Raw genomic sequence first — 54901 nt, 5'->3', positions numbered from 1 at the left:
CAGTTTCTTGAATTCTGTGTGGAATTGTACATAGAACTGATTCTTGCAGGGTTTTTATGAAAATAAGAGTTTGAAAAAGAGCAAAATTAGGAGAGAAAAATCAGTTAACCTGAATGGTGGTGGCAAATACGAAGAGTATAAACAATTAGACCATATGGAGCAATTGCAATTATTTTGTTCAAAATGCTGTATTTAATTTTTGTTGATAATAACAGTGTTGATGCAACCTTTAAGTATTTCCCTGGGACTTATTACCTGACAGAGAAAACAGTCCTTTGCTGAGCACTGAGTCAATGGAGCTTTCTAGCCAATCATTAATTCCCAAGAAATGCCCTATAGCTCAATCATTATATTATTAACAGACATTCCTGAGCTGTGAATATCTGTCAGAAAAAGCAGCTAGACAGGCCCGATCTCAGGCAGTATTGATGTGAAAGGTATTTTGTGATAAGAAATGTCATGTGGAAACCGGAATGAAGCAGTCAATGTCTGTTTCCTTGTTTCATTTCATGCTGTAGTGGGTTGTCTGCATGTAGATACAAAATGTTTTGTGGTTGGAGAACAGAAGAGGTGATGATTCTTCTGTGCCACGCCAAGTGGCAGCAGGTTTGCAATCACTGTCTTTAGAAGAAAAGTTCAGTGGTGGAAGATGTCTGCTGGGCAGCAGAAGGGAAGCTTGAGACCTGGAAGAAGTTTTTTAGCAGACATGACTTAAAGAACTCTTCCAAGAAAGGTTTCAAGAAGTGTTTTACCAAGGAGGCTACAAGTGACATAATGTTTATAGATACTTAAAAAAGTCCTATGATTCACAAATACTGTAAACACCCTGAATCACACAACACAGAAGTTTGTTTTCAACAGCTCTACATTCTTGAATTCCTGTAGATCAGACAGCCCCATTTGCTTCTACCTAGTTCTGTCACTCTTCTATGACCAGTGTCCTTCCCAGTGATAGTAGTCTTGCTGGGTGGTTAAAATGCATTTGGTTTTAGTTACATAGGAAGCACTTCATAAACCTTTGCTCTTTTAACCAGTAACTGCAATCATTAGTGTATCAGTACAGAAATGTGTGAAATCCCAACCTGCATTGTGTTGACACTAAATAAACTTCTGCTTTTATATATAGTGAGCACACATCTTCTAACCTTCTAACTAACCTTTCCCTTTTCGTTAAAAAAGATGCACATACAGACTAGGACAGAAGCAATTTGGTCTTACAATTTCATGGATTCATAGCAATTTTAACAGGAACATCTCAAAAACATTAAGCACCTCTTTGTTATTGTCATCAGATCTCAAAAAATACACTTTGCACTTAGCAAAGAGATCACCATCAAGCAATTTTAATGAGCTGAGGCACTGCATGAATGAGAAACTGTGAGAGACTTGGCTTTATGGCTTACTGAAGAGAAATATATAATTTATTGCAATTATATAATGTAGAAATTACCTTTATAACCTATAATATTTTTCTGTTCAATCTTCTTGTAAAAGCTAAACTGTAGTAATTTCATGGGTTGGGTTTTGAGGCAGGCAGTAACAGCAACCATATTTGGAGTGGACTTCATGAATTCCCAAGAGTTCTTGTAGCTTCAGCTTAATTCAAAGGAAATTCAGAAAAAAACAGATAAACGTAGAAGGGAAATAGAGTACTTGCAAATAAATATACAAGAGGAAATACATGTATAGTGCAAATGTCTTCAGTATACAGCAGTGGGGAAAAAGTGCCAACACGTCTAAAGCAGCTTCCAGCAGTGTAGCTGAAAAATGAGCTGTGCCCTCGGGTTTGCCTGTTACACAGCTACTGCTCTGATCCTGAACAAGAGAAGTTGACAGCCAGTTTCTCTCTTTGGCAAAACTGATGTTACTTTTGAATTGTAGCAGTATTACAAGTACCTGTGAAAAAGGTATGATTCTGCTTGTTATAAATTATACTGACATGGAATTTAGATCTGGAATGATTGGGGATTACTGCAGCTGACAAAGGCTCTGCAGATCATTGCAAACTTGTGCCAACAAAATCTTTATCTTGTTAACAAAAAAAAAAGAAAAAAAGGTTAAAAAATGGCTACACAGGATCAAAAAATTTAGAACTGCTTTTGTATCTTTCCAAGTGAAAAGAAAACTGCCTTTGTTCCCATGAGTTCAAATTTTCAAGGCAGAAAGGAAGCCCTTCTAAACAAGCCTAAAATAGCATTAAAAATTGTGAAGGTTAAAGTGAGTATCATAGGCTGTATACTGTGCCTGAGCATAGAGAAGCTGTTCTTAGATATAGAACAGGACATACAGGAGCGAAAAATTTCTGATCCTCTGCTGTTTGACCCTGGCATATGTTAGACCAGCTGAGGAGCAGATCTAACCAATACCTCTTCTAAAACTCCTCAGCAACTGAGATGAAGAGGTAGACAAGTTTAGTCTACAATGTGCATTCTTCAGGCCTGAAACATCCATGGATGGTGGGTAGAACAAGAAGTCAAATCAATGAGTCAGTTAAAGTCTGCCAGTTTCAGCACTAATAACCCTCAAGAGCTACAGAGATGAGCTGTAAACCTCAGAAGTGAACAACTTGCTCTTCCGAGAAATGTGAAGTTGCTGTATTACTTAACCAATAAATATTTTAGCCACCATATACTTTGCATGTCTTCCAAAATGTTCTGTCAAGCAACCAAAATCAAAAATTCTTAGTGAAAATTAGACCTTTCTAGTGTGCTTCCCTGATAATAAGCTTTAATGATGTCTCCCTGTATCCCTGTCACAACATGCCCATCAGGAGCTTGATGTATTTTGAGTCTTACATATAGTACTAATATATAGATGCAGGAATGTTCAGATTTATGAATAAGAAAATTTCTCTTGACAGTTCCATTTTTAAAGGATGCTAACTGTTAAAAAGATGCTCAGGATTTTAAAATGCTAAGTCACGAGACAGATTAAATAAGTGGTAGAATGTAATAATGATCAGAAGAGGTCTGTGATATCTTTTTAATATCTCTGACACAGTTATCAGTGTCAGGTGATGCTGTCACCAGTTTTCAGGTGGCTGTCACAGTCACTTATGTGACTTTGGGTCTGGCCAAGAGTGTCAGATGTGGTTGCCAAATGTTAAACATCCACGGACCAACTCAGTATCTACTAAATTCAACAACTGTCTTCTCACTGATTTAAAATGGAAACTGCACTGCCCTGAGTGATTTTGCTCAAGAGATGCTGAATAATCACAGCTTACATGAAACCACCAGATGTCTGAGTGGTCAGTACATCTGAAAACCGGGTCACATATTTGAAAGCCCAATAATGAATTCAGAAACTAAATTTAGGCCCATATGTTGGAAAGCTGTTGACGTGCACAAATACACACACAGGTTCCAGACCACGCTTTTAGGCAGATGGTAGCAACTGTCCCTTCTTGACTCCACTTGACAGCCAACTGTAAAGAGCAGTGCTAAAACTGGCTCCAAAGGGATTTGCTTCTCTGCCCTTTAGCATGATAGCCAGTGAGAAGAAATAACCTATCAGCCAGGTATACTGACAGATGGGTCAAAAACCCAGGAAGATTTCAAGGTGGAAGAGTAAACGCCGTTCCTTATGTTTTCTTTCTAGACAGCATCCTGATAATGCTAACAGCATTCATCACTGATATTTCTGAACACAGTGCAATTCTGTTACACCTACATAAATGCAATATCTATCTAGAACATCTGTCTACGTACTCTGTTATACTATCTTGAATGAAAAGGCATCAATCTAATTTCCTTTCTCTTTGCATAAAGCCAATATGAAATGAAAATTTAATGTTTAGAGTAAATAATGTGCAGCAGAAATTTTTTAATATTTTTTTTGTTTTATAGGATATATTTGCCTCCAGGTTTTTTTTATTCTTGTGAAAGTGCAGTGATCCCACAGCTGGATAAATAATACAACAAATAAAAGGATTTAAACTGCATTGTGAAATGCACATCAGGGAGTCTTAAGAAGTTCTGCAAAAAGGTGCTGACAGCAGATTCTTGTGGTATCTTTTTGTTGTAGTGTTTACTTAAATCAGCAGATTATCTCTAACCTGCTAAATATAATCTAATGTTAATAACATATTTAGGATATCTGTTCCCTAATACATATATTTTGGAGATTATTGCAGAGTACAATAAGGTTAAACACAGTTTTGTCACAAAACACTGGTATCTGAGAGTACACTTTCAGAATGGGTTGTTTAATCTATAATCAAGATAGGCAAGTAACTCAGGAGTAAAATGTAAAGAAGATGTAAAAGGAATATTTCAGTGAATTATGGAAATAATATATATATATAATTACATATATATACACACACAGAGACACATCTACAGGGCCAGTTGTAACAGAATACTTGGTAAGAGGGCAACTCACAATTTTCTTGGGTGTTTGTTCCCACACATCTGACAGAAATCTGGCCTTTTGAAAGGCAATTTTGTAATTTCTATGCACCTTGAACCTTTAAATAGGATTCTCCAGTTTAATAAATTCTCCCTGTGAATTCAGGATTGATCTTTATAAAAAAGAAAAAATTACAAAAATTAAAAGGAAATTGCTCATAATTTCCATGCAAACTAGAACAGTTGACATGAGCCTTTATAATATGATTAACAAGGATATAATTTAGATGGCTGAACAATAGGATCACTTCCCTACATAAACAATGCAAATATTTCAACACATAAAATGACCATAAGTGAAAAAGAGCAGGTATCTCATAGTACCCAATTATCTCATTTGTTTCTGTCATAATGTTTAGCTCAGGTTAACAAAAAGAAAAGAGAAAACACTGAAAGACATGCACAGCAAGATCAGAAATAGATCCTCCATGTAAAGGATGGAGGATCAAGCCTGGGTCCAGTTTTCAATTTTTTTGTCTCATTGCACAGGAGGTTTTAATATCTTTTAGTATTTAGTTTGGTTTTTAGGTCTGTTGAGATCAATAGTTAATTATTGATAGCTGTATGCAAAGTCTTGACTCATTATTATTAACAAGAATATTACCATTAAATTCAATTGAGTGAGGATTTCGCTCTAAGGACCAAGATTTTATACATTTATTCTCATTGAGATGTTCTTGATAGGACATAATATTCTATTTGTTTCAATGGGGTAATTTTATAATGCTAGTGTTCTTCATAATGAAAGCAAACCCAAAATCTAACATTAAAGGCTGCAGAAAAAAAAGATACAGGAAAAGTTAAAGACAAAAATACCAAGGCCACAGTCTGATGCTCATTATGTGAGAAAACGTAGAAATATAAGGAAATACTATTTCTACGTACAATACAGCTTTAAGCTCCAGTGCATCTGCATGTTCCTGCAAATGTATTCAGCCAGCTCTCAGGTGTCTCTGTGCATCAATCCATGGAAGCCCAAGGGAGGCACGTTCTGCTGGCACAGGGATAAGGAGAGCTCTCTGGCACATACGTTCAGGGGAAGCTGCCTGCACTGCTGGGGAAACCAAGAAAAATCAGCAGTGTATTCATCAACTCTTGTTTCCACCTCCCTGCCTCCATCCATCCTAAGCATCTTCTCTGTGCCCTGTGTAAGAGGATGAGGGCTCCTCAGCCCCTTCATGACCTTTCACTAACTCCAGCTGGAATGTTCAGGGACAAGAGAAGGCTCATCTCTATACCATGCGCTGATGCAATTTTCTTGGCAACTGACATACAGCTGTGGAGTTGATTCCCTGAGGAATCTCAGCTCCTTAAGAATAAAATGTAAAATCCCTTATTTTCACTTGCTTGCTCAATAATAATAACAATAGCAACAACAACAACAAAGCTATCCCTCCTAGGAATCAAGGAGAAACTACAGCTCCTTTGCTGTGGTTACACTTAGAACTTGTAAAGGTGTTTTGATACCATGGTGATGAACACAGCATAAATGCCAAGATAGACGATGGATCCAGCTGGCACCTCTCCCTCCTCCCCCACACATCATGGTGTTCACCACAACAAGTTTATGATTTTGTCCTAAAAATCTGTTGAGTCCTGTTGGTCTTTACGAATTTACTTGCAGAAATCACAAAATGCTCTCTTCACTTTGATTTAGTCTAGACTGTACGAGAGGTGCATGATTTTCTTCTGAAATGACACCCATATGATATATTCTCTTGGGGAAAAAAAAACAACAAACCCTCCTCTAAAACCCTAGCTGATAAATAAACGTGAATTCTCCTTCTTGGAAAAAAAAATATATATATATGCCTGTCTGCTCAATCAGTTTAGGAAACTTTTCCCCAGGATGGTATTATTGTGTTTGTTCTGGTGAGATTTATTGTTCAGAGGCTCAAACAGAAAGTCCTCTAAGTTAACTTCTACCTTGTGCTTTTTCTGTTTACATCGGATTTACTTAAGGATGAGGAGGCTTGATTTTTTTTATCTAGAAGATGAAATAAATACTTGCTAGACTAGGTTATGTAAGAACCCAGAAATATTACAATTCTCTTTCTTACAGGAAAGGTGTGAAAAATAATAGCAGTCTCATTGATTCACTAAATCTTTCTCAAGATATTTACTAACTCTAAGTTTTAAATAGTAAACACTGCTATTTTTAATTTATGAGGAGGTAAGAGAAAAGACTGGAAATTCTAGTACCAGCCTGCTTATAATATAATTATTTCTGGCTGACAGCAAGATAACAGATGCTTCTGCAGGTCAGGGCTTCCCAACCTGTTCCTAGGCAAGCTTTCCATCCTTTTTCTCACTAGCTGGACTTCAATTACTGTGGCACATCAAGGGCATGAACAGCCCACGTGCAGATCTCTCAATCCTTTAAAATGCACAGTGGAAGGGTCCCTACTACAGTTTAACAATACTGGCTTACAAAATTGCACCTGCACAGGAATGAAATTTAGCCTTAAACAAATAGTTTTTTCAGCCCCCAAAAATTTGTTGGAGAAAACTTAAGGCAAACAGAAGTTACAGTTACCGTTTGCCTGAAAATAAATATGTAAATCAACCTGGTTTTCAGTTAAGTTTGACCTTCTCTGGGGACAAATCACTCCTGAAGGTTTTTAGAGAAGCAAATGAAATATTTGCTTCCCACCTGCCTGTTCCAGCAAGGAATGCAATGATCTCCATCTAGGTAAGCTTGGAAGTATAATAATGAATGCTCTTTTGCTAGAAGTTCAGCAGTGGCAAATTCTCTCCAGTTCACAATTCTTTAACACTTTTTTGCAGAAATTATCATAGATAAGACTAGATTAGGTTAGAGTTGCTTGAGAACTGATGAGTTTAAAAGGAACTGTCATTAATGTTGTAGTGAAGTGCAGCTTGTTGATACAGTATTACATCACATTTTGTACATCAAATAGGCATACTAAGATCTTCACCCATTGAATCCAATTAATCAATCACATTTATTATATATTATATACATATTTTGTGTGTATATATATTATACATGCATAGATACACTATTTCCCCAAAGTTAGTCGCTCTGTTCCAAGTGTCTGACTTTAAAATGTTTTTCCATAGTGCTTGTCTTGGAGTGCAGATTCAGATGGATTATTATATTCTTTTTAGCATGCTGAGTTCTTATGATGTTTAGAAATATTGTGGAACTGCAAAAAAGGCACAGTCAATTAATTCCTTCATTTGAATAATTAAACATTTTAAATACTCCCTCCATACCTTATGTTCAGCTCTAGATATATTATTAATAGTAGCTTGTACTGTGTGCTGCAGGAGACTGTCAGGCACATGATTCTTAGAACCTGGGGAGGAGAACAGTTCCTGGCATTATGAATTTACCTACCCAATAACAAAGTTGTCTTGTTCTAATTCAAACGTGTTTCACACCGCAGTAATTACTCCATATGAATGTTGTGCTTTTATTTTAATGAAAAATACAGCACAGTTAGTTATTCCAAAAAAGTTGTTACGGTTGATAAATCCATCCAATTGCATTCAACAAAAATGCTAATCACACTTCACTATTTTTGAGCTGTTTCTGGTTCACCACTCACTCCAGTACCATGGTCTATAAAGTAAGTGCACAGGATAAATTAATGACTGTGGCTTTGTGGCCAGACTATGTGTTGTCAAGGAGTGTTGTCAGGATGGGTAGGGAGGGTTTGTTCCATCTCTGTGGTGAGGACATCCCTACAGGCAAACAGCCTCCAGTGTCCCTACCCAGTGGACTGGCACTGAGCCATTTGCTCATCCTCAGGCCCACTCTGGGACACTGCAATGTCCACCATACTTTTTGAATGAGCCTGACTATGCCTCATAGCAGGAAGGTCTTAATTCTATCTGATTTTAAACCTAGAGTGTCTGAAGCAGAAATGGGTGGCACAGTTCATTTTGCAAGAAAACTGGGTTTACCAGCCAGAGTACATTTGGAAGGGTTGGAAGTAGCATCTTCTCATTCATAGCCTAGTGTTGTACTCAGCCTTCTGCAATTCCTTACTGTGTATTCCTGCAACCAACTGGCAAACATCAAAATGGTCTTTAAGGGTTCCAAGTCATCTGCAGAAGAGGCACCTGAGTTAATTTCTATCTTTTGCCTTATGTACAGGGGACATATCTTTATTGTGATCATCCTTCAGCAAATGTAGGAATGGATCAATGAGAACAAACAATATTTCCATGAATAAGTTTTTACTTCTCCCTTGTTTCGAAACCAGAAGAAATTCAAAGAGTGGGAAAGCCAGTTTTCTAGTGTCAATTAGTCCGGATTTTTATGCTTGGACATTGGACTCTGTTATGTTTGTAACAGAGATTTGAAAAATACTGGAGTGTTAAAAATTTGAAAGAACACTCTGGGAATACAAACAATGTTTGCTGTCATTGACTTTGTTGTTATGAATACGTACAACTGGAAGGAATCTGAAAAAAATCATTGCAAACACGGGGAAGGAGGCTGGTAGTTGAAGTGAAGGATAGTACAAAACAGGTGGATTACATTTGCCTTGTGGGGCATGCAGTCTTTTTCTCATTTATTATTAATTTTAGAAGTAGAAGCTTTGTGGTGCATGTTATGTCTTCACTCATAAATCAGCCTCTGTGTGCCTCTACCTGTGTCCAAATTTTTTGTTATCTCTTTTTACCCAAGACCTGCAAAACACCTACATATCTTTAGTCCAGAAATCTGAGGGAAGTGGAAAATGTAATTTATTGCTGAGATAATACTGTTGAAAAATGGATCCTTCTGGGTATCTAATACAATCACTAATGGGAAAAGAAAGGTCCTTGAAATTCTGAGAAACAAAAGTGCTAGAAACAGCTAAAAGAGAGTCCACACTGAAACCTAAAAAAAAAAAAAAAAAAAAAAAAAAAATCAAGTACTATTTAATTTTCAAATCACATTTCCTACAAATTAAAATAAGAGGTTTGTAATAGCGATAATTACCTATTCAGCATCCTTCATCAGTCCCTGAACTAATTTTCTTCAGTCATTACTTGAGTGAAAAAAAAAACTTAAATGGGTCATTTATGGTTAAATTAATCTGTGTTTTTCCCGGAGTACCTCCTTTGTTCACCTCCAGCTTTAATTACTGAAAAACATTTTGTTTTATAGAAATCTGTGGCAAAATAGATGCATCCTTCATAGTCATCCTATTTCAGGAAGTTCAGTGACTGCTATATTAGTGACATCACAGATGGTAAAGCCAATTTTAAGATCTACTTCACATGCAAAACCTGGCACATAATATGAGTGAATACTAATGTGTAGAAGAGTTCTATGAAGTTCAGAGAACATAAATCATTCTCCAAAGCAGCAAAGATTCTCTGAACCACTGATGCAATTTATTAGGCTGTATTTTGAGGGGAGAGGAGCAGTAGAATGGGACTCAGGAAGGCAAATCAACAAGAGGATTTATTTGCCTGACTGATCTACCTTTTCCACTTCAGAAAAACTAAGTGGAACCTTGTCCTCTTAGAGGACATTTCTGTGGTGTCAGAGTTCACTCTGTAGGAGAAGCTGCATCTTTGCAAAGTGGTATGACAATGGGTTCTGTTTCACAGTTTTTTTATAGTCTTTTTTCTTCTCAGAGTCATCTGATGTCACTATTTCTTTATATCCAGTTTGTTATATCCTCTCAGATGGTGATGTACATGTGCTTCTGAGAAATATATTTGGTTAAAATTTAGGTGAACAAAGAAAATTCCCCTTTTCTGAAAGAGGATGTCACCTGTAATGCAAAAATTAGTTTTTCCAGTCTGAAAAAAAAAATTATTTGAGCGAGGAAACAAAGAGATTCATCCAGTACATATGCAACACATTTTGGATTAACCAGTGTAAACAGGAAAAGACCAATGCACTTTTTGTATGCCTAGCTGAAAAGTATGAAAGTGCTGTGATTGTTTATTGAATTTTAATACTTGAAAGATTGGGGTTTTTTCTTTCTTTTTTTTTTTTTTTCTTTTTTTTTTTTTTTTTTTTTTTTTCTTTTTTTTTTTTTTTTTTTTTTCTTTTTTTTTTTTCTCTTTTTTTGGGGAGAGGGCAGAAATTGTAACTGTGGTCGATCATCAGGGCTTTTATTTTTTTCTTAAAAAATTTCACTGATCAGCAAAGGAGAAAGGAATCTCAAGAGTCATCCATACAGATCTATTAACTAAATACTAATTTTTCTTCTAGTTTTCTGGTTTTGGTTGTACATTAAATGTACATAATTAAATGTACATAAAAATTATTTGTTTAAAATAAGAAAAGTCCCAACAAGTCCAAATGTGAGACCAAGTTGTGAAATAAAAGGTTTAAAACCTAGATTTTCTTCTTAGACCAAGTCAAACAGTACATACCTGAAACCTGTAGTACTATTAAAATACACAGATGTATGTGTGGATATATATAATAAATAGTTTATTCAAATTCATTTATATTCCTAATTTCCTTCCATTTGTGACTGGAGAGGTTTTGATGAGCAGCAGGAATCATAAACCTTAGGTAGTGGGCAACTGCTGCCCAATTCTGATGGGAAAAATTCTGGAGAAAAGTTAAGTCAGAGAGTTCTTGGATAATTCAGGATAAAGTGGCAATCAATCACAAATATTCTGCATAATTTGGAAATGGATACTTCAATTAAAACGCCTTTTTTTTTTTTTTTTAACTTGCTCTAGCCCTGCTGGAATCCTGTGCAATTTTTCTCTGTCTAGCAGTCCCAATACAAACTCATGATCCAAATATCCATGACTTTTCAGGAGTAGACATTGAATGTGTCAAAGATATGCACCAGATCAAATAATTCCTCCTAGTCTCACTCTCATTCACTGAAGTCTTCACTAGTCACGACTTTCAAATTTGCTGGAAGTCCAGGTCTTAACCACTCCATGAAAGCTGCAACTTCTCAGTGTACCTGAAAATGAAATCTCAGGACAGGGAATTCTAAAATCAGAGGCACCCTGAATAAAGTAGAACTTTTGAATATTTGGGAGCACATAAAATTAACAAGACATCTTAAAAAATGAACAGTAGCTCTAGATAGAACCGTATTTGTGTCAGAAATTGGAACTCAGTGTGCAAAACAAATTGAGTTAAATAGTGTGTTTAACTCATTACATCAACTTTTATATCTCTCATAGTTACAGTGATTCAAGGAATATATTACAGGTTTCTTGAACAAATGGAGCCTGCCCACACTAAATGAGTCAGATAAAAATCAATTACATTGTAGATTTTTAGCTGTGGAAATAATCAATGTCATCATTGTTCCCTTCCTAGCAACAAAATATTGGTCCTGGTCAACCAATCCTTTTAAGCTGGTATGTGCAAAATATTTTTAATATTTTTTATATTATTCTGTGGGCCCTTTGAAAATGGAAGGCCATTTGGTATCAAGGCCAAATATTAACAGAGCCCTTTTTTTAACATTGCTAGCACTCATTGCTAGCAGTAACCCATTTTTAGTGTAGTAATTCATTTTTGTTTGTATTGAACATCAGATCTTAGGTATTACCATATTCTGTAATGTTTTAGGCTCAGATTGCTAAATTTACTTCTAATGGCACAGCCATCCTAGAGTCTCACTCTCAGCAATGCAGCAGGACACAGGAGTGTACTTGTAAACTACTGTAGATTTTCAGAACTTACTGATTTTTATCCATTAGTTGTTCTTGGGGAAGGAGAGGAACTGCATCCTATGCCAAACCTTCCAAAATGTTGCATCTGCTATGAATGCTATCCTGTTCAAGGACTTACAGGGAGAAGAGATTCTTTAAAAACAGTAAGATGATACATTCTATGCACTATTTATTTTTAGTGTGAATAAATCCATATACTTTCTAAACAATTACAATTATACGTGATCCTTTTTCTATCACCGGGTTTTATCAATTTCCATTATTTTCTCCAACTTATACCTCAAGGACTCATATATATCAGCAGGCACTGAAAACAGATGTTGATACTGCTGTATGTGTTGTTTACACCTCCAACTTTCATTGGATTCCCTGAATTCCAGATGGCACATAGTCATTCTACTCTATATATAAGATTAAAATTGTTTAGTTTCAAATCTGCATATCTGTCTGTGCTTTGTAATTTTAATTCCAATGTCTAGACCAACCTTGTTATGTCCTTTTCACCTTTTGTACTCTTCCAGTACATTTTATTTTTTGTCATCTTGTCATTTGCTGAGATTAGAAAAAAGATTCCTCTTCTTCAACCACTGCCTCGACTATTTTTCTCTTTATTTTAATTTCTCAATAGAGATAGTAAAATTTAGAATAATTTACTCGTTTTATTAATACTTTATCTAGGTCTCTCAAGGTGCATACAGTCTTACTTTAAACTGCAGTAAAAAATAAGGTAGCATGCCTGTTACTGGATTTTTCAGAACTTCCATGAACTGTAAGTGTTGGCAGCACACTTGAGTAAGTCTTACAAAATCTGGACTCCACAGATCTGCACTATTCTATTCACAGTCCTTACTAAGCTAAACCTTATATAAGAATTTTATTTTCAATGCCTATATTTCCCACTTTCAATCTCTTATTTTCAATATACTGCATGCCCTCCCAGAATGCTACATTTCCCTCTCTATGTTCACACTAACTTTATAAAATTAGTAAAACTCTCAATTTATATTCTATAAATAAGAGGAGACACGTGCTACTGTAAATTATTTATTCAGTGCCATCATATTCATGACACTTTGTATAACAAATCAAGTCCTATGACAAAATTCTGATGCTTTATCTAGGCCCAATCTGGAATGAGTCCATGAAAATCTATAATTAAACCAACATAGATCAGTAGTAACTTTAAACGACTTAGTCATAGTAAAATGAGTTTAGCTGTATAGCATTTGGTCCATGAGCTTGGCTTCAAAAATGCATACTTCAAATTTGGCAGAGTAAAGGAAGCAGGAGAGAGCTGAAATCCCCCTCCTGCACTCACAGTCCTGATTCTCAGTTGTCACGTTTATAAGCAAATGTTCCTTTATTTCTGCAGATGAAAAAACTTCTGCACTCAGGCTGTAAAATCACAAGAAAATGTGTTTAAACTACAAAATCAAAATTTCTCGTGGCCTCCTCATTACCGTAAGTAATGCTCAAGGTGATCTAAGATCAGAGGATTCCATTTGAAGAGGAGGTAACACAGGCAGGCTGCACACTCACCATCATCCTCACCTAGAAAGAGTTGAGCATCCTGAGGCTCATCCATGACCCATCCTGCAAAGACATCAAATGCAGTAGTGACAGCAGAATTTTGTAGAGGAGAGCATCCTATACATGTCTAGAAAAAAAAAAAAAGAGCTGTGAAATTACAGACATAGATAAATCTAGAAGATTTTACAATCCCCGTCTCTGCCAGGTCTGATTCAATCTTTCAGGCATGCATAACTTGACAAGAAACATGGTTGCCTTTAGCAACACACCCAGGTTAAAACAAAGGTAATTCAGGTGCTGATCACAATCTCATGTCCTTGTGCTCCAGAACCACACTATACTGCCTTGCCAAAATAACCTACATTTTTTGGCCTGATCTTGATGTTGTTTCACTTGCAGAATTAATCCTGAGTTTAGCTGAAGTCATGCAGCAGTCATATATTCTGGTTTATAGCTGCTCAGCCCTATTAAGCAGATGAGAAGAAAATGGAAAAGAAACAGAAAAGGTAAAAAATTTCTTTGCATGACTGAGCCAACTGCTCTTATATTATCATGAGCAGTTCCACCATGAGACTGTGATCACCTCTTCCTTATGATGGTGTCGGGATATTTAGATAGACTGCAACTGAGACTTAAAAATGCACTTTAGTTTTTATTTGCTTAATATACCACATGCTGCCTCATAAAGAGGGGAATTGACAAAAACTACTTAATAAAAAAGACTTCCCCTAGCAGTTTCCATGTAATGATCACCAAGCAGTTTACAACTGAAGAAGCTGTTTTTACTTGTGGGTAATGCCCACATTTTACAGATGGAAAAGCCATCTAGCCATAGGGAATGCCTTTTAGCTGACAACATTTACCTTACCTGGCACGTCGCTGCAGATTTCACAGGATGAATTTCACACTCAGAACTCTGCATGTTGCACCACGCAGAATAATGGGGTCCCGGCTGCTCAGCTGGGAAACTGCAACCGTATTGTTCCCGCATGGCTGGGTCAAAAATGGATTCTCGGTGAGAAGAGATGAAGAAAACATTGCCCTGTAAGGGTCACCCATCTATTTCAGCCATCACTTCCCTGTGTAGGCTGGTTGTGACAGGAACAGGGATGGCTGGGCCCCACTCCGTGCCCGGGCAGGGCAGGCCGAGCTGGGCACTGACAGCAGGAACACACCGGGCCTTTGCTTTCTCTGCCTTTTCTGCATGACTTTTGTTTTTCAGACAGTAGTTGCTGGTGATACCGAACTTCAGGAGCACGTTTAGACACTGAGGAAACCTGACGAGAAGAACAACCCATGAAGGAACAAAATGAAGCCTGCCAATGCCTCTTTAGACACGGGGTTACTTCAGTTCGCAGGTTAGGAACAAGCTGAAAATGATATAATCTATGACTTTATTATAATTCATTTCAAAGCCGGCGCATCTCCGGGGCAGGTTCCGCTCGAAGCCGCCCCCCGCACATGGCCAGGAGCCGCCCCACAGCACCGCCCGCTCCGGGGGCTATCCCGGGGCCATCCCGGGGCTCATCCCAGGGCTCGCCCCGGAGCCGCCCGGCCCTCTCCCCGCCGCCCCCTCACTCCAGCCCCCGGCGCCTCCAGCGGGGCCGCCGCTCCCGGGCCCGCGGGGCCTCCCCGGCCTCCCGCCCGCGCCAGGCGCCGCCCCCGGCGTTGGCGGTGCCGCCCCCTCGGCGGCCGGGCCCGGCGGTGGCAGCGGCCGCGCGGGCCGGGGCGATGGCGGCGGCGGCGGCGGGGGACATGTTCCTGAGGGCCCGCGGCAGGACTCTGACCGCCTTCCGCCCAGGTACGGGGAGCGCCGGCCGAGCCGCGACATCGCCTGCGGGCTGTTCCCCGCCGCGCTGAGAGCGGGAGGGGCGTGTGAGGGAGGCCCCGGGCTTCCCTGGCGGCGGCGGCGGCGGCGGGAGGAGCCGCCAGCGGGGACGGGGAGGCGGGGAGCGGCGGGCCTGGGCCGTGTGCCGGCGAGCCCGTGGCGGGGATGCGGGGGGCAAAGGGCGGACGGACGCGGGGCTGCGGCCGCCCCTCTGTCCCCTCGGTGCCCAGATTTGTCCCCACGGTCCGGGTCCCGTGAAGATGCCAGCAGTGTCCAGCACCGGATTCGTTTTAAAATGCTTGACGTGTCCGTGCTACTTAACATGCCTCAGCAGTGTCATAGCCTATATGAGTGTGCTGCCCTGTTTCTGTACCTGTAGGGGTGACCTAGCAGGTACCGCTGGGTCACTGGGGATGGTGCTCAGAGGAGAAGCAGCCCTAGGGTGGTTCACAGCTTGGTACGATGCTGCTTTCCCCGGGGTGCGGGTCAGTACCGCAGGTGCTGCCCTGGCCCTTCCCCAGGTCAGGGGCAGCACTGCGGGCCCCCCTGGCCCTTCCCCAGGTCAGGGGCAGCACTGCGGGCCCCCCTGGCCCTTCCCCAGGTCAGGGGCAGCACTGCGGGCCCCCCTGGCCCTTCCCCAGGTCAGGGGCAGCACTGCGGGCCCCGGGCTCAGCAGCCGGGACAGAGGGCTCCCCACACCTGCCTGGTGGGCCGGGGGACGAGGCCGAGCCAGAGGTGGAGCCGCCTGTTCTGCTGGTTCTCGCTTGTGCTGGACACAGAAGAGCACATTGAACACGTTACTTGGCTGTAAAATTCTCCCAAGGATGGAGGTTCTACGGTGTGCCTGGGTTTTTCAGGGACACAGCTGTGTTTAAGACATCATTTCCTATGGCCACGCATAGAAGGTCTTTTATTTCTCTGTATTTATGAATTTCAAGTTGTATTGGTTTGGTGGGATCAGCAAGGCTGTTCCATCCCAACAATTTTTGTGGTCTTTTCTTGGGTTGCACTGGAAATATTTGGCTTTGCTTGTTGCCAAATAAAGAAAAATCACCAACTCAGAGCATGTGAAGTATATGTATACAGCCGTTCTGGCAACCTATTAATTGCAGATGGTCTGGGTGGTTTGGAACAGAATGCCTAGCATTTGCTGAGGGGACAGATGGCAGACAAGCCATCTAGTTAAATCAACTGTATAGTGAAATTTTGACAAAAGGAGTGTTCAACAGCAGTGTAAAAACTTCTGAATAAAAGCTGTATCTAACTCCTTGAAAAATTCCTTAAACATGGAAGAAAACATCGTTTGGGAATCTCTTTTTCAGGTGTGCTTCTTTCTCCTGAAGTGTCCTTGTTTGGAATTCTTTAAATATTACTTAAGATTTTTCTTAGCAGTTGGTTGTTTTTAATCTTGTTCAGATTCATTTGGCTGTCATAGTCCAGCCACCATCCTCAGATGCAATATTTTTTGTAAATAATTTACTTGGGTCTTTCTTAAGAGGCTAAAGTTCAACACAACATTTTAATAACCAAATGATAGGGGGAAAAAAAAGAGAACCAAGGAGTGTTTAAACTGAGGCAAGTTTTCATGCGGTCTAAGAGGAAAATCAGTTATCTCTGTTTTGTTGCTTTTCTCAGTCTTAAGGTTTCACTTCTGTTAAACATTTATCCACATAAAGCATGTACTGCCACTGCTATGGCTTGGCACAGTTTCCTTTTAAAATTTGAAAGCCACTATTGAGAGCTAAATTTCCTTTTTTTCTTACTACCCTTTCTGTAAAGTCCCTCTTCCACACCCTCTTCCTTGCTGGTAATTTGTTCAGTCTGCTTTTACATAACTTGGAGGTTATACCTGTAACCTGCTCTCATCTGCCCTTGATGTGGGACATGTGAATGAAGAGCTTGAGGTGAGAGATTAAAATTATCCATTATGATTGAAATTATCCATATAATCAATGAGGCACAGTAGTAAACAGTGTATAAATAAAAACATTATTGGCAGGAGACCTTTGTATGGTTTGGCTTTACTTTCTAAAATAAACTATCTCTTTTCTACCCATGTGAAATTTTGCTTCAGCTGTCTACTCCTTCTATTAGTATTTGAGTGAAGAAACAGGACCATATATTTGGGTAAGTGCTGTCTTCACCACTTCTCTCCAGAAGTCAGGGGGTTATTTTGCTTTAGGTTTTGTTTGTTTGTTTGTGTTTTGGTTTGGTTTTTTTTTGTCCCGAGTATGTCAGTAGCATGCTGTACAAAGAATTTCTGTGAAAAGTGGTAGAAAACTTTTTTCAAGTAACTAAACAAGTGATGGTTCTGCCATTTTAACTGGTTGAGAAGTGTCTATTTGAGCCTGTCTTTTGCTAGTTTTAGTTGATGGTTCCAAAGCCAGTATTGCATCCTCACAGTCTCAGTTCCACGTGTGATTTTGTGTTCCTCTGTCATGCCTCCCTTACCAATCTTTTACATACTGTCAAAGTTTATTCAGTTACTTCTCATATTTTCATTTTGCTTTGTTCTCTGTTCCTTTCCAATCTCTGGTTTTTTGCCATTTTTGAATATTGAGGTAACTTCTTGGTAGCACTTGGTAAAACTCCTATGAAGTTGGTGGTGTTTTTCCCATGTGGACTATGCTGCACTGTTTTTGCACAAAGTTCATCCTATTTTGAAGTCACTGCATGGGAAGTCTGTCCTCAGCTCTTCACAACCAGGCCTGATTCTCATGCTGCCAAATGGCTTAATTTTAGCAAATTCCACTTCCTCACTGTTCAGTTGCTGTGACAGATTGTTTTGAGTTTTTTGAGCAGTATATAGGTCCCAGAACAGATCCAGGTGGAATCTAGGTGTCTTGTCCATTTATATCTTTCTTACCAGTTTTCTATTCATGCAAGGACTTAATTTCATATTTGCAGGCAGCTTGGCTTGGTGAGTAACTGTTAGAAGCCTCTTGGAGATGGGATCAAGTGGATCTCCCATGTCCCTGTAAAAGCTGTTGATTACTCTTTCTGAAGAATCAGTAAACACAGGAGCTGCTGTCTTGGTTAGCATTTCTATCACTTGTCTGTAGAGATGCCACTTTTGCAGTCAGTTGTTACCAGACTGTTCAGGAAACCCCTTTAGATGTAGATGTAATAGTGGCTGCCTCTCTGTTCCTTTGGTGTAAGGGCAGTTTTAAGGATAACTCCCCAGAAGTTGACTGGTTTTCACTTCTGGAAAGGCCTATGGATGCCACCTAATCTGAGTGGTTTGTTAGTGCTTATGTCTATTTGTTGAATTATCTACTGGTATTTTGATTTGAGGCAGATGTGATGTGCTGTCAGGAGGAATTATCACCTTAGATCTTCACAAGTTCCCTCACAATACAAGTGGGTACAAACATGTACCTTCTTTTTAGCCTTTATTTTTGAGTGCATCTTGCATGTCTGGAACATCTGTTAACCTTAGTGAGTGTCTGGCAGGGTACCTGCTCCTGATTCCCCTACAAAGTGCTTTATTAGTTCTCAGATTTATGCTGTTTCCAGTTCTTCACTTTTTTTTAGCTTGACTTGGACTTTAGTATCTAACCTTCCCAGTGTATAAAATCTTTCCTGTTTGTTTGTTTTTTGGGTTTTTTTGAATGCTTTATCTTTTTAAAGGCTGCTGTCCTGCTTTTGCTAGCCTCCTTATGGCTGTTACTTAAGTAGTTTTGACAGTCTGGATTCTTTTTGGTCTTTCTGAAGTCCTTAGTAAATGCTGTGCATATGGTCTGAGCCTCTGGGATAGTGTCTTTGAATAGTTTCCATGCTGCCTTCAAGGATTTTTGCACTTTTTAAAAGCATCATAATTATATATAATTCGCCTTCCTTTGAAATTAAATACAACCGCAGTTGATTTCTTACTTTCAGAAGAGTGTTGGATCTTGGCACATTATGATTACTGTTCTAGAGCTCTTCAGTAATATTTTTGAGCACTGATCAGAACTGCTTCCCAGCTTGCATATTCCATTCCCAGTACTGTCTCCAACTCTCATATGAATTAGGGAAATTTTTATGTGGGTTTTGAGAAACTTTCTGTGACTTCACCTTGTCATTATGCAAGCCACCCCCCTTCACACCTACAGTTCTGGGCTGTAAAGTTTTTGTAATGAGTTTACATGTTAAATTTGGGAGTGGGCATAAGGCATGACTAGAATTTTAGCTTCTTTAGCCCTCAGTACAAATAAACTGTATCTGAGGGGGCATTTCTTACCTTGATGGTTATCTAAGAAGTTTAAAAAGTATGTCTTTTGATAACAGTAGCACTGTCTCATTTATTTGAGAAACCATATTCTGTCATTTAGTGTTTCTACTGACAGTATTTTTGTAGTCTATAATTTCTAGAATAATTACTCTTTAAAAGGTTTTATTTTCTCTCTGAAAATGTATTTTAATACCTGTTTTGAAGTTGGTTTTTTTTTTCCTGGTACTTAAAATTGTATAATTCATGGTAGGTTGCCTTGGTCATTTCAGCAGAACTTTTAGTAGTCGTATCTTTGGTAAACTCCTGGGTACACATGGATAAAAACAGCTGAATAACGTGCACATTTCTTTAGACTGAAATCTTTTGTATTTGGACATACAAAAATGATCAGTTTTCTAAGCCATATCTATTGATAATATTTTAATACATAACAAGGAATTATTAAGAATGTAGTGCAAATCCTTTATTAGTTTTCAGGCTATTTCAGGACTGAGAGTAATGGGAACAAATTGTTGCTGTTTGTGTTGTCTATGATGTATACACACTGACTTCTCATAAGAGACTCCATTTCTCTTCCTGTATAGAGCTGCTTTGGAAAACCAAGGTTGTGCTTCCTTTTCAATTTTACCCAGAAAAAGTCACTGGTACACTTTGTAGGCAGAGACAACTCAGGGCAGGGAACCATGTTCGTATTTCTGCTGTGCTCTGCTTTTCAGAGAAGTGGTATTGATTTCTGTGTCAAACCCAACGTAGCAATGAGGCCATTTGTGTATTTGTTACTATCCATGATGGACTGAGCAGGCACTGGAGATGTGTCCGTGTCCAGACTGCTCTGACACCATAGTGTCTAAAGAGAGATTATGGATAGGAGTAACTTTCCATGGCAAATCTGTTTCCATTAAATTCTGCAGAGTGTAGAGGAAGAACACCAATATATTGTTGAACCCAACCAATGTACTTATAAAAAATCCCACCAGGGAACTACTGGAAATCCCTGGTACTACATGCCTGTCAGAGGCCAGTGGTTTCTGTGAGCATTCTCAATAGTTGTGGTTGTGATCCTTGGAGATAGGGAAAGAAAAGAAAGATGAAACTAGGAAAAGCAAAAGGGGAAGAGATGAAGGCACAGCAAGAGATTAGCTATTGTCCTTTAGAAGTTGGGAGATTCGGCTGAAATCCCACCTAAGTCCTTGAAGTGTCATTTTGCCTGTGATCACAATACATGGCTGAGGTTTTGCCTGGTGAGTTGCTGCTGACTTCCTTGGTCCTTCACAGAATTAATCCTTGGATAAAATTAGAAGCTGGCACTGTTTTTCAGCCAATGCTACTAAAAATACATTGCATTGATCCTCTATCTGTACTTTGGCATGCACGGGAGCAGAAAAAGAGTAGGAAGCTATTGAAACTGAGGCATAACAACATGTTCGGAAGTTGGACTTCTTCTGTGGCGATCAGCTGTGCTTTTAAGGAGGTCTGGAACCAAAACTGATTTGAAATAGGAGTTTTCTGTTGCTTGGTTTGTAAGAGCAGCTCCACAGGCATAGTTTGTCCTTCAAAAATGGAAACCATATATAGATCGGTTATTGGAGAAGTCTGTCAACCTTTCTCTGCATTTGTGTTTTCTTACTGTTATGGCAAATTCTGAAAATTGCAAACAGCTCCAATGTCTATAGGGATGAAGAGCCAGTTTTCAGGCATTCTCAGCTTCATTCAATTTTGCGATGGAAGGGAGAAGACAGAAAAAATTATTAGTTGAATCCTAATCCTAAAAATCTGCTGCTTTACCTAGCATGCACTTCATCTAATACAGCTACATTGCTCATCTAAAGGCTTGAAAATTCATACTCCTAGTGAGAAGGATGCCTTTACTGTTATTCCCACAGAAGTCATTTGCTGCGTTTGAAGGGATGATATGTGTTGTACATGTTATTTAACTGAAACCTTCAGGAGTAGCAGCTGGGAACTGGATCATGACTAAAGGATTGCTGCAAAAGCAGCTGTTGGCCCTCCCACCACTTGTGGCCAGTGGTGTTTGTTAGTTCCCCTCTGCCAGACTTGGGCAGGCCCCCAGCATGGGAGCGAAATGATCTCCTTGAGCATCGTTCTTGAGATGCAGTGCAAAGACCAGAGGAAGGGGCTTGTGGGGCCTGACTTACAGGGCAGACAAGGTTCATTTGCTTGCCCACAGTGTCTGTTCTGTGGGTGCCAACAAGCAGCAGGTGAAAGAGAAAAGAAGGGTACAGAATAATGATCTGAACAGGGTCATTGATAAACCATTTCACTGTAAGGCAGAAGACTTCTGGATCCATCTGTGGTAGTGGAAGATGCTTTTCCCAGCTGTTTCTTGTTGCCACCCTCTTATCATATTGGTTTGTTGGAAGGGCAGTCCTGCAGACCTGGTCCTGAGGTCTTCAGCAGAATTAGTGAAATTGCACTAGTAGCAACGCTTGAAACTTTAGCTGGACTGGTGTCATGGCTTGCATAGATGAGGAGAAACTTGCAAAAGCAACTCTGAAGACAGACCAGTGAGGGCACTTCAAGAATTACCTCCTGGATGAGCTGCATTCAGAAGAGGCTTCAGATTGGTGCCAGGTGCAAGTTCGCACCAGTGTTGTACTTATACAACTCCCCTCATGATATTCTGTTCTTATATTTACATCACTTTGCAGTAATTAAAACACATTCCTGATTTTAAGTAAAAAGTTACATTGTAAGTTTAAACTATGTCCTTATATTATTTTGTTCCCATGTATTTTTGTTTGATGGGAAACAAAATCAGTGAGTACCAACTGATAAGTAATAAGCTGATGGAATTTGGTTTAAGTACTAGTAAGTACTAGGGTTATTTGTTTTATGTGTTTCTGGTTGAAGTGATCAAATAACAAGACAAAGGTGGAAAATATTTATTCAACCTTGCTGTTATTTTTGTAACTATTTGATGAGTTATTGAAAACCACAGATATTGACTGAATTATTTGACTAAGACCAGTTAATTAAACTAACATTTTAAGCAAATGTTATTTATGCAGTCCTGATTCCTGGCTCTCTTCTGATATCCCTGCTTCACTTTCTTCATTTTATCTTTTTCTTTCCTACAGGAGAATATAGCATATACCTTTGCATCATTTTCAGTTGCTTTCTTTTTTCACCTCCTATCTCCTTCCTTTTCTCCCCACTCTTCACCACCTCCACCCCTGCATCTTCTGTTTCTCCTTTCTTCTGCCATTTCTTGATTCTGTCTGTGTACTGAACTTCTCTTTTGAAATTCATCTTATCAGTCTCTCTCTTTGCCTCACATGACCATCACTCACCCACTCAAACCAAAGCATCTGTGCACAGTCTTAGAAACGCTCAGGTGCTTGAAACCTAGAGAGTTACTGCATTGGCATGAATATGAGTCAGGAAAATAAAATATCCCTGAAACATTTATTAGAATAACCCCTAGTTATTCTAATAAGTGGCTTTCCCACCTGCTCCCTGACTGTACATTGTCTGTTTGCCAGACCTGTCTATGTTGGGAGGTTCTGTCTGAAGGTCCTTGGGACCTGGGCCAGCCCTGTTGCCTGTGCCACCCAGCCAGGACTGCTCCAAGTGCTCCAGCTGCCTGTGGCCACCACCCACCATTGCTGGGGCTCTGAAAGGATAACACAGTCTGTTCATACTTGAAACACAGTCTTCAAAAACAAATGGTAGCTCTTTTTTCTAAGTAGTCTCTGTAAAAATAAACAAATGTAACTATATTTTACTTAGGCTACTATGGTAAAAATACTGGCTTCAGATTAAACAACACAAAAGAAGTAGATTTTGCTCAGCATTGATTTATCAGTACTGTCTATCAAGTTGCTGGAAGAGGGACAGGTATTAGTAGTCCTGTCATATTGTTCAAAGGTTTGATCTTTTTTCCCCATTTAATGATTAAATTGTGCCACTCCTTCAAACCAAGTTCCTGTTTCAGACATTCCCATTTTTCATTTTCATTTTGTAGGGGTCATAAAAGGTTTCTGATGCAGGCTTCCTTAGCTGATTTTTTTCCTATAGCTTTCCACCTGTAAAAACTGTAAGTTGATTTCTCTTCACAAACGGTGCCTTTACTGCATCATGTTAGCTGCTTTTATGACAATTGTATTTTTTCATGTAAGTCATAAAATAAAAACCTAAATTACTTTGTGGCATTCAGCTGGTTCCATAAGGCTTCTACTGCAAACTCATGGATAGATGGATCATTTCACTTCTCTGAACAGTTGTGTAACTTGAAAAGTAAATTTTATTTCAGAATTAAAAGTCAATGAGTGGCTAGAAGTTTCTGTCTATAAAAGATGCGATTATTATTTAGAGTAAGTCAGTGCTGGTATATAAATAATTTTGTTTAGAAATGAAATGTTAGTTTAACTAAAGTGCAGAAGCTTTCATTTGGCAAAAAGATCTGATGCCATAGCAACAGATGACAATTACAAGCAGCTTCCGGGAGTTGCCTACATTCCTCATCCCTCACTCCAGCCTATCCATATCCATGGTGCAAGAGATGAATTCTGGCCTCTGTTTTCTAACCTTCCTTGAAAGAAACACAGTCTCCTTCTTGAAAGGTGTGAAGCGTCAGTTCTAGAGCTTGTGGATGGAAATTGAAAGTACATCCATGTGTTGGACATGCTACTTCTTTACTGTTACTAGAAAACCAGTTTTGCCTCAAAATGAATTTCAGATCAGACTGACATCATATGAGAATATATTTATGGATTATATTTTAATTTTAGATAATTTGTGTCTTTTCTTTTTAGATTCAAAAGATGAATGGCTATAGGTGGATGTAGTCAGTGAGTTTTTAACAGTTTAAATGCTGTTTGAAAACCTCCAATAACAGTAAATGTATTAAGCCAAATAGAGCTGTCAAAACTAAAATATTCAGGTTGCAAATGAATGCATATAGACAGCTGGAGAAACCACAGTGTACTTGGGTTTGTACGTCAGTTCCAGCTTGAGACATAAGTGTAGGAAACCCATTTTTGTTTTAAATTTGTAGCCAACTGTTGTTTTATTTGCCCAGTGTTGAGATTTTTTTTTTCCCAATAGGGCTTGTAGTCATATATATCACTCTTTATTTGTTGTACTTGGTATTACAATACTGGAGAAAAAGATATACAAAAAATGGTACCAGTACAGATTCGGTCTTACTCTCTGCCTACGCTGACTCAATCAATGGAAATTTGTTTCTGAGTTCTCACCTTTGTGTCATAGTTCTTGCATAGCTCTAGCAATTGTGGCAACAGTAAATTTGTATTTTCAATGTTGCTGATGGTTCTGATGATGTTGGGTTTAGTGTTTGCTGACCTTGGTCTTGTGGAGCGGTTTCAGTTCTGACTCCAAACAATGTGCTACATCCAAGTTTTCTTTGAAACTATGAGAACAGAAACCATCTAAGTCCTTAATAATTTAAGAAAAGGTCTACTGGAACCATAAAATGTGAAACTTGTGTATGTTTTAACTTGTTAATTAAAGAAGCAATAATTGGAATCTTAAAAGAGTCAACTGAAATCTAATGTTATACACTTGTGCTGTGTTGTAGTCTTGTAATTTCCAGCACTATTTGCTGAATTCTTCACATACTTCTCCTCTAATCAGTCTGTAATTACTATGTGGTATAATTAGATTAATATACTTTCATTTATTACAACTACACAGTAGAGAAAAATTTTGTATTTCTGCCTTTATATTTGCCCTGTATGAATGAGTACAGAATTCTGTACTTGTGTTAGAGTGGTGTCAACCTACTGAGGTGAAGAACAATCCATTTAATGATGCATGGAAGCTTTCATTCTCCTTTAAGTGTCTCTACTGGGGTTTTTTTCCTCTTTTTTCTTCTTAGATGCTGAGTACCAATGGAAGGGGCCCTTCTACTTCATCCAAGGAGCAGATCCTCAGTTTGGACTGACGAAAGCTTGGACACATGGAGACACTGAGAATGGAGATGATGAATGGGCAGTAGAAATTAAATTAGCAGAGCAAGCAGTGCAGGCTGTTAATAAACTAAGCCCTAAACCCAAGTTCTTTGTGCTGTGTGGAGACCTTGTCCATGGAATGCCAGGTAAGGCAATTAAAAGTGCAGAATGGAGGTAGTAACTCCATTTTAAAAATATATTTCAGATTGGTAATAAGGCTAATTTACTTGACTTCAGAATAGTCTTTCATAAGTATCATTAGTATCAGTTCCTGTTCTGGTGTTTTTGGGGAAAAAATCTGTGATCTGTAGATGATTCTTGAGATATTATTCTGACTTCTTTGTCTGGATTTCCATAGCATTCATGTTTAGGCTGTACTTTCATTAATTAATTGCTTTCTTTTCAGTAAAAGAAATTTTTTTAAAAATAAAAGTCTTTTGCCTAAACAAATTGCTTTGAGATTACAAAGGGGGGGGGTCTAGCCACTGGGGAAAAGTAATGCCAAGAAAATAGCAAAAACTAGATATGGTTATTTGAGTACCTAAAGTGAGTAAGGCTTAGAGAATTCTCTAGATTTCTAGTACTTAATAAATTCAAATATTTAAGTTTATTAGAGTGCTGAAGGTCAGTGAGGTCAAGCTCTAGCAACTCTGTCCTGTGGCTGTGGGACTCTGAGCTCAGTGTGTTTCTTTTTACACTGAGGGGAAGAACAGCAAACCACCCAGAAAGGTGAGTTACAAAAAAGAGAAGTACTATTCTTGGAAGTGAAATTAAGAAGTGGTGTTACCTGCTGAGAAGTGGTCTGGAAAGCAGATCTAAGCACAGTGTCTCACATTTGTTAGCCCTGATAAGCAGCAGAGCTGCAGACAGCCCTGGCTCTGTCACTGCCAGCACCACAGTCCACCCAAGGAGCCTGCAGACATTTTGTGCTTGTGTGCTCCACTCTGCTTCACACTCCACCTGCACCTGAGGAGCTGCTTCCCAGCCCCTGCTCACACAGCAGGGCTTCAAGCACATTGGGGACCTTTCACTAATTCCTTCAGTGTCCCACAGTGTTAAAATTAAGACTTCAGCTGTCAAATTGATTGACAGTATTTATAGGCTTTCTTTTGATCAGAGCACAGTTTTGCTGAAAGAGTGGGGAAGTGTAAAAACCAACAGATTTGAGCTTGATTGAATCTACTGTGTAACACTTCAGTAGCATGATCATAAAGTATGCTATGATGCAGTTTTATTGGCTTATGTGCTTCCATTAATTTTGGAATCATCTTCCTATATATATTCCTTAATAAATGTTTTGATTGGAGTTCTAATTTGTGTAGGTGTTCCAAATATTTTGGTTTCAGTATCCCTTGTAAGAGGAATAAAAGTCAGGACAAATAATGAGTGTTACACATCCTGTTGAAAAGGATTTTTCTCTCAAAAAACTTAAATAATCCAGGAGGGTAAGTTGGTTTCTTTATACCTGGATATTTCTTAAATACTCATAAAACAGTGCAAAATTGTGAGTACTTTTGTCTCTTGTGACTTGAAACAACATTATTCTAAGGCTTCTCTGTTGGTAGAGTTTGTGTGAACTAGAGAGCCAGCAATCTTCTGACTTCCACTGGGCACTGAGTGGCTGGTTACAGCAAGTCTTGTGTGTGGTACTTCTTGTATTTGATTGTTTTGGGTTTTTTTCCAGCAGTGGTTCTCTGTAGTCATTATTGTCCTCTTGCTAGTGTATGTCTCAGTGATGTTTTAAGTACAAACCTGTTAGGGCTTTGCAAAACATTAGTATTATTCATTTTGCTGACATGTGAAAGAAACTGAGTGGATTGTACTGGTGAGATCACCTACATTATGTGACGGGTGTGCTGTGCCTTGTATAAATATTTGAAGCTGCCTTGTGCAATTTCCAAGAAATTGCAAGAAGGAGCAGTTCATTACTAAGTAAACTTAAGGGTCTTTTCCAGGCTAAATGATTCTATGACTACCTCACTTGAGCCACCATATTTTAAGTTCTCTAATAATTTCTTAGTGATTGAAATTATGTTAATAGTTTTCAAGCCTGTGTTATCATGTAGTTATATAAAGTGGTTAAGGAAATGCACTATTAAAAGGAACTGTAGAATATTCAGCTGGAACAATTACTTACTTCATAAATTGCCTTTGTGTTTATACAAATGGCTTGCTCTGCCATGCATTGATAAACATACAAGTACAATTTAACCATTAAGTTTCATAAAAGTACCGTTTTACAGCCCTTTGTCTTTCTGTCTAAACTGATGACAGAGGTAACAGTGACTTGCTGTATGGTGCAGATGCCTGTGGATTAGCAGTGTTGGACTAGTTGCCTAAGAGGACAGGGAGATTATACAGCTTTTTAATCAATGCCTGTCTGTAAAAAGCAAGCGGGCAACACAGATCTTCCTCTCTTCTCTGAAAGCATTTTATCATGCAGTACTAAGGGTAAAGTTTTTGATGGACTGTTTTAAAGCATGCACTGTGGCCATTTAGGTGAACCAGTGTTCAAGCCTTTTGCAGCGGAACTCCAAGAAATCTCAGAATTCCAGCAGCTAGAAGTGATGAACAGAATCCTGATCAGCTGGGAAGCAATCAGGCACAGCACTTGGAATCCATTACAGATGTCATTAGAGCAACGAAGTAATCATATCTTGGTATTTAGCTGCTGATTAAAAGTAGTTTGTACTCTGAATATTATTTCCAGAAGTTTTTCTTGATTACATAATCAAGAATAGGATATCTATTCTTGGTAACACTAATATTGTGGTACAATCACATCAAGAATTTTAAGCGATACCTTTTAGTGCAACTATGTCACTGAATATAATTTCTGTGAACTCGGTGCTTACACTTGGATACACCATGACAATGAAGGACTTCCTTCTGAAGGCATTTATATGCATTAAGTATCATATAATTTAGTATGACAAAAATGGTAATCTCTAAAATATTGTTGATCAGATTATGTGTTTATTTGACTGCATTTTTCTAAAACTCTGTAAATTTATTTCTAGAAATGTTACTGTTCTCATATAAAGTTGGCACCTTCTGTTTAGTTTTATGAAAACTTCCCATATTGTCCCATTACCAATGCACTCTGAGCCTGACAGTCCAGTTCCAGTCCACTAGTCAGTTCCTTACCCATTTTGTTCTCCACTCATCCAGGCTGCAGCATCCCAGCTCCACAGCCCTTTGATGATTATAGAACAGTGCCTCACAGTGACATCAGCCAGCACTCTCAATACTCTTGGATTCATCCTGTCAGTCCCATGGGTTCACCTGGGTTGCAGCTTTCCAGGAGGTGCTGGTTCCATTGTGTTTCCTGTGCCCCTTTAGCTCTGGGAGAACGTTTCAGTGCAGGGAGGCCAAGGAGGCTGTGACTACCTGTCACTTGTCACTGCCTCACACAGCAGTGGGCTGTATGTTCTTTATTGTTTCATTGCTAAAGTAGTGGTGGAAGCTTTTGCTGCCCTCTGCTAGTTGCAGCCTTCAGAGCACTTTTCCTGACAGCAGCCCTGCATACCCAGGTACTTTTTCAATGTTCTTCCTTTCAAGTATGTCTTTGATTCCATCTCCCTTCTATGTTCTTTTTTCTTTGGTTCTCAGGCATGAGTTCCTCATTTAGCCAGATCATTCTCCTTATAGCCTGCATTTTTCACTCTCCCCCTGCCTTCCCTGAGTATCCAGAAGGACCATTCTTGTATTCGTAGGAGCTTGTCTTTGAAGACTTGTCAACACTCTCCAACTCTTGCTTTCAGAACAGCCTCCACAGAGGATCCTGTACATGATCCCTGAATAAGCCAGTTTGCTGTCCTGAGGCCCCAAATGTGCTCTGTGCCTTTCCTACTCCCCTTGGGATCTTGAATTCCACCTTGGAGGCTGCTGGAGCCAGAGCTGCCAGGATTAACACATCCCCAGCACTCCTGTAGTAGTAGGACCAGGAGAGTGGTCCCTGCTTGGCCTGTCTGTGTCAAGGGATTGTCCCAGATACCTCCTGGTTCCAGATCTCCTGGACTGCTGTCAGCAGGTATCAGGGAGGTTAGTTATTCTGTAAGATCCAGGGTGATCTAGAGACTTTTTCAAGTTGCTCACAGGAGACTTAATCCATTCTTTTGCCCTTTTTGTGTGGTCTGTAGCAAAATCCCACATTTAGGGGCTGAGCTCTTCCCTGAGCCTGACTCAAGTTCAATGAGGCTGGTGTCTGTTCCACAGAATAGTGCCCTCCAAACATGGGGCAAACGCCTCCACCTTCTTTCTTGCCTGTCCTTCCTGTTCCAGTTTAACATGAACATTGTGCTTCCTTCTCCATCCCACACCTCGAGTGTAGATTGGTGTCCAGGTAACAGCATCAGCATTTCAACACTTTTGTTACAGCAGCAGAGAATTCAGCTGTTGGCAGCCAGGGTCACCCTGCTGAAACCACTGAGAAACACTGACTGAAGCTGAAAATCCAGCAACTATATTTAAGTGGCCAAATTCCTTCAGAGGAAATTGTTTAACTGCATTTTTTAAATGATGCTGCTCCTTTCAGTACCTTGATAGTTCTGGCCAGAAAAGTTATTTATATGATGTATTTAATCCAGGTGTTTAATTTTTTTTCATTAATTTTCTGGCTACACAAGTAAAAGAACAAGACAGTAAGTCTCTTGCAAACTGACTTAGCTCTGACTGTAATAAAATGTAACTGTTTAGAGACTAAATGAAATGAGACTTGTGTAATAATGTGTATAATCACAAAAAAACTGATAGAACTTGATTGAGCTCGATCTGGTAGCAGTGTGATAATGGATCAATGAGCAAGTAATGTTTATGCTTGCAGTTTTAAATTCATTTTTGTGTATATGTTAATTACAAGAAATCAAAATCACTGGAATTTACTATTATGGCACTTCAAATACACTGTGAACACTTGTACTAATTCTTTTAGTTAACATGAAGGTATAGTAATCTCTAATATACACATTCCCTAACCAGGTCATGCAGTGCTCTATAATCTCACATCAGCCTTTCCTGTCAATTAAGCCCAAGTAGTGACATTTTTCTATTTTTTTCCTACCTTTGTTTTATATTATTAAATTGTTTAATTGAGGGGTTTCAAATCATTATTTATAACACATTTCACTTTCATAAATGTATCTTTTCTACATGGAACAAGCTAAAACATCTGATTGTTTCAATGACCTTTACAGATCTGCAGTCATATTTAATATGGTTTTTTACTGCTCCTTGGGGGTTCTTGCTGTCTGTGTCTCTCACTCTCTTTGTTGGGCCATACTTGGATTGTAAGATCTTCCAGGGCTGTGTCTGTTATGTATTTTCGTGTTTTTACTGTGGCATCTAATGTGTGTTTCAGGCTGTGAGCCCAGGCATGTGTTGTCGCTGTGAATAGTTTAAACAGGAGGTGACAGAAAAAGCCCTGACAATAGACAAGCTGAAAACAGAGGTGCCCACACTATACAGAGCTCATTGCTGATGTGTTTGTGGTCATTGAGGCACTGCAGCCTTGAGAGCTGCCAGAACATTACTTTGTGTCATGGGGGAAAAAACCTAGCTGGGCAGCCAGGCAGGGTCCCAGAGCTGCAGCAGCTTGTGGTGGTGAAAGGTGTGCAGACTCACCTTCAACATCTGGCATCCTGTAAAAAGCAGTCAGGAATTTGGGAAAGAATTGTCACTGACAGAATCACTGTGGGACTGCAGGGGATGCCAGTGCTGCCCCGGTGTCCTTCCTCTGTCCCTCTCCCTGCTTTCTCTCCTCCAAGCATCGAGAGCCCCTGCCTACAGCCCGGATGTGTGGCTGTCCTGCTGCTGCTTCCAGGGGCCCCAACGCTTCTGGGACATTCTCTGGTGCCAGGCAGCTCCCCCTGCCTGCCTGCTGTGCTCTGTGCATATGTGTGTGTATCTGGTGTGTGCATCACCGCTTTGCGTTTTCCCCCAGGAATTCACACGTTCCGCTAACGCTCTTAACTCCTCCATAAAGCCTCAATAAGGCACATCAGCTCAGTTCAGCTAATTACAATTTGGGGCAACAGTATGTTCTTTATGTGAAAAGCTAAACTGCTGGCTGCGTGTCTCCTCAAAATTATATACCCTATGCTGTCTGCCATGCAGTGTTTCTTCATGTAATAAAGCAGGCGATGATGCGCAACAAGATTTTAAAAACAGGTGCCAAATGTTGGGATTCTGAGTTCATATTTAGACAGCAATTAAGTGACAGTTTTTCAAATCAGTACTTCTCCGTTTGACTTCTGCTTGACAATTTGATGATCAGAATGTGAGATGAGATGGGCATACTGGCTTTTATACAGTTAGTCCCTCTTATGAGCTGTGACATGTCCACAGAGGAGAGTGAAGTTATTTACATTCAGAATAGACAAGCTGCAGAGCTGAGGAACATCAGAGCTGATGGTTCTGGTGGCCAGACAGCAGTATGGCTTCATTTCTGTTTATAATCACTGTAGCATTTGAAGGCATCCTCTCTCCTGGGAGAATCACAACTGGATTAGCTTGAGCTTCTTTACCATGCCCAAATTGGATTTTGCAACTGCCATGGTCCAAAATATTTGTCTCTTGTTTCTGTTATATGGAGTGCCTTCACATGACTCCCTCCAAAAGTGCAGTTTTTATAGACAATAAATCTTGAGACACAGGCTGCAGTGTATAATTGCAAACCCCTTACAGGGTAACTCTAAAAAAAAACCTCTTTAATTTGCTTAATTTTCTAAACTGGGGAAAGCACACACCATAGCAAATGTTCCTAGTCAAAGCATTATTGTTTGAAACCTATTTGTCAATGTTCAGAATTCTCTTACTGAAAACACCATCTTGGGCTGGTCAGGAAAGGTCAGTGAATACTTGGTTTGTGTAAGAGCTGAGGTTGGTATTTTCCAGGAAGTCCTACCTGTCTTTTAGTCTCGGACCCGCTAAAAAGAAACATTGAGGAAATATCTGGTTTTATCAGACTTTATCAAGTCCACAGTCACTTGCCCATGTATGTTCTTCCTTGTTAGGAAATACTGCCCAGCAGTTTCTGTGCATTTGCAGGGCTGCACATTTGCAGGTGCTTTGCAGCCAGCTGAGCTGTCCCTGGCGAGGCGGGTGCTGCGCTGGAGCTTTATTGCGTCACGCGGGACTGGCATGGCCACACTGCAGGGACTGAGGTGTTGGGAGCTGGAGATTTGCTGCTGGTGGGTTCTGCACACAGGATGAGATAGGAATGTAATGCTGAAATCTGCATGCAAATGCACAAGCTGCCATTTATACATTTGTGAACTGAATAAATTACAGAGAAATGTCAGGTCCAATTCAAGTTCTTAATGCTATATACAGTGATCTGGTAAGGCATTCCACAAAGGACAAAATCTGTGAACTGCTTTTAATACTGCTTTTAAACTACCATGAAATAACCAATTTTGCTAAAACAAAATATTATTAATTTTTTTTAAAAAAATTCCCAGATAAAATTAGGCTGCACTGCTAGTCCTTAAGTGATGCATGTATATAAGGAGATATTTTGTCAAGTTTTAATTTTGATTAAAAGTATAATAGTTCTAAAAAAATCCCTTTCTCATCTAGAAGGCAAGAGCATGAATGCTGATGTTTGATTTGTCCATATAACAGGCATATGAGCAGGTTAAAAAATAGTGTCTTAAAATATGGTTCCACCTTTAAAAATGGCTTGTAAGCATTTCACCTTTACTATATTTGCCTTTTTTGCCATTTGAACTGACTGCTTGTTTGACTGACAAAAGCAAGTTTGTGTATTTTTTTAACTCCCAGCAGTGTGGCACAGCTGGGGAGGAGGCAGCTGTATTCCAGTGTCACTTGCAGTTTCAGCAAAATTGTCAGCTAAATCCCAATTCCTGAATCTTTGTCAGTGGAGAATTGTAATAGAGCATGAAGTAGAAAAGACACAGATTGACTTTTTAGGTGCAAGGCAGCAGCAGAGGCTTTAAAATGTTTATACTGAATCAGGGTATAGGTAAAGGTTGTATTCGTTTGAGTGCAAGGTAACATTTCTATTAATATGTCATTGCCTGATCAATAGGGCAGTATTAGGTGTGACCTAATTCCCTGACCACAAGGTAGCTCAATCTAAATAAACTCACTGCATCTGTTTCTTCTGCTGTTGTAACCTGTAACTCTGGTATGCTTGGCAGGGTGGAATCCAAACCAAAATGATTCCTGGCTATTTTCTTTTCCAGACTCTTACACCAATGTTAATTAATAATAGCTAAGAATTTGGGTAAGCAGCACATTATTTATTAAGTATCTAATAATAACTGTTTAAAGAAATGCTGCTGCAGTTGCATAAATAAACATTTTGTAGTAATTATCTGATTCTAGTAAAACCTAATGGAGCGTTCAAAGCCTCAAACAGCTTTCTGTGAAATTAAATTTGCTCTAATCGGCCCAGAGTAGGGTAGCATCAGAGATCTCCACATATGTCCAGCAGGCTCATATTGCAGATACCACTGGGCTGTCAGAAACAAATGTTTCATCTTCAGCAAGTATATATTTATTTGTGTTTCGTATGTTCTCTAGTCTAGACTACAGTTGAATTTGGAAATCTGATTGGAAGATCAATATCTCTAAATATTAAAATCTTGGAGATGTAATTAGTTCCACAGTTTTCTCAGATCTAATATTTTATGATACAAGTACTGGAGATAGTATTAAAAATCTAGTACAAGTACTAGATCTTTGTACGAGGGTTTTTTTTAATTAAGTTTGGTTTTGGTACTGGAGCGTTCAGGTATTTTTCCTGTTTGTGATGATTTCGTCAGAAGCACAGACCCAAAGGCCGTGGTGGCCTGTGCTTGCTGTGACAGCTCAGTGTTGCTGGGAGATGAATAAAGATAAGAGCAGAGTTGGGCTTAAGTGAAGGATAATACTTACTTTCACAGCAGAACATGGAGCAGTAAATGCCATGAATTAGGTTGTTAAGTGGGCACCTGTGTGGCTGGCAGTCAGAAAAATGTCAGCATTTGCAGTCATTATATTTAATGTCATGCACTGAAACCAGGACCAGTTGATCCCCTAATAGGCTTCCTTGTTCAGTTGGGGATTTTTTCATTGCTTTAATGTAATAATTGTTCATTATTAGTTTAAACTAGAGTTAAAATTTCTTCTTGTTTTAATGCCAAAAGTTATATAATAAAATTAATTTGTGTTTTCATGTAAGGAAATTTTTGTATGATCACTTTTTGAGTCTCAGAACAGATTATTACTTGTTTCAAATGTACTGAAAAAGTCACTTACAGCTGTAGACAAATGAGTATTCCAGATTCTGCTTTTCGCTGGAACTAATGAAATGAGGTTCTTTGTAAGTTAGACTGAGGAGTCAGTCAGTTTGTTCAGGAGTGAATATAGTCATATTTACATTATTTTTAACGGCATAATTTTTTGTTCATCATAAAATTGTCTTCAGGCTATTTGAAGATGAGAAATATATATGTCTAAAGAAGAGAGAGGAGACATTTTAGCTATTACAGCACAGACTAAAGCAAAAAACCTATTTCAAAACATGACCATAATGGGTTTATTAAAATGGATCAGCTTATTCTTGCATGTAATAATTTGGAATGATGCAGTGTGTTGCATTAGTTCATTACAGCAGACACCAGAGGGGAAGCTTTTAAGTTTAAAGGAAGAAACAATGAAGAGCACCGGTGAGACTGAGCTGGGTGGCCAGAGAGGTCTTTGCCTTCTATGCAGTGCCCTGTCCATTATCACATTTTTGTAGCATCCTAGGACAAAAACGAACATGGAGACCGTGCTGTTTTGTTCCGCTCATGGCCAGGAAAGAATCACTGCTTTTATGGGATGATCAATTGTAAACAGATGAGCAGAGGGAAGAGTCAGGCCCTGGCAGTCAGGAGGAGTCACCATATTGATGAGGTGGGGAAGGGCAGGCAGGAAGGAAGGCAGCACAGTGAGAGGAGCAGTGTCAGAGGTGAGGGGTGGGGAAGCTCCATCTGCATCAGTGCTCTTAAGGGAGGCTGTGGGTTGGTGTTTTGAGAAGTGGCAAGATTAGAGCTCAGATTTTTGTGTATGTTAGTGCATAGCAATCAGATGCAATTGCAGAAGGAGCCTGGCAGGTGCAATGTGGTGTTGATGATACCATTGGGTTTGGACCTGTGTTGTCTTCGAAGTGACAGGGACACCAGGGGGGCTGTCCCTGGGGAAGGGTCAGCAGACAGGGATGATGTAAGGTCTTGCTTGTAGCTCTCTTAATCTGGAGCAAACAGCCAGGTAATCCAAGACAAGAGCAGAGATGAAAGGCAGTCCTGGAGGCTGCTTTCCCACAGAGATGGAGGTAGCAGTTATATTTCCTCCAGTGCAGCTAAAAAAAGAGCATGTTTGAGTATAGCCTTGGACTCCCCTCCTCCCTAGAAGTTTAGGGAACAGGGCTGGGGGAGGTCCTCTAAATGGAGGAGTAGGGCAGCTGCAGTCAGTCATGAAAACACACGAAACAAGACATATGTCTCAAGAACAGGAAGTGCTCAAAATAGTTAAACTCTTGAAGCAATTGTGATGCACCGTAAGGCCCAGGAAAACACACAAATCTATCTGTTGTTGTTTTTTAACAGTCCTGGGATTGCTTTCAACATTAATTAGTTGTCTTTTGATGTCAGAGTACTTCTGACATCATCAGTTACAGAAGGAATGGGCCCAGTGTTTTTCTAAATCTTGTTTTCATTGATGGTGTTTTGACATTTTCTGGTTTGCTTTTATCAAATGTAGGTACAATTTCTATTTGATATTTTGTATAGTATTTTTGTCTGCAGTGTAGCTCTTACTTGTTCTTTGATAGTCAGTCTCTTGGGTTAAATGTTAAACAGATTGCAGTTATCATTTTAGGGCCTTCCGTGAGTGTTGCTGGCATAAAACTTAATTTTCTTTTTTTTTTTCTTCAAACTGAAAACTTGTGCTTTCCATTAAAAAACAATGTGTTTGCAGCTCCTCTAAGTTTGAGACACTTAAAATACATTAAAATACTAGACCAAGTAATGAGAAATACAGGAAATTATTGTGCCACCTTCTTCCATATTGTTAAATTATTTGAAGATGTCTGAGCTGAAGGCTTCTCCTGCCTTGGGGGGCGGGGAGTACTTAGACTTCTCCTAACACCAAGCCAGGAATGCCTGGGGGTACCACCTCAAAATGCCATCATGACACCCCCCTTTCCCCTTCCTGATTCATATCAATAGAAAAACTAGTGCTATTTTTAGTAAATTGGAAATTTTTCAATTGGAATGCTTCTGGAGGAAAAGTTACAGGGTTGGTGGAAGTTACTGTATGGGAAGGGATGTGTTTTACAAAAATTGCCATCAGCATTGAAGATACAGCTTGGGGGGGAAACAATGTTTTGTTATTATAGCTGGTGCCTTACAAAAATTAAACCAAACCTTTTTTTAAAGAGATGCACCCTTCTGTGGAATACCAAAAAAAACTGTAACTAAGGATTAGTAGCTAAAGGATTATTTCTTTGTCAGAATAATCTGTAATTCTGCTGACTGAAGACAGCTCCAGCAAAAATGGTGCAAAATACTGTCTTGAAATCTGCTCTCTCAGTGTGTGAAGAAGGCTGGTTGTCTCGGTTCCTTTAAGCAGTGCAGGACAGAACACTGAAGCTGTTGAGGCAAACAGGGATGTACAACAGAAAACAACAGGCACAGTGACATTGCGCCTTCATGCTCCTGTTCACATCGCTCAGCTTTCAAAAATGATAGACTGGGAAGCTGTGGGAAATTGCCCACAACTCCACCAGCAACAGTTCTCACTTTCATATTTTTCATAAAAGCCAAGCTGCCCTTTATGGGCTATTAATTTGTGAAGTCATTTATCTCAGGGCAAGACTTTATTTACACAGCCTAACATAAAGACAGAAAATTGTGGCCCAGGATTTAAAAATGTCACTGCACATGATGCCAGGATAAACATCACAGAAATTTATTTCAGTTGCATATACCCTGGCACTTCACAAATAATTTTTTTTGTATTGCCTTTTGGCACTATATTATTTCCCTATTCACCTACAACCAAGTTCCCTCTAAGCCAAAGAAATACATGTTCATCAAACAGAAATGTTTTTCATAAAAATTGGAATAATTAGATATTATAGCTCTGTGCCTGAGAGAGATTAAAAGGATATTTTTTATGCTGTGGCAGGGACCACTAATTTTCCAGTGGCTTCCTTCTTTACCAGTGTCTTTGTCTTCTTTACGTGTTACGTTGCTCAGATGTGAAGTCAGGGGGAGGTGCCTCAGGAGGGCTCAGTGTGGCACACATTGTGTGTTGTGGTTGTGCAGCTCAGGGCCAGTGGGACATCCAACCCTTCCTCTCCAGCACTGCACCAAGGGCTCCTGAGACATTCCTCCACTTTTTCCCACTTTTATCTCTTTGAGATTCTCTTCTGAAGTTGTTTTGACCTTCTGCCAAGAAAAGGTCAAGCCAAGATGCAGTTGTTCTAAACTAATCTCTCTTTAGTAGGATTTCCTAGGCTCTTGGGCAGAGATCTTGTTTTCCATTTTGAGCAATCTGTTTTCTGCAATAAACACTGAATATGTTTCTCTGTTGCTATAGAAATAATATTTCATTAAATGAGGGAATCAATGCCCTGCTGTCGACAAATCTAATCTAAGTGTTAGTCTCTAGAGCTTGAATTTCACCACTGGGATGAGGTATACATAATTCTGCAAATTATTTCTCTAACTTTTGCATAAATGTCTTTATACTCTGCAACTGTTAGCTAAATTTCCCAAAGTGATAGCATGGAGTTTAACATGGTGTAATGTGTTTACATGGATCTGAACAGAGCCTTCCCCCCTCGCATTTCCCCGCCCTCCTCCCCCAGACATTTTCATATTTAGAGCTTGAAATTTCCAACTCTTTCCATAGGAAAATGGGAAGTGTCAGTAAAAGCAGCACTCTCAGCCAGGTGGACAGCAGTGTGCCAGGTCTATTTGAATTTTTGGTTTTATTTTTTAAAATTCAGCATCTCCCAGTAATATAGATATTATTTGTCCTGTTTTTTTTTCTGGGATTAACAAGAACAGCCTAAACTGACCATTAATAATACCCCAAAAAGTGATCTGCTCTCCACTACTTTCTAGACTCCCCATATGACTCATGTAGACTCTAGACTCATATGCCCAGTATTTGTCAAGTTACTCAAAGATCTTCCTGTAATAACGTTCTACCCTCTGCAGCAGTTAAGCCCAAGAGAGTTGTGGATTTTGACTTAATGCACCTCATATCCATGTCCTTACATTTAACCATAATTTAGACCTATTTTTTTTAGTATTTTTCTAAAGCTGTAGAGTTCTGGTAACAGCAATGAGGTGGTACTAAAGCCTGTAACTGTAGGGTATGTAAATCAAAATATTTGTTAATAAGGGTCTGTGTTTGTCAACATATTCATCATAAGTATTTTGAAGAAATTGTAAAATCCTCTTTTATCCCATAGTTGCAATACAGGAACCCATTTATGCATTTTTGTGTGTACGGTATGTGTGTAATTAGGAAAGTAGAACACAATTTGAAAGTACACAATGATTGATTGGCATAGACCTGTGTGCAAGTGTATGTTAGAAACCTGAATTCAGTGTTCTTACGAAAATCCTTTGACAGCTTTTGGTTAAAAAATTGAGTTATTATTTGTGAAATGGGCCCATGCTAGATGTGTGTTATATATTTCAGGACAAAACCAATTTATGCACATTCATTTAATTCATTAATAATAATAATAATAATTATATCAATGGCCTCTAGTTAAAGAATAGTCTTTAGAAAACACAGGAAAACATCTGTCATCATTGGAAGAAAATAACTACCCTTTAAAAACTTCCTTTCCAAATTTTTTCAGTGATTGTTAATCAATCTGTCAGTAAGATAAATCTTCATAGGTAGGGACAAATTCCTGACATCCAGAAGAGTACCTGTATGGATATGCATATTAATTTAAAGGCAGAGATGCTGGGAAAACTAGCAAAGTACACAACTACATTTTTTTTTAACTTAATAGCATGCTTATTATTAAAAGAGACTTATCATATAAATAAGTCACCACAAGACACTGATTAAATTTTTGCTGTTAAAATAGTTCTTGTAATGAAAAAAAAAAAAGCTCAAACCCAGCAACTCTTAATTTTGTTGCACAGACATAAAATACAAGCCAGAAGTTGACCTGGTTTTTACCCTTGTGCTGTTACACCATCCAAGGCTGCTGTATTTTTTCACTACATCATCATTCTGTAGATGAAAAGAATCAGCTGAAGCTCCTGGTGCAAAGCAGTGACCATGGCATCACCTACTGCTGTGCTCTCTGCTGGGTCCTGTCCAGAGCCTGCCTTCAGGCCAGATACTGAAAGTGGCTGAGGCCTTGCTAAGGGAGGGACATCTGGGTGGATGTACAGGGATAAAGTGGAGATGTTTTCACAGTCGTGTCTAATACACAATATTTTCCTATTGTGCACAGTTCCATAAACAAAAGCTAAGAATGAAGGTGAGAAAACATAAACACTCTAATGTTTTGTATTTTTCTTTTCCTTTAGGAACCCGATGGAAAAAAAATCAAGAGCAAGATTTAAAGGATGTTCTGAAAAACACTGACCAGGACATACCACTGGTATTAGTCAGTGGGAACCATGATATCGGCAATACTCCGACAAGTGAAAGCATAGATGACTATTGCAAGAACTGGGGAGACGACTACTTCAGCTTCTGGGTTGGAGGTGTTTTCTTTATTGTGTTGAATTCTCAGCTATACTATGATTGTTCCAAGTGCCCTGAGTTAAAGCACGCCCAGGATGCCTGGCTAGATGAGCAGCTGGCTACTGCTGCAAAGCAGAAATGCAAGCATATAATTGTATTTCAGCACATCCCTCTGTTTCTAAGCAAACCTGATGAAGATGACGATTATTTCAATGTGAATAAACCAGTTCGTCAGGAGATAATGGAAAAGTTGGATAAAGCAGGTATTTTCTCTAACTTTCCTACTCTTGAATTTTTGTTTCAAATTGTTAATGGCTCTGCTGCCAGACAAAATACATTTAACTTAAATGGTATTGTTTTCAAGGAATTTTTGAATACAGTTTATAAGCCTTATTGTTTCCCATAGATTGAAATTATCAACTGAATCTACTCACCGGTAAAAAGTACCAAACAAAATTTAAAACTTTGAGTGAAAAGTAAAAGGCTAAACATGAAAAGTTCCTTAACATAAATAGCAAGGGTTCCATTTTGCAACTACTGACAGATACAAGACAACCTGAGTTTTTCCTGCCTACAGAGGGGAAGATCAGGTATTGCCATAGGAGAAAAATACAGAATTTATGTTTTACATAAAACATGGAAACAGAATTCACAATTACCTTGGAGGTTGCTTTCTCCCACACTGAGACAATTTTAAACCAAGAGCGTAATGCACCCCAGATTTATTCAGTGTTAAAACAAGTCTTGCTCTGCTAAAATCAATCCTTTGCACCTCCGTTTCTAATAGGGGCCATGTCTGGGATGAAGGGCAGGTGGAGCATGTGCTAAATGAGTAATTGTACCAAATCCCTCAGCTTTGCATGATGCCACTTGAGCGCCATGGAGACAGACACAGTACACAGCTACTCCTCCATGCTGTTCCCATTGTTTTCTGGTAATTGCCTTCATGTTCCTGGAGTGTGCCAGTCCCTCAGAATTTCCTGCCATCCTGCCATCGCTGCATCAGAATGTCATTTTCTCTGTATCTATAAGAGAGCACATTATTTGGATTACTGAACAATGCAAATTTTTTATGATCTCGTTGCTAATTTACCATCTAATTGTTAAGCCTGGCCTCATCCAACTCAGCCTAATTTCCAAGCTCTCAATCTCCTACTGTTTCCAATCAGTGGGGCAAAATTTCACAGCTATATGAAGGCTCTCCAGGGCAGTGATGCATTTGCAGATTTAAAATTTACAAGTGGGGTTTTTTTCCCCCATAAGGAGACACACTGAGAACACCTCATATCTTTTTTCATTTTTGTGTCAGTGTTAATACAGTGGGAGGTGTTGCTCTTGGAGAGCTGGGCAACTGTGACTGCCTATGTACCATGGACTGCAGCATATCCTAGTTCATGGGTGTATCCCCAGAAACTGGCATTAATGTGGGAACCAAAGCAGTTCTGTTCTAGGATTTTCTGTCATCCAGTTGGTTTACTAACATTTAAAAACACTCAATACTGGGAATATAATTCATCAAGTGGTACAAGAAATATTATCATTATAACAGTGTTGTTACATTGTCATGTTTCCTAGAGGGGTGTCCAGTGGCTTAACCAGAAGTTTGGAAGGCTTCAAGTCATGGGGGAAAGGAACAGAATGAGAAGTGAGCAATACAACTCTAGGGAAGAATTTCCCAAACTCCTTTCTATGCCACTTTTCTGTTCCCTCCATCATTTCTCCTTGTGGCCCTCATTCCTATCTCTAATAAATTGTTTGGTTCCTTAATGAGTGTGCTTAAACACTGATCTTTGGCGTGCTCATTACTATACACTGAGTCAATAGGTAACATTTGCAAGCCAATAATCAAACATTTTGCTAATGAAATGAATAGAGAGAACAGGCAGCTCAGTAACTCAGACTGCTGAGAAAAATGAGCTGAATCAAAAGTTGGCTCAGAGTTACCTTAGTAACGGGTGCGTTCTGTTTCCATTTTATTATTCCATTTAAGAGCAGCCTTTGTGAGACCACAGAGGTCTCAGCGGGTTGCAGAGAGGCTGTTGGCATGGTGGGGTAGAGGCACAGAGATGCAAGGACACTACTTGCTTTCTCTGCTTTGCCAGAGAATAATCAAGTTTAGCACATCATTAAACATTAACTTGGTTTTCCCCCAGTTCACTTCATACCTTCTTGGAGGATCAAAACACAGAATATTGCTAATGAAATGCCAACATACTTTGCTTTTTTATTTTTAATTTAGAAATTTGGTATAACTATTTATTCTGGAGAAAGTCAGTCTGCCTTTTTAGGAGACCACCAGGCTGCCACTGTTCTTCTCCCACAACCTGTCACCAGTCCTTCCTTCTGCCTCTTGCTGTTTCAGTGCTTGTAACCATGTTTGTTGTGTCATTATGTCAGTAACATGCATGGTTTAGGGTGTTTGACGTAATTAGATGGGCATCATATTTCAGTTGTTTATAACCCAGGATCAAACCTAGAATTACCCCAGTTCTCAAGTTTATACTTTTTCTAGAAGGGTCAAACATGGAGCCATAACTCAGCAGGTTAAAGAGGTACCTTTACCTTCCAGAAAAGGAAAGGTAATCGAGTCATTCAGATCTTCATGAGAACATAGAAATTCATATGGATTGTGTAGGAAATAGATACCTAAAGTATGGCCCTATTGGTCAGATGGTCACAGATGTTTCAAACTGAGGTACTCAACTTCAAAAATTCTTATTTTAATTCCTAAGCCCAGATCTTCTGTAGTTACTCTCTTCTAATCACTCCCGTGTTACATCATGGTTTTGGTGTGAGTATCTGCTCATTACAAGTAGAGATAAAAGACTAGCTGTAGAAGCTACATCTGGTATGAAATACCGAATTGCATTTCTCACATTAGAAGTGTCCTTAACAGTTGGGCTAATTAAAGATAAAATCGTGTCCTTATGATAAATATTTATAATTGAAAATCTGGCACTTGTAAATGTGTATTACAACTGTGCAAAGTTAAACCATACTTGTAAGCTGCATGTGTAAGAAATCCTGCTAGACCATGTTTCTTTTAAATGCATTATAACAATTATTGTCCTTGAAAATGTGATTTCGGTCACAGTGAAAACCAACTCAGTTGAGGACAGAGTTTAGCATTTTAGTAGAGATACCTTTCTGAAGGTGTATTGGTATAGCTTCTGCAAGTTAAGCCTAAGTTGTCAAAGGCTTAAAGGCTCTGTCTCTTCTACATGCAGACATTAAGTACAGAAAAAACTTGTGTGCAAGAACTGTGAAAGAGCTGACCTGACGTTCTCATCTGTAAGATCTGCTGGAGTCACTCGAGTCTGCTGCATGAAATGCATATTCAGCTTTTAAGGATTTTACAGTGCTGATATAAATAGGTTTCCTCATAGCATTGTAGGGAAAATAAAGAAGTAGTAATGGTCTAGCCAAAAATCTGGTCTGCAAGTCATGTGTCTTTGATAAACATAAGCAGCAAATTAAGTTTTCAAATTAGGCAGTTTATGTAATAGAAGACCTACTTTTTCTTACATACCTCATTCCTGTAAAATTTTCTTAGGACATTAAATATTTTTTTTCTATGACCTGAAAAGTATGGGTATTTTTGGTGAGCTATAGACAATCTTTTAAAGACTTTTTGTCCTCAGAACCATCACTGACACACTGAGCAGTCCTTATATTAGTTAATACAATATAGTAATAAATGTTTCTTAGTGGCACAAATCAACTAAAGCATTTAAGCAAATGTCTGAACTTGTTTAGGAGCTCTGTTGAATAAAACCTAAATTAATAGATGGTTTTTCACCAACAGGGTTGAAAAAAGATCTTGTTTCAGAGTTAGATTAAGAGTATTAGGTGGTCTATGTAGCTGAGAGATGATGCATCCTAGAGAAAAATAACTAGACCAGAGGTAGAAATATACAGAAGGAAATTCCCTACAGTCTTCAGCTTCTTTTAATTAAAAAGTTTTAAATTCATCCAACTGTCTTCAAAGCAATTTTTCAGATGTGGTTAAAAGTACTTAATATGTACATAGGGGCAAAAATATCAACCTACCTTCATTAAATGGTGTATTTTTTCATTATATTTGTGACTGGAGGTGCTGTAACTTCTAACACCTTTACTCATTAAAAGAGTGTGATATATCTACATTCTCCTCTTAGAAATGTTGTGACAGGAGAGCAGTGTTAAAGGAAGAAGAAGATCTCAGAACATCCACAGCTGAGGTATATTTGAGCACAAAATTAAGACATGGAGTGTTGAAAGCTGTTGTTTCTAAAATTTACCAGACAACATATGCTATGTTTCATTATTTTCTTTGTTGTGTAATCAGAGTTGACAGGGGAGTAATATTTTCATCTTCCTGCCATTGAGACCTTGATTTTGGCAAAGCCCATACATTGAGTGAGTAATCTCAGTGCTTATGTGTCAGTATTTAAGGTAATTTAAATACTCTCAACTTGAGTGATTTAGATCAATCTCTTTCAAGGTTGCAATTATGCACTTATGGCCCAGGTAGACTGACCACTTTTGATACATTCTATGTAAGAACAGTTCCCCAGGTATGGTAATGTAAATCTTGCATGGAGATACACGTAGACATAGACTTTTTAATTATTTTTTTTTTTTTTTTTTTTTTTTCAGAAATTCAGCAGTAAGCACAAAATACATATAGTCTGTAAGGACAGTAAGTAATATTTGTTCTCGGATAAATTTTTGAAATCAGTTTTATCCACTGGGCTAAAGCTTCTTGATCCGTAGAGCACACAACAATCCAGAACTGTTTGGGGTTTGTCCCAGCTCTCTGAGAAAGCTTTCAAATGGAAAAAAGTAACAAAAGCAGGAAGTAAATTCCACTGAAAGGTCACAAGAGGCATTTACAGAAATGAACTTGAAGGGCAGAGTCATCTTCTAGAGACAGGACCTCTAAAGGCTTATTTAGACCAGTGCTCTAATTAGGTGATCTGGAATCACCCTCTGGATGTGTCTGTTGTTTCTCTTCTGATTATATAGGAAAAACAAGTGACACTAAAATCCTTTTCTATATAGCTCTATTTAATATTATCTTATAGAAAGAAGCTTTTGACATAAATATACTTTTCAAAATAATACTTCATCTCCTGCTCACACTGCTCACACAGACCCACTGACCACCAGCTGCAACAAACTCCTGATTCTTTAGGGTACAAAGCAAATTGAAGGCAGAGATTTCCTGCACGTTTGCAGGATAATGTTTGCAAAAAAGAGTGCATGGGATATTTTTATTGAGATGCTTATAGGGCTGTGCAATGTAAAGTCTAATTACTCAGTTCTCTTTTACTCATACAGCTCTTCTGAGGAGGAAGAATAACAGAGAGCTTCAAAAGGGCTACACAAAATAATTCTGTATCTTACTGAGGGCTGACCAAAGAGCTTATGAAAGGAAGAATATTGATCCCCAGTATTTACCAGTGGGACTGTTTCCTTCTACTGGTGCTCTGTTGGGAAATTATTGGGGGTTTTTTTGATAACAGGGTCTGAGAACTGCCTGAACACTGAGCAGTTAACAGTGACTGATGCTTCCACATCTTTGTTTGCTGCTGTAACACCTGCTTGGCAGATGAGGCAATGCAAGCACTCTGAAATTGCAATGAGATAAAATCAATTCTATTCCACTGAAGAGATTTTGTTTTCAAAGACTTCTAAATATTATCATTCCTTGTGTAGCACTGGAGGCATGAAAAGATGAGGTACACCACGTGCCCAGGGGGAGAAAAAAAGGTGCAGCAAAAAATGCCTATGGTTAATGTGGCTCTTGTAGGGAAGCTGAAAAAACATCATTTTGGAGTGCAAAATTGTTGTGAGAACAGGTATTACTCTTGAACCAACCACATTGTTCAGCACTTCAGACAGCAGCTGTACTCTGCAAGTGAAAGGAAGAAAGAAAAGCCAGTTTTTGCCTTGATACTCAAGTGAAAGTGTTCAAGATCAATTTATCCATATGACTTAAATGGTTGTACTTGCCAGAAACACTGCCTTTTACAAAATACCTCTGTGCTCTTACCTGTGTGGGGATGTACACACATCTCAGAGTAGTATCTCCCTCTGCCTGGATACGTACTTGGCTCTCCTCTCCTTGAAAACTGTGACAGAGTACAAGAGTGTTGATAACATTCAGATCCTCCAATACAATTCAATGTCTTTACAGAACTGCTTCTCCACCTGTTAGCTTCCACTTCAGCTCTACTGGTGCTCCTCTCTAGCTCCTGCACTTTTGGGGACAAGTGTATCTGGGATCAGCTTTTTCTAGTTTGTCCTCTTTCTTCAGTCCTTGACTGAGAAAGAGATTTGTGTGGTGACTCAGGGATTTTTGGATAAGCATAAATCCATTTAAAATCTAATTTTATCAATAAACTTGAACAGCTAACTGAAAATCAGAGTAATGGGACCAAAGTGAGGGTCTCAATAGTCCAGTCTCCTCCTGCTCCCACTCCCCAAACTCGTGAAGGGCAGAGGATAGAAAAGTGCATAATGCCACTTTCCAGGTCTCTTCCCACCTCCAAGACGTTTTCTTTCAAGGACTTGCTGTGTCATATAAATGTTATCAGCATAATGCCATTTAGTGATTCCTCTCTAGATTTGTTCAGTTGATTTGTGAAGACTGACAGCTTTCACAATGATCTGTGGGAAGGAATTTCATGTTTCACAGCTCTGTGAAGAAATACCTGCTTGTCTTTGCTTTGAACTTTACCTGCAGTCTGGATGGAGAGCCATCAACCTGTACATGAAATGCAGTGAACATTGATTCATGTGTGCAGTTACTGTAAAAAATAGTTCATTAATCAGCACTTAAAAGGTGATAATCTGAACCATGTGATAAATTCCATTTTTCAGTCAGAACCACTTTTTTCCCCAAAAAATTCTCTACAGAGAGCATGGGAAGAGAGGCAAGGTCTGTACTGTACCCATTACATATTTATTATGTCATTCATATTGCACTAATTTAGCCTTCTCCTTATTTTACAGTCTCATTTGCTTTTGCTGAGAAAAGCATTTATTTAATTGAAGGCTCAGTCTAAATAAAGCATGCTACTGATTGCCTATGCTGATTATTCCAGGCATTCTCCTCCTAATTTGGAAAATCTGCTTGCTTTTCTTTGGTTTATTTTTATGTTGGTAATTTTTTCCTATATTTTTACTCTGTCCGTAGTGCTGGGTTGAGCAGTTTGATTTCCAGCTAAGGTGAGGTCAGTCACATTTTGGGCACAGCAAACCTGCCTCAAAAATGGAGTTTGTACATTTGGAACTATAGTTGGAAAACAGCTTCTTCTGTATTCAGGGGGTTTTGGAATCAAGCCATAGAAGTGAGTGTAATTACAGAAATTGGAGTCAGACACCCCTGGAATTTAAACTAGTTCAATTCAATTATAACCCAGTATTATCTGATTATGTGAGAAAAATAGTTTTCCAGGTGCATGTTTCTTTGGGGTTTTTTAATATTTCAAGGTAAACATGGGTGCATTGTTTTCCATCCTGTGGCATTGCAACTCAGTTTCCCTAGAGACTGGGGCTCAGTCTGTATTTTTTTAATTGAACTAGAAAACAGTAAATTCTTCAAGAAGTTAAGAAAAGAGGTGTTACCTGTTTCCCAAAATCTTACTGCTGCATGGTTACAGAATACACTTGTTTGTTTAATAAAACAAAGAGATTATTTGGCTAGCATTTCTTGTTTAAAATAGAGACATTAACATGATTTAACTATTCCTGAAATAGAAAGGCTCATCAAGACACTGAGTAGAAAAGATGTGGCTGTTTGTTGGGCCACACCAAGAAGGCAGGCCAGAGTCCCCTTTCTTTCCTGCCCAAACGGAGTTGAAAACATGCCCAGTCTTCCATGTCCTTACATTTTTCAAAGCTACAGAAGCCAGCAGTAGAGTCCCAAGTAAGGGAACTTGAGAGTCTGGGAATTACGGGACTGCAGCTGCACAATAAGGTAAGACAGGGATGTTATCGCTCCCAGGGGAATTGTCCATGAGACACAGCTAAATGCCTTTGTTCTCTTACAATGCAATTGCATCAAAATCATGCTGACCCTTTTCCCTGGTGCCACAGAAGGGTTTTTCTGAGTGATAAACGATCATTTGTAGGAAGAGTATGCTTCACTTTCAAAATTCTGTAAAATAACCTCATCTTCTCCTGCTAACAGATAAACTGCCTCCTGCATGATACTCAATTGTAGTTTATTTTTGTGTAATGAAGTATTTTCTCACTTGGTTCTTGTCAGAAATAAAATCAACAGTGTGCTAACAACGCTGGGAAAGCTAAAGTTTTCTTCTCATTTTCTTCAGTGTCTCCAGGGTTGAAAAAGGTGGTGAATATTTCAGTTAGGACTTGGTTTCTTTCAGAATATTCCTCTGCTTTGGGTTGCTTGGGAGCTCAGAAGTGCTGTAATATGGCCACAGTTACAGAGAATAATCTCTATAAAATTAGAGCTGCTGCAGCCTGTGAGGATGTGATGGTTGTACATAGGCAGCTGCTTCTGAGCCTGCTTGGATCCCTTGGAGCCTCCTGATCCCTTTCTGTGTCAGCTTTTTCTGTGTAGCATCCAGAGCACATCTCAGACACTTGTGTAGAGACACCTTTCCCTGTTAGGCCAGTGAGGCAGTGGAACAGTCCCTGTTAGACCCTCTCTGTAAGAAATAATACATGCTGCTGGTGTGGGTCACAAAGCCTCGAGAGAGAACCAACAGAAAAAGGGAAGATGGGAAATGCTGGTAAAAATTGTCCAACTTCCCAAAGCTGTTAAAGTGAGGAAGATGCAAATCAACAAGAACTTGATGAATCTCTACTACTTGTTTGGTGAGCTGGCTTTAGAAAGCAGACAGAGGAAACAAAAGAGAGGGGAGGAAAGTCTTCAGAGGCACTTTTGAATTTCCTTTTGAAAAATATCTGCAGTAGAAGCCATGAGTCAGGTGTTCACAATGTGGTTTTGACTTGGAAAAAGGTATCCAAATTAAAATATGAACTTACTTGAAAATTTATTAGAGTTGTGCTGTAAAGATTCTGCCTATGAATCAGGTAGCATCAAAGGCAGCATGCTGAGCTGCATGAGCTGGTAATTCCCCTCCCCAGCATTCCCTTCTTGCCTTGCCACAGCCACTGTGTCTATAGCACCAATGGCCATAATGCAGTCTGTGAATTAGCATAAACCAAGGTGTTTATATGCTTGTTTCATGGTTGAGCTGATGTAAAGTCTAAGGCTTATCTACATATTTAAGTATTACATCTCATCACGACTCTTGAACAACCCTTGTTTGGGTTTGTTGTTACATCATGAATTATTTTTGCTAAGTAGGCTGCTCTGGGCTCAAAGAACTTGTACCAAAATAGGTATTTCATTCTTTAGTAGGGATGCATTGTTCTGAAGGGAAAAAGAGTTATCCTCAAATCTGAAGAAGAAAAATCTTTTTGTCTTTCATATTCAGCTTTTTCAGATCAGAACTAAGAAGGACATTTTGTGCTTGATCAGAAAATAATGCAATTGCATGGCAGGAGAACACCTTTGGTTTATTAAAATCAGAACCAATTGCTATCTAAAACTTCTTTTACGAAGACACTGACTTTTTTCCCATATTGGCTGATTCATAAAACTCGTGTTTGGTAGCAGGCCTGAAGCTCAGTGGGTTTAGGTGTTTTCATGACCCAAGTACAGTTTTAGCACAGGCAGAACAAGACCTGGTACTCAGCACTGGGTGGAGCCTGCCCTGAATCTCTGGCTTCCAGTCCTGGCCTGATCAAAAATTGATTTGGCAATTCAGACTTTTTTTCCGTAGCAGATACTCTGTAATCTGTGTCATGTTATGCAGTCTGACATCAGATGAGGACGTGTGGATTGTTTTGCCCTTTTTTTTTTTTCCCATAACTGTCTGCACAGTTTTTTACTTTATTCTCATTTTAATCCAGTTTTTCTTTAATGAATAATCCATTAGGTATGAATAGTGTCTTGCAGTAATAGATCCAGCTTTTTTTAGTAAATGGATACTGTGAAATCTCCAGTCACATTTAAATTCAAATAACTTTGTATTTCATAAAAAATGAAATAATGAATGCTCGTTAAGGTGCCATTCTTTGGACATTTATTTACACAGGAATTTTTTTAGTATTTCCTACAGCTTTTATATCAATGCTTCTTCCAGCTGCTGTTTAAGAACCCAGTGATAAAAAACAAATCACTGCTCTACTTCTTTTTCTTCTGTTGTAGTGGGAAGGGACTGTATTTTTTAGTGTATAGCTGGATGCATTTAAGTGACCTGGGGGTACATTAAAGTGGGCTATAAAATGAGGTCTGCCAGGACACTGTTCCTTCCTCACAGAGTTGGAGGGGGGAAGGGATGGAGGTGTCTGTTGCTAGCAACTTGACATTATTACTTCAGAAAAAATCTGAAATTAATAAATTAAATTTGAGTGCATACATCTCTAAGATTCTTTTCATGTTAAAGATCAAAAGCAAGAGCAAAGTAAATTGCCTGCTTCTCATCTTGGTATTATTGCAGTGACTGGTCCAGCGTTCCTCCTTGTGCTAACTCACAGAGTGGGTGCAGTACAGCTGTGTGAACAGAGATGCTCCTGCAGAAAAACCCCATCAGGGAGCCTCCTGTCAAAACCCAGCAATGACCTCTTTGTTTCCTTGTTCAAGGTGTGACATCCTGTAATCCAGCAATAGCAAGAGTTAATACTGGCACTAAAGAGTATCTGAAAACTGAAGTCTGGGAAAAATTTTTTACTAATGTCTGTCTCTGTCTAGGATGGGTTTCTCAAAATCTTTCCTTGTTATGACTTTTGTATCCTCTGTCCTTCTAATTACACTTAGTCAGGGTTTGGTTTACATATATGATGACACAAAATCTTGGCCTCTTTCCTGTTCTAAATCAAAATGTTAAATTCTCTGGATGGTGGGAAGATGCTACTTTAGGACACAGATTCCTCCAGTAAAAAGAGAGAACTTAATTCCCTTCCAAAGTACTTATTTCTGTTACTAAAAGTGTGTCCCATGGGTTTGCACCTCACTATGGGTTTATGATTCTCACTTGTTCTTAATTTTTTCATAGACTAAAGTAGTTCTGCTTACCCACAGAAAAAGAGAAAATACTGAAAAGGCCTTGTTACTTTGTTACACCAGCAGCACCACTGACTTCGTATTCCACTACTGCCTTTTGAGGGACTCTCACTGGGTTTCTCCCAAGGTGTAAAAACACTTCACCAGTTTTGCTGGGTTTGTGCAGCTGAGTCAAAGCAAGCTCTCAGAGTTGTCCTGCAGTCACTCACAAGTGTACTCATGCAGCAGCCAGAGGAGTGGTTCCAGCAGCAGGATAATCAGCCCTGAGACACTAAAACAGGGGAACAGGCAAGTTGGAGCTGACAAGGCCCATGTACCATTGCTCAGTGACAAGGTGGCTTCATTCTGTTTTCTACCTTGACTCATTTGCTGTTTGAGAAGGGCTTGGGTTTGAAATATGAAAGCCCATGCAGCTCTTACCAGACACACAGCAGAATAATTTATATTTTGCTTTCCAAGCTGCTTAATTTTTAACTATACTTTGAGCCAAGTTTATATATTTTATGTCAGTCTTCAGATCGCTCACTCCCACAAAAGCAAAGGATTGATGTTAGCCAGCTGTCTTAAGATGGGTTCACCTACTTCCCTTTTCATTTTATCTCTGTGAAAGAGGTCTGAATCTACTGCAGGAGAAAATGTGGAAGGTTTATGCTCAATGACCTATTAAAGAATGAAGGTAAATGTGACACCTGTAAGGTGCTAACTAAATACATACTCTATCTTTTTTTTTTTTTTTTTTTTTTTTTTAACAGGTGTTAAGGCTGTATTTTCTGGGCATTACCATAGGAATGCTGGAGGGTTCTACAAAGGCCTGGAAATGGTGGTGTCATCAGCCATAGGATGTCAGCTGGGAAAGGACACACACGGCCTTCGAGTGGTGGTTGTGACAGAGGAGAAGGTGGTGCACAAATACTACAGCTTAACTGAACTGGGCAGCCACGGCATAGAGAAGGAGCTGCTGGACATGCTTGCTGAGCAAAAGTAGGCTGTGTCAGAAGGTGTTTTTCCATATTAGATAAAAAGTTTCATAAAGTTTCCCCAAGCAGAAATACTGCAGTGTCCCAGAACAGCTCTCCGTTTGTTGTCCTAAATAACAAGAAAGTTGTTGACACGTTTTTCTTTTTGAAAATGAGGCCTATGAGGAATATGGGAGAAGAGCAGAGCTAATATGGTAATGTGTCATTGAAAAGTGCAGTTCTGAGAATTTTTGCTTTGCTCCTAGATAATACTTTCTTATTACAGAGAAACTGGTATCTGTATAACCCTTTAACTTGAGAGAGTATTTCAAAATCAATAAATTTATTTCTGATTTCTGTTACCTCCTGGAAAATATCAATGGAGCACATTTTTACAGAAACAAATCTCAAAAAATGTGAAATCAGCAGGCTCCTGCTTTTAGCAGCTTTTGGATCATATCCTGTTACCTGGGTGTCATATTTTCTCCCATTTCCCACACTTTGTTTTCTTAGCTCTTCAGAGCCAGGAGCAGTAGGAGAGCAGACACATTCCAGTTTGCAGTCACAGCTTGGGTTTCTGTTATAACTGTTGTAAAGTTTTATATAATGTTATATAGTTTTATAGTTTCCATTATATAGTTTTATATAATGAAAAGTCTGTAAATGAGACTGATATAAATGTCACTGACAGAAACTAAAGGTGAAACAACTATTTCCATTTTGAAATTTCACTACCATTCAGTTAGCATATATCCTGGTTCTACCTATGGAAGTTGGAATAATTGCACAGGGAGAATATTCTGTACAGAATACTGTAATCAGAAGTCACTTTGTTGATTCCTAGACAAGCAGAGATCTTTGATTTCCAAATGCAATGTGGAGTGCCTTTCTGTAAGGCAGTACAGAATACTACAGAATATTGAAAACCCTAAAAGGTATGTTTTCTTCACTGCAATAAATCTTTAAAAACAAATTTATGAAATGGTTTACTGCTGCAATCCACATTTTTTTAGCAAATGTATCTAATTTGTTGCAAATAAAGTCTTCATGTAATTAACTCATATCTGCTGGGGTTTTAAGTATGTGGTTGAACACAGTACAATCCTTGCCATGGGTTATCTGGAACTGGAACTGGTGCAGCTTTGGCACCTGAAGAGGGAGGAACACAGTGAGCATCATTAATGCATTCTATCATGTTTTATGTATGTACTCACATAAAACAGTGTTCCCTAGAGGGTATTACAGGTATTTAAATGCAGTGAGAGGTATGAAATGCTGTGCTGAAGAGTCGGTTTAATTACATTTTAGTCACAACAGTTGATCAAGGAGTCTCCTTCAAGCCTGATTTGTGGAACTGCTGAGACTGTAAAATCTCAGCAATGCTCTGTAGCATTGCCCTGCAGCAGGGAAGTGGCTGTACCTGCAGCTGGACAGGGCCACCTGGGGACTGCAGCCCCATGGCAGCAGCTTGAGCAGAGGTGATGTTGGATTCAGAGAAGTGATTTTGCTTTTATTCTCCATCTGCCTTTGCTTTAGCTGAATGTTTTCACAGTCTCATTTTCAGTAGATTGTGGAAAAGGAGAGAACATTTTATAGCCATATAATACTATAATGGGAAGGATATTTAACCATAGTTTGCGGCTGGACATTCCTGAATATAGTAAAAAGTCACAAAAATAAGCTAGGATTGTGATGTTTTTTACCAGCATAAATGACAAATTGTGTTTCCTCACTTTTCTCAGTGTAATTAGCTAATTTAGAATTAATACTGATGCTTTAACTAATCTGAAATGGCAGAGGTCCTTGCTGTCACTGTGCCTCATCTTGTTTATGTCAAGAAAAATAAAATATGTTAGATTATGAAACAAATCGCCCATGGAGACCCTAATTATAATTTAAAACAACATCTTTTGATGTTGAGGACATTATTTTGGTACCTCCAGCAGGGCTGGTAATTGTAACTCTCTGTCAGTGTCAGCATATGACTGCCTTTAAAGCAAGATGTCACTAAAAAAGTGCTGATGAAACAAGAGAGCAAGAGATTCCTTGTATTGCTGTGGGCTCAAGAGGCTGGGCAGAGATTAAAAAACATCAAGTTCATTTTGGTTTCTCTTAGGCTGCTAAAAAGATGAGATTAACTTTGATGATTCTTACTAAATGAGGAAAATTCACATTAGAACACCAGAGCAACCTGTGAAGGTAACCAAACACTACATAATTAGAGTCTGAGGGGAGACCTATGAACATGAAGCAAATGACTGAAATCAACATCTTTGAGAGAAATCCTGGTTTGTCAGCTTCAGTGTAAGCAACAAATTTAAGAACACACTATTTCTGAACCTTTCCAAAAAGTCATTAAGACTTCAGTACACCCTGTTTGCCTGCTGCTTGCCTTTAGTGCATTTGGGTCCAGCATCTCATCTTGCAGGTTTTAATAGAGGTAATATTTTCTTTTATAGGGCTATGGTATGCAACTCCTGGAGATTAGAGACTGAAGTGAAACACTTGAATTCTTGTTAAAACTTAATCACATTTTACACTGGCAGAAGTAAAGTCTCCCCTGCCACCCCTATTTGCAGACAACCTGTGC

The 54901-nt window shown here is 39.0% G+C and overlaps 1 protein-coding gene across 1 annotated transcript; it reads left to right on the top strand.

Annotated features, from left to right (window-relative positions):
* Nucleotides 1–15266: 15266 nt before the first annotated feature.
* CPPED1 (calcineurin like phosphoesterase domain containing 1) lies at nucleotides 15267–53368 on the top strand. The gene is made up of 4 exons (XM_083872919.1): nucleotides 15267–15372; nucleotides 25473–25691; nucleotides 40107–40529; nucleotides 52108–53368. The coding sequence occupies exons 1-4, from the start codon at nucleotides 15303–15305 to the stop codon at nucleotides 52338–52340; spliced, it is 945 nt and encodes a 314-aa protein (XP_083729045.1). The 5' UTR covers nucleotides 15267–15302; the 3' UTR covers nucleotides 52341–53368.
* Nucleotides 53369–54901: the final 1533 nt, after the last annotated feature.

This window comes from Zosterops lateralis, assembly GCF_965231275.1.
Source record: "Zosterops lateralis genome assembly, chromosome: 15".
Classification (NCBI taxonomy): domain Eukaryota; kingdom Metazoa; phylum Chordata; class Aves; order Passeriformes; family Zosteropidae; genus Zosterops; species Zosterops lateralis.
The sequence above is the reverse complement of the archived record's forward strand: the minus strand, read 5'-3'. Positions and strand labels throughout refer to the sequence as shown.

Bases quoted from the DNA above. Each gene is read 5' to 3' on its own strand.
- CPPED1 (XM_083872919.1), top strand. From the start codon at position 15,303: ATGGCGGCGGCGGCGGCGGGGGACATGTTCCTGAGGGCCCGCGGCAGG. The intron at 15,373-25,472 runs GTACGGGGAGCG...TTTTCTTCTTAG, and splicing joins TCTGACCGCCTTCCGCCCAG to ATGCTGAGTACCAATGGAAG. The intron at 40,530-52,107 runs GTATTTTCTCTA...TTTTTTTAACAG, and splicing joins GGAAAAGTTGGATAAAGCAG to GTGTTAAGGCTGTATTTTCT.